The following is a 72,089-nucleotide window of genomic DNA, read 5'->3' on the forward strand; positions in this document are numbered from 1 at the left end:
TGCATTTAAACTTTTAAATGAAGACCCTATGCCCCTTGAAGGCAGAACTCAAGCCTCCCCTGGTCACTGGTACCCTGTCCTGAGTGTCCAAATATATTTTGATCAACAGTTCTCTACAAGAGATGGTTTTTCACCCACATTGTCTTTGGTAATGTCCAGAGGCAATTTTTTGTTCTCACAATGGCTGAAACTACTGGCATCTACATATTAGAAGACAGAGGTGGCACTCAGTGGCCTATTGTGACTGGAGCATCTTGCCTTTGAGCTTGATGACATGACAACAGTGATGATCTAGGAGACTATGATGTAGAGAAGCAAAAATACATAAGTAAATGGACAATGCTGAGCCATGCTCCAGTGTGAAGTGTGCTGTGCGAGCTGCATCAGCCAGTCGTCACGTGAAGGCTTCTCTCCCTTCATGACCCATATTCTTCACTTTGCGTTTTGAAAAGTTAGCTTCTTCCATCAGGTTATGTTTAGTGAAGTTCAATGAGAGGACTTTTCTTTTTAAATAAAAAATATGCAAATAAAAATCTTGAAAAAGCTGGGTGTGGTGGCTTCCCAGCTCTCAGGGAAGTAGAGGGCAGGCAGACCTCTGAGTTCAAGGCCAGCCTGGTCTACAAGGCAAGTCCAAGGCAGGCAAAGCTACACAGAGAAACTTTGTCTCAAAAAAATTTTTGGAAAATAAATAACAAAATTGTGCTCTTTTTCCATCCCATATAGGTTGAATCAGAATCTCTGAGTCTGAGACCTAAGTATCCTTAAAAAGCATGTCACCCCTCAGTGTGGTTAAACACTAGAACTAAAATGCATGCAACATTATTTTATTGCTGTGAAAAATAAATCCTAAGGAGAGAAAACAACAAGTGGACCATAGAAAAGACTAAAGCTGCGTTTTGTTTCACTGCTGCTGTTTGATCCAGGCTCACGGATCGAGAAACCAGACGTAGCCACTGATGAAAAAGGAAGAGCTCTGAAAGTGTCCCTAGTGTAAGTGCAAAGAGAAGAAAAATATAAAACCTCTTTCAGGCAGATGCTATGGCGTATTACATAAGAACAGTTAAACCAACAAAAATAAAAACAATAGAAACCCAGCTCCTCTAACAGGTCAGAATTCTGCTTCTATAACAAAATACCCGAGGCAAACGCTTCATAAAGAGAAAACGGTTTATTGCATTTGCGGTTTGGAAGCCCAAAGACACGGTGATTAAATGGGGCTCAGTTCTGGTACCCTGCCTGATGGTGAGCACTGTGATGGGAGCATGTGAGTCACATCTCAAAGGAGTGGAGGGAGAGGCTTGGAGTGGGAGGAGATGAAGAAAGAATGGAGAGAGGGGAGACTGAGGCCCCGCCATTCAGTCACCTTCAAGAGCAGGCTCTGTGACCCAAGAACTTCCCATACAGCCAGACTTTCTAAAGTTTTGTCTTCCTCTCAACAGCACCATGCAGAGACCAAACTTTTAAGTCACGTGTCTTAGAGGGGCAATCACAATCCAAATTACAGGACCATTTATTCTGTGAAGATTGTCACCCTTCCCTGCCCTCCCATGGGCCACTTTTCTGAAAGAGCCCTGTGGCATGGATCTGGCCAGACAGAAATAAGCTGAGATGCTGTTGTCGACAGCTCAGCACTTCACTTGCTCCTGAAACTTCTGCATGCTCTGTGTTTTGTGTCTGAGACATTCTCTCACCTCCTGCTTATTTTACATTTTCCAAATCATTTATGTTTAAAGAGATCCTTATTGGTGCCAAGACAATAGTTTGCTCTTTCGCAAACTGATAGCAAGGCCCCATTACTGCAGAAAAAAAACCCACACAGTTCACTGATCGTGAAAAGGTTGAGCTGCTGCCTACATAGAACCTTCACTCCCACATTCTAGTGTCTACAGTGTGGGAAGGTTTTCTATACATCACTAACAGAGAAAAGTAAACATTAAGCCAGCCACAAACCCTCGGATCCACAATGGCGTCCTGCCTGCAAAATAATGCTAGTATAATGGCGGAACGAATCTGTGAGAGCAACCAGCCGATGTCTGATTTGACCTAAGGCTCACTCCTTGAGATGGAACCCACACCTGACACTGTTTGGGGCACCAAAAGGCAAAGGTTAGATAACCCAGAGACTAGGGTAAAAACCAAATACTACTAGTCTGAAAAAAATTAAGTAACAATAACACAACTTCTAATGGCATATTGCTGTACTCATAGGACGGTGCCTTATTCAGTCATCATCAGAGAGGCTTCCTTCTGCAGCAGACAGGAACAATTACAGAGAACCACAGTCGGACGTTACACAGAGAGTGAGAGACCTTGGAACACTCAGCCTTAAACAAGATGTCTCCATCAAATCCCTCCTCTTGGAGCTCTGGCAATCCTGCTGAAGAGGAGGCAGAAGGAGATGGAGGACATCAGGAGAACAGGGCCCTCGAAAACAACTGAGCAGATCTTGTATGAACTCATAGAGACAGAAGCAGCAGTCACAGGAGCTACACAGGTCTGCACCAGGTCCTATGTGTATATATTATAGCGTGCAGTTTAGTGTTTTTATGGGACTCCTGTGTGTGTGTGTGTGTGTGTGTGTGTGTGTGTGTGTGTGTGTGTGTGTGTGTGTAAGTGTGTGTCTGATTCTTGTGCCTTCTCTTGGGGACCTTTAAGTTTTCTGTTTGCTTGGCTTGTCCAACCTTGAGATGATGTTTTTTGTTTTATCTTATTATAGTTTATTTTCTGATTTTGTTTGTTATCTTCTAGGTGCATGTTCTTTTCCAATGAGAGACCGAAAGGGAGTGGATCTGGAGGAGACGTGGCTGGAAACTGGGAGCGGTAGAGGAAAGGGAAACTGCATTCAGAGTATATTGTATGAGAAAAAAAGCTATGTTTAAGAAAAGAGAATAGAAAAAAATAGATTCTTACTAATTTCTAGTATAAGACACAGAACGAAGAAGTAAATTCATAACAGAAAGAGGTTTCTAAACCTCCCGACTTTCTGCATTTGTGTTTCTTAGTCAGGCTACTATTTGTTTTGGGGGGCTTTTGTTTGTTTGTTTGTTTGTTTGTTTTTTCACTAGGAACCATGAATGTAACCCAGATAGCTGGAAGGAAGCTAAAACAGCCTTTGATTTCTTTGGTAGGAGGAGCAGGAGTGGAGGGAGGAATCTACAGAGAAGTTATAAAGGCGATTGATTCATTTGAATTCTTATGTAAAGAAAGAGGCTGAAGAGGCAGCGCAACAGTTAAGAGCACTGGCTGTTCCTGCAGAGGAACTAGGTTTGATTCCCAGCACCCACATGATGGGTCATAATCACTTATAATTCCAGTCCCAGAAGACCCTGTGTCCTCTACTGTCCTTCAAGGGCACCAAGCACACGCATGGCGCACAGACATACAAGCAGGCAAAACACCCATGCACACAAAATAAAAATAAAGAAATACAACTTGGATTAACAAAAAGAAAAATGCAGGTGTGTGTTAGGACATATTATGAAAGAACATGAGGAAGTGAGGTAGTTAAAAGGAGGCCGGAAGAGAAAGAGAAGCATAGCAAAGGAAGGGGTTCAAAGGAAGACAAGGCTGGAGGGCAGAGAAACTGGCATCCTCTGTACCCCTGCTTACCACATCTACCCCATGTCCTGCCTCCCCAAAGCTTCACCCATGCCTTATTTCCTAGCCAAAAAAAAACCAAAAAAACAAAACAAACAAACAAACAAAAAGCAAACAACAACAAAAAAAAACAACCAACCAAACAAACAAAACTCTAGACTTTATGGTGGGAGTTTAACAATATAAAATGTGATGGATTTCATTTGAACTTCTTAGTATTTCATTGCTTTTTCTTGCCATACAGGAAGTGGGGTGGTTCTTTTTCATTTCAGTTCCCCCTTCTCCCTCCCTTTCAAAACACCATCTCTCATGACTAAAAGCCAAATTCGCTCATCATCTCAAACACTGGTCACTTTAGCTAAGAAGCTAGTTGTGGGCTGAGCACGTGTGCACGAAGGGGAGTAGTGTGAAGCTAGCTATCATTTCTAACTCAGAATTTTAAACTTGCAAAAGTGATTATTATATTGCAAAATATGCTAATTTTTGGCTTATACCAGAAGATTTTTTTTTTCATATTTGGAGCTTAGTTACTCTGTATAAAAAATTTCTGGTAAATTATTTGCTCTTGTTTTATGTTGGACAGTAAATATTTGAACATTCATCATTTCCTCATTAGGGGCTTTTTCTAGTTGTGTTTATGTCACCAAGTGGAAATGTCTTTGGCCAACTGAAGACATTTTTAGCTCTCTCAAGATTCTGACAGCAAATACTTCCAGAACAAGACATAATTTTACTCTTGCATGGGGTACACAACTTTTGAAAAAGATGATACAGAGATCAGATAACACTGAGGAGGGGGAATGGTCTATGTATCATATAATCAACAGTATAGGGAATTGTGGTATGCTTTCAGAAAATTAGCCATTTTCTTGTGCCACTAAGGTCAGTTCTTATTTCTCTCACCCCCAGAAGGTACGAGTAACCTATGGATGAGCAAAGAATACCACTCATCACCATCGCATCCCTCCGTAGTAAAAACACGGACAGAACAAAAACACAGCAGTAACAGTAATAAGGCGAACAGATGACAGGAGCAACATAGCATTGTTTCAGTCAGCAAGGAACTATATACACAGCGGTGGACTGTACAGGAAGTTTAGTTCAGAACATGGCTGCTCTGGCAAGAGATCACATCCAAAGACCTTCTGTTGGAGTGTAGACACACCTTTAAACCCAGGAGACAGAGACAAGCAGATTTCTGAATTCAAGGCCAGCCTGGTATAGAGCAAGTTTCAGGTAAAGAAAAGTTTAGGTCCAGTGTTGGTGGCACACGCCTTTATCCTAGCACTCAGGAGACAGAGGCATGCAGATGTCTTAGTTCTAGTTAATGCTCTTCACGCAGTTTGGTTGAGTAAGTGAGTTGGAAAGCAGTGCATTAGAGTTGAGTTTTTGTAGTTCAGTTCATGGAATTCAGAGGCAGTATGAGAGTTTCGCAGAGAGAGGTTGAAGAGAGAACAAACTAGGCACAGGTGAAGACATAATAAGCCAGAGAATGAGAAGGAGCCATGAGATTAGAACAGATTGCCAAAGTTAGTATGGGACCAAGAAGAGCAATTCAGTCAAAGGTCGAAAGAGAAGTCAGATTGAATCAGTCAGTGAGGAGAGGAGTTTGTGCCAGAACAGCTGATTTGAACCAGCCAGCAGTGACCTCCCCTTGGTGGGGAGCCCTGGTGGCACTCAGAGAAAGAATAGGAAGGCTACCAAGATGAGACTTGATAGCCTGTGACCATAAAGTGCTGGAGGAGATCCCACTTGGTCATGGACCTAGGGGAGGGGAATAGGGTTGGGGATGGGAGGAACTGGAGGATACAAGTGATGGGATAACAATTGAGTTGTAATCTGAATAAATTAATTAAATTAAGAAAGAAAGAAAGAAAGAAAGCTAGAAAGGGTGAGCTTATTCGACAGTAAGCCTCAGAGACCGAAAACATTTTAGGCCTAGATAAGATTGTATGGTGGCTAGAAGCTTCTAGAACTAGGCCTAGGTTAGCAGATGGAGGCAGTTAGCCTCAGAGACGACAATTACATCAGGTGAATAAAAGATGCTTTTACAGTGGGCCTCTAAGACTATATTAGAACTGGAAAATTCTAGCAGCCTAATGACATTAATATTGTGACACAATGTATCACACGTATTTGTGCCCGTGCTTATGTGAACAGAATCTGGCAGTTATGTAAAGGTAAGCCACAAAAACTGTATGCATACACAATACTTAATAATATCCATCATTTCAGAGAAGTCATGACAGGAACTCACACAGCTAGCCACATCTCACCCACAGTTGGAAGCAGACCAAATCTCATCTACCCATGCTACACACTTGCTTCTGCTCAGCCAGCTTTTTCACTGCTATACAGTTCAGGGCCAGACCTAGGACATGGTATCACTCATGCTCAGGGTGGACCTTTCCACTTCTGTTAATAACCAAAAACATGCCCCTCCCCCACATGCCCACAGGCCAACCCGATCTAAATAACTCCTCATAAATCATTCTTCCCAGGTGATTTCTAGGCTGTGCCAAGCAGATAGTTAAAACTCACCAGCACAACGTATTTACTGGGGCGGGGGTGGCAGGGCGGGGGTGGGGCTTACTGGAAACATGTTGTGTGACACTCCACTACACTCTTTGATACTGTGTTTATGGTTACTGTGTGTGTTGGTAAAACATTCTTGGATGCTTGATTTAATTTCATGGTTTGCTCATCATGGGCCCTAAATATAAAAATTCCAGTGCTAATGTTGCTAGCAAGAGGTCACATCGAGTAATTGACCTGGAAATGAAATTTAAAGTGATTAAGGGCTATGAAGGTGGAAAATCAATGCTGGTTATTGCCCTCCAGTCAAGCATGCCCCAGTTCGTAGCTACAATCTTGAAAAAATGTGAACGAGGGGATCGAAGCTGTTTAAGGATCTGATTTGTGGAAGGCAATGGAGACTGGAAACTGGTGTGGTAATCCTAGCCCTCGGGAGAAGGAGGCGAGAAGCAGAAGATTAAGAGTCATCCTGGGCTACATCCAAGGCTAACCTGGGCTCTCTGAAACCCTATTTTCAAAAGCCAAAACAAAACAACAACAACAACAAAAAAAAAACGGCCTGGACGATGCTTTGTAAGATATGGAGAAACCTCCAATGGCCGCACTGAAGACCTTGCAGAGCTACAGCTCTCTCACAGCAAAACAGTCAGGGCCATTTGCTGTGTTGAAACTGGATCCGGCCACAGTGTTGAGGTTCCAGGGGGTTTGAGCTAGTTAAGGAGCTACTTGGTAAGATGTCAGAAGGCGCAGTAAGCCTCCCGGGCTGAGAGCTCTTGGACACTCTAGGAAAGCTGGCTGTGGAAAGGAACTACTCACCAGAGTAAGATCTTCAGTATGGGTGACACTTCTCTGTTCTGGAAAAGAAGGCCAGAAAGCAGCTCCATGCACATGGGGGTAGAGTTGGCAGCTACTCCAAAGCTTTAAGGCAAGGTAAGAGTCTTCCTAAAGAGCAGTGCTGTTAGAGGTGGAAAGTCGGGCCTTATGTGATCTGGTATGGCGAGGACCCCAGGACCTTCTAGTGTGACCCTCCAGCATGTCAATAGACACCTACTGGTGGCCTGCAGGAGTAGAAAGAAGTCAAAGACAACACAACTCCTCTCCCAGGCGCCCCTACTGAATAGCTATGCTAGAACAGGAAGACCATTTGGAGAACGTAATCTTTGATATTTTGCTTCTGTGGATGTGCATACACAAAGGACTCCATGTTGTACCTGCAGTGGGGTCACTGCCTGAAGAGGCACTTCAAATTCTGGAACATGTGACTGTACTCTGGAGCTGCACCAGACTCTATCCACACCTGTGAGCTTGGGATTATAATCACATTTTACAGTTGAGTAAACAGAGGTACAGAGGGTTTAGGTCATGGCCAAGCAATGTCACAACACAGGGAGTTCAACTACACATGCTGATGAATATAGCCTTTTGGTGATGGTACCTTTCCTTTGGAGTATGCCAGCAGGTCTAAATGCTACTTTAGAGACTGCCAGTGGCATACTTGAGCTTGCTTTTAGGGGTTTGGTGGCCAGTACTTCACTCATCCACATTGTGCTAGCTTGCTTCCCGGCATCCACACACACCCTGCATCTTTATAAGTGAAATACTCACTTGGACCAGTCACTGTCAGTTCCCACCAGCATTCTGGCCTGAACTGCCTGCACAACACCATGCTAGGCTCTCAGCCATGCAAGGTCTATATTCCCCGAGCTAGCGTTACCTTCACTTCTTCCTGTCCCACCCTTGGGCAGCATTTGTCCTCTCTCCTGGATTTCTGTTTCATAGTGCTGCTTTGGACTCAGTAAGTCTCTCAAATATGATCTGATCATTGTTGCTACCTTAAGCTTGGCTCATCTGCCAGAGCTTATTTGCAAAGGCCAGAACAGTTTTTAGTTCAGTGGCCTGCTCAGAAACTCCCCAGGGATCAGAGGAGTCGCCCGTGCATGGAATTCTTTCTCTACACGTCACTGATCTGAGGCATAATCTATAAGCACGCACACACAATGCACCCAATGGTCACAGGTTTCCTCTCCTGCTTTTGGAATATCAGAGCTGGGAAAAATATTCAGAACCCGAGCTGGGCTTTTGCTGGTGAAGCAGAGGATTTCAGGTGAGCAGTGGACGTGCAGAGCAGAGGCAGTGGCCTTTGTGATTTGCAGTGTTTTCATTCTGCAGCTTGCACGGCAGGGACCCTGACATCAGAAGCCCTGATGGCCCGCGGCTGTGTTGGAAAGAAAAAGAAATAAAGACAGCCTGCCCTACTTCCAGTTTATCTAGTAATCCGTGTGCAGCGGCCGGGCAAGACTGGGTGGATGAGCGACCTCTAGTGGCCACAACTGGGAAGTGCTTTCCCCGCTTTGCATGCTGAAAGGTAGGTTTGTGTCCATCCTCATCTGCAGGGTAGGAGGATTTAGATGAAATACAAACAATGCAAACTTAAGGAGCTTATCGTCTAGCCAGAGGAAGTCGGAAGAACAAACAGTTTCTCTGTTGAGATGATTGTGTAGGAACTTCCAAGGAGGCAAAGTAGGTAGCCCAGGGAGCTGAGCCTAGATGGACAAAGGAACTTTCGAGAACAATCAGAAGGCCATCATTGGATAGGAGCGTAGTCCAAAGCATGCAGGAGAGAAAAAAATGCCTGATGACATGAAAAATATTTCAAGAGAAAAGGATTGTGTCATATAAGGTATATTTGGGTTGCCTGTAAAGTCAGCCTGAGAACTTAGAATAGATCAGTTCTCTCTCTCTCTCTCTCTCTCTCTCTCTCTCTCTCTCTCTCTCTCGTGTGTGTGTGTGTGTGTGTGTGTGTGTGTGTGTGTGTGTGTGTGTGTGTGTGTGTGTGCAGGTTCTCTGTGGTATGCTTATGAAGGTCAGAAGACAAATTATAACAGTTGGTTCTCTTAGTCCTACGGTGAGACCAGGGAATTAAACTTGGGTTACCACGCTTGATAACAAGTGTCTTTGTCCCCAAAGCCACCTCACTCATCCCCTTGGACTCTTTGTGAAGTACCCATCTTGGCTTTTCATTTGTAGAAAACTATCTTATCTCCCAGCCTGGGCAACTCCTTTGCCCCAAGTGTGTGTGTGTGTGTGTGTGTGTGTGTGTGTGTGTGTGTGTGTGACACATTATGTTCCAATGACAACAACATAACACCAGGAGTGATGAGCTCAACCCCACCAGGGCTGAGTAGCTAGCACAGATGCATTAAGTAGACCCCAGGCAGGATTCTGTCCCGGACTCGCTTTGTAGACCAGGCTGGCCTCAAACTCACAGAGATCCTCTTGCCTCTGCTTCCCAAGTGCTGGGACTAAAGGTGGGTGTCACCATGCCTGGCATATTTTCAGTTTTTAGTGATACTGGCTAACCTAGAGTACTGAGTACAGATGGAAGAAATAGAGGCTATTAAAAAGAAGATGATTAAAAGCTGTGGAGGGAGGGGGCATCCATGAAATGATCCACAGAGACAAGAAGGAAATTCAATTCAGTTCAACCTCGTCTCCATCGCTGGCTCAAAGTTTGAGAGTCTGACACTAGTGCATTTATTTTAGCCAAGTTTAAGCACAACACATTTTTTTGGGGAAAAAAGTTATCTGATAACAATTAACTCAGTCCCAAGTGTATTACAAATGTAAAACGTGTTTACCCTGAAGGTCTTTACAAAGTACGCCTGGGTTTTTTCACAAAGATGGCCAGTGTTGACTCAGGGATAATTGCCTAAAATTTAGGGATCTAAGGAGAATGACTGAGGTTTACATAAAGCTTGTGGTGTCAGGATTGGCCTGGCCATAAGATAACATAGAAGTCACTTAGGGTGTTGTAAAGCACAAGTGACATTACTCATAAGAATGGATTTTATGGTCTAGAAGCAATGCTCAAGATTTAGGGGGAAGGTCTGGGATAGAAAAACATAAATTTAGGAGATATAGGCAGAGCGTGGCTCAATAGATAGTGAAAGGTCGCCAGGTTGTAAACTATATCCTTTCTTCCGCAGCATTCTGGGAGAACAGCTAAGCATCTTCTTCCTTTGAGGAGCCAAGCTCTCTGTTTGACTTTTCCTGGTTTCTCCATCGCTTATCTATATGTACAAGGACTTTTGCCCTCTACAAAAATGCCTGCCCAGCAGTCAGTGGCATTTATAACTGAGCTTCTGGGCAATTGTAATAATCAGGAACCCAGATCTGGGCTGGTGAGATGGCTCACTGCATAAAGATGCTTGCTGCCAAGCCTAATGATCTGCGTTTGAGTCCTGAAACCCACTTGGTGGAAGAAGAAAACCAACTCCTGAAAGTCTTTTAACCTCCACACAAATGCCATGACACATGTGCACCCACAGACGTACATATGACACACATGCATAAAGGTATGTATATAAAGGTAACATTACAAAAAAGAGCACAGGGATGCTGCCAAGTGTCCCAAGCACTCACCAGAAGTGCATTCTCATGTGGAATCTCTCTTTGTTGAGTGAATGTTCAGTTAGTTTTTAAATAAAACATTGTGTGGCTCCAGTGAAATATTTCTCCTTGAGTCCTCACTCTATAAACTGAGATATAGGCTAACCAAGTTTACTCTGGGTGGGGGGACTTCGGTGCTTTGAATTAAGAAACATTTTGTGACAATTCTTGTGGTTTGAGGATATCTCTTGGCTTTGGTGTCTGTGTGTATTTCTTTGGTTTATTTCTTTTTATGTGTATGGGAGTTTTGAATGCATGTATGTCTGTGCACCACAGATCTGCACGACGCCCGTGGAGACTAGAAGAGGGCACTGGTACCCCCGAGACTGGAGTTAGAGACAGATGGTTGTGAGCTGCCAGACACGTGATGGGAATCAAACCAGGGTCCTGTAGATGTGCAGCCAGTGCTCCTAACTACTGAGCCCATCTCTCCAGGCCTATTCTTTGCATTTCTTTTTTATGAGAGTGAGTCGTATAATGGGTACACTGGGAAAAGCCCAGGAACCTTTGCCCCGGTTATATTGTTTCTCTTTAATAAGTTGGGGCTTATTTTCTCGTCAGTGGAGTTTGCAGTCTAATGAAGGTCTGTTTGGATCAAATGTTCTAATTCCTACCATAGCACCTAGACCTAGAACGCTAAAATCCTTGTTTCCTTGTGAGAGGGGATTCATGGTCACTCCCTCTGCTCTGAAGGACAAGGCAAACTGTACAGCGTAATGAACTGGGAACTTCTGCAACAGTAGTAATGTCATGGCATTATGCCTCATTCTGATGATCCTGAGGATGGTCACAGGGACAGTGACACTAAGGTTAAGGGACGACTGAGGACCACTGGTGTAGGCAGAAGTAGGCTTTCCACCCAGCCTCAAAACCCAACAGACATCAAGACCTCTGTCCAACCAAGCAAAGAAAGTCAATAAAATATGAACAATCAGAACCTGGACAATATACAAAGGTTGTGTTGCCCAATATATCCAAATGCTGTCAGCCTAGCTGGAAACCCAATGTTCCTGTGATAATCACACCATGGGACAGGCTGGCTCCTGCTACACAATAATACATGGTCACAAATGCAGCCCACAACAATACCCAGCTTCTATTTCACATTGTGATGGCTCATTCCTTGTGGACTTTTTATATTAATTTTGACCTTCTCAAATATTGAGTTTGCATCTTTTACCATGGGTGCTGGATTTTTGGCTGATCTTTTCAATTTAGTACCCAAGACAATTGCCTCCTTTTATCCTACCCTAATTCAAGTAATCTCTATTTGGGCGAGTTACCCACATTGAGCCTCCAGTACTCATGGGTAAGATGTGCCTACTCTTCAAGCTATAATTAAATGAAGTCATGTAGTGAAGTTACTAACACAAAGTGCGGTAGATGCTAACATGGGTTGGCAATTATTCCATATAAATAACGTGTAATGGTTGCCATGGTTCCTATTTGTTGACCTATTTCAAGAAAACTTGGGACTTATAGGTTGGGGGTGTGTGAAGGATTAGAGTTCATAAGCCATCTCCAAGCTAGGTTGTAGGTTACAGGTATTGAGCCTCTTATATAGAACGCAATCCAAAATATTCATGTATTATGGCTGGCTGGTGATTATGTGGTGTGGTGTGTGTGTGTGTGTGTGTGTGTGTGTGTGTGTGTGTACATGCATGTGCGTGTATGTATGTGTGCTGTGTGCTGTGTGTGTGTGTGTGTGTGCGTGCATTCACGGATGTGTGCCCTAATGGGCACTGTTGTTATAATTTTTGCTATACATTTGACTATGTGACATTTTAATTCTAGTTGGTTTGAAGAAAGAGATCTACAGATTTAAAGTAATAGCAGACCGATCGTCTAGATTATATTTTCATGACAATGAGATGGAGCTGGGATATCATGTTACTTTAGATTCTGATAAGTGGGGCAGCATGCAGGCCCCCAGATCTTCATTTGGAGCAGGTTCTCAAACAGGACTGGTTGTGAGCTGGGTTGATGGCTTAATGAATAAAGTCATTGCCACGCAAGCCTGAGGGCCAGAGTTTGGATCCCCAGAACCCATAAAAAATCCAGTGGGCTTAGCAGCTGATCTGTAATTTTACTGCTTGGGGGAAAAGATGGATATAGTGGATTTCCAAGGTCAGCTAGCTAACTAGACCAGCTGAGTCAGTAAGCTCCGGGTTCAGGTGAGAGACAGCTGAACTGCCTCAATATATAAGGTGGAAAGCAATTAAGGAAGATGCATAGTGTCAGCCTCTGGCCTCCACACACATGCCCACATGTGTGCGCTCCGGGTTCAGGTGAGAGACAGCTGAACTGCCTCAATATATAAGGTGGAAAGCAATTAAGGAAGATGCATAGTGTCAGCCTCTGGCCGCCACACACATGCCCACATGTGTGCATACCTACATATGAGCACACATGCACATGTCAATAAAATAAATGATACCGGATGTAAAATGATGTATAATGGGCCTGGTGCAAAATAAAAGCTCAGGGCCTCTTGCTAAATAATTACTAATAATGTCAAGACAACAAATTACTGAGCCAAATGTGGAGTCCTTCTGGGCACAGGGCCTTATGCCTTATATGGAGCATATACTCATGAAGTCCACCCCATTTCCAGAACAGGCCTAGACTGCGGTCCACAGCCATATGTGCTGAGTAACGCTTTGTTGTCCAGTCACATATTCAGTGCAGTGGGACCATTCAGTGTCTGTGCTGTTTATTATGGAAGCCACCAAATTACATGTGACCACCGAGCACTTGAGATGCAGATGTTGTGACGAAAACCAAAGTTTTGTTGATTTGCAGTTAAATTTTGGTGTCCCATGTAGCTCCTGGATTTCATATTGCCTGGCACGAGTTGGGTGTGAACTTTGCTCAGCAGGCCCCTTTTCTACTTTAGTAGTTTGTCAACTTCTAAACTGACGGAGAGCTTTATATCCAGCATATATCAGGACAAATCTTTTTTATGCTTTAATTGATCTATTGAAATGTTTCTTCAATCTAGCAGGTAATGCTGTTCCAAATACTTTTATGGAAAAGAAATGGCCTGATTTGTGAAATCATTTCCTGCACTAAAAAAAAATCTTTTTTAATTGACTTTTAGACACTATTGGCAATTCATAAGTTAAAAGTTTCTTGTCTGCTTTCATAGGAAATGATTGACAGCCTTTAAGTGCTGTCTGAGTTAAATCAAAGTGACTGACACCCTTCCAGCAGATGTGCTTCCTTACAGCTTGGAAAATGACTTGCTCTCCGTAGTGTGAAGGCTTTCAGGTGTCTGGCTTCTCCTCAGGCATTTAACCCTCTGTGTGCAGATGTTGTGATTTGGGTTGTTGGAATAAGCCCGAACAGGAATCAGACTTACAGCCAAGCCACCAGACCGATGTTATGAAACAGATGATTTTTGTTGTTGTTGTTCTGACTTTGAACTGAGTGAAATATCCATGTTGTGAGTCTCTGGTGGGACTCTTCTGATTTCCAAACTATGTTCAAGAGTTTCTACTTTTGTTTTGAAACAGGATTAGGGGGACAAAAGAGAATAAGAAAATATAGACAAGGAGAAAGAAGGAAAATAAGAGAAGAGGAGGGAGGGAGGAGAAAAAGAGAAGAGAGAGGGAGAGAGAGAGAGAGAGAGAGAGAGAGAGAGAGAGAGAGAGAGAGAGAGAGAGAGAGAGAACCTGGTCTCTGAGTTCAATAAGGAGATGCCATCATCAGGTCAGAAGATGGGGAACATGAAAAGGTCTCAGCTAAGGCAAATACCCTCTGAACCAAAACCCCATGCTACAAGGATTTGTAAGCACCAGGGAGAATGACCCTTGGTTCCTACGACTATTTTTTCTGCTCCAGATCTGCAGTTAGTTCATGACTCTTGACATCAAAGCTGAGCACCCAGAAAGGATGACACATGTTGCTTGATCGTTCCAAGCTACACTGAAAATGGACCCAGGAATCTCTGTGAAGTTAGTAGAGCAGAGAGGACAGTAGGCAGAAGATGGGGCCAGAAGCAAGCATGAGATCAACTGGTCAGACACTTTGGAGAAAACAAATATTGCCAAATCTTTATCCTCTGCAAATAAATCCCAGATAGATGAAACATTTATGAGTTAAAAGCAAACAAAGCCCCAGACTATAAAAGTATTGCAGAAAGAGGAGACTTTCCAGGGCAAGAATACCATGTGCATTTAATTTGACCAAGCTCTGCTGAGCCATTGTCCTGGCTTCCCTTTGCCAGGGTGAGAGGGGTTCCAAGTCCACAAATGTGTGACAGCACTCTGTACTGTGTGAATGCTGGTCCCTACCAGTCCAACGAGGCATGCAGTGATAGCTTATTATTGCTTTAAAAAGCATTTCTCCAATCAATGAAGGAGCTTGAAGATCTCTTCATATGCTTGCTAGTTTGAGGCATTTCATTTCTTATAAAATTCGGGCTTATATCCATTTCCTAATTTCTTTGCCTACATTCCTGTCCCAAAGGCCCATGGGCAGACACTGTGTTGACTATGGGGTTGGAGAACTGGTAGTGAGCAAATACCCATCATTAGGAGACTGGATAAGTAGAGTGGGACAGATATACACTATAGGGGACTATTGTAGTCATTTCTCATGGTTGAGACAGAACACTGGAGAGATGCAATCTAGGAGAAGAGAGCTTTATTTTAGCCCATGGTCTTGAACAACAGAGATACAAGATGGTTAATTCATATCTCAGTAGCCAGTCAGACTGGAGCCCAGGCCCCAGACTAGATCCATGGTTGGATATATAGTCCTCTAACCTACCCCTACAGCCCGGCTATGTCTACTAGCTAGGCCTCATGTCTAGAAGATTCTATGGCCCCCCCAAACAGCATAGGGGGCCAAGTGTGAACACATAACCACGTAGGGGACACATCACACATTCAGACTGCAATAAGGAGTAAACAGAGGTCAGGGGCAATGGACCCAAGGCACACAGAGTGGTAAGGGTGGGCCTTAAAAATATAACAATCACTACATTCAATGCTAAAGATAATCAAGAAACACACCAGTGAATAAATAGATGGCATGCGTGCACACGAATGCCTCGCTTTGTCATTTGTAGCTAATCACTGTGTAAGGGCAGGCAAATTGGCTATAAGCTTATCTCACCATAGAAGGGTGAGGATGACAGACACATGCTACCACACAAGGCTTTTTGCAGGTCCTCGGTGGTGATGGGGCATCTGAACTCAGGTCCTCACTTGGATGTCTTCACCTACCACCTGGCCACAGTGTTTGCACCAGGCAGTAGCATGTGTCTTGTATGGATAACCACCTCTACTCCTCCTCTAGAACAGTGTCTTTATCCTCACTGGGCTAGCTGACCATAGCATTACAGGAAGATACGGGACGCACCTTGCCCAGTGATTGGTTTATTTGCAGCTTATCTGTAAACACTATCTGCTCTTCTTGTAACGCAGCCCCTCAGATCAGTGCTGTTCAGCAATGACAGGCCTAACTCCACTCCTTTCTCCCCAATCCATCACTACAGTGAGGAGGCCCCTGTGGTACCAACGTCAAGCGCACTGGAGCTGCACATTCCTTGGGCATTTATCCTGTCTCTTGCTTGGGCTTTCCAAGTCACTCGCATCTTTATATAGGTCTTGTATCTTGAGACTGTAGAACTTCAGGGACACATCCCTCAGATAACCCTGCAGAGCTGCGTTCACCCAGCCTTAGTGAATGGGGAATTTTTGGCGGAGGAGCTGAATCCCAGCTGGGCACTGCCTGCCAGCCAGGCTCCGGACAAAGCTTCTCCAGGTGCAGTGCAGCTGCTTTGGAGAGAAACAACAAGGGCGGGGTGGGACTTCAGATAATGAAGAGCTCTGGTCCTCCCAGCCTTGGGGCTTGCCTTGGCAACAGCTCTTGCCCCTGTTCTCTGTTGAAAGGGAATTGTGTGGCTGTTGGCACTAGGCAATTATCATTTTCGAACACTTTTTTTCTCTTGTGTCATGTCAGAGGAACACACACAGAAACCTTGCTAGCCGGGAGTGCATTCAGGAATTACAGGCACAAGTCAATCTAGTTTTAAAAATGATGTTGCCGTCTAAATTCTATTAACCCTACAATGCAATCTCCCTCTGACCAAAATATTGCAATTTCCTTCTCTTTTCACTTTCTTTTTCTCCAATGTAATTTGATTTTTTTCCCCCTCTTTAGAAGATATACAGTAATCGGGTTAGGCCATCGTCTTTTTGAGTTTGCTTGTACGGCACCTTCCCTTTCTATTGCAGGCCCTTCTCGACTTCTCTCTTAATCTACTTTCTGCCCAGTGAATATCCCAAGAAGAACTGGGCAGAGATAAATCATTTTGCCTTGGAAACATATCAGGCTTGGGGCGGGGTTGGGGGGAAAGGCAGCTGCCTTCCAGAACTCAGAAAATCATGTTAGCCTGAGGTACTCGGTCTGTTTATTTCCTTTATCTCAGGGATAAATTTCATTGTGATGGCTGGGTCTAACTGAATGGCCCAAGAAGTCTCGAACATGAAGAAAGTGCCAGAAATAATAAAGGAAAGTGTTTGCTGTTGCAATAGTCCAAACTGGGTTTCAGAAAGGATTGTATTTGATTTTTCATTTGTGGGGAGAGAGAAAGAGTGAATCATATAGGTTTTAAATAATGATTCTGCAGCCTCAGCTCTTTCTGAGGGCATGCAGAATTCTTTGCCAACTTCAGAAAGCTCAGAAAGTAATTGATTTAACAAGACTGAAGCAGTATTGCATTTGCTGCAACTTAAGGTGTAAACAAATATTTCCTCTTAAAACACTTAAGATATTTGCTCTAATGACATGCATCAAATTGCATGAAAACAGACACACTCATGGAAAAAAAATCTGGCCTGCCTTCATTCCTTCTTTTTCAGTGTCCAAGAAAATGAAGACTAGAATTATGAGCCAGAATGGGGTAAGTCATAGAGACCAGGTGGCTTCTTTATTTCCTTCCTTCTTTTTCCTTCTTTCTTTCTTTCCTTCCTTCCTTTCTTCTTTCCTCTTGTGTGTGTGTGTGTGTGCACATGTGCACCTGTACAATCTCACTCATGTACTAATGCATGAAGGCTAGAGACCTACTTTGAGTGTCTTTTCTCAGCAACCACTTGCTTTCATTTGTCTAGAGACCATTAGGCTAGGGTGTTTGGCCAGTCATCTCCAGGCATGACTCTGTCTTTCTCTCCATTTCCAGATCTTAGATCGCAAGTGCACACTGCCATGCCTGGCTCCATGTGTGAGTGTTTTCTATGCCCTCACGCTTGTGCAGCAAGTGACTTACCGCTAAGCTACCTATCCACCCTTTGTTCTTATGCCCTCTGGTGACATCTTGACTTGAAGGCAAGGGCTAACTGCCCATAAGACCTAGTTAAAGGTGACTTGTTTATCCTTTAGGAAAGAGAGATGTAGAATTGCAGCTAACCTTGTTCATCCTGGCAAGTCTAGGGCATACCTGGTCAGTTCAGGGAAGGAGACCACTGTGGTCTAGACGCATTTGAGGAGCTGTTGATCCGAAAATGCCATCTCCAAGCCCAGGTGTCCTGAGCCATTTACTGACTCCACAACCTGGGCAGCTCATTACCTTCTGCAACCTGCCTTCATACTCCGCTGCCCTCATCCAATGGAGCCCCCTGGGCCTTGGCAGAACGGACTTGAGACTGGATGACCTCGAAAGACATCTTTCAGTGTGGTTTGGAAAAGCCACCAACAAGAAAGACCAGACATGAATTGATGAGCCCTCTGAAGGTGAAGTTTCTGTTTATCTCAGGGAGAGGAATAAACCCTTCAGTAGAACCTTTTAAAGTTAAGTTGAGCACTGAAGTGATAAGCATAAACCAACATTAACCATCTTTCTGTATATCTATCTATCTATCTATCTATCTATCTATCTATCATTTACCTAATGTGTCTGTCTGAATACCTATCCTCTGTAATGGTTGTCTGTCATCAAAATCAATCAATCTATATCAATGAGCTATCTATTTCCTATCTTTCTATTTGTCTATCTAAATCTCTATCTATCTATCATCTACATATTCTGTTGTGATGCGTACATAGGTCCAGTTAATACATTTTTGCGAGTATTTACACTGTTTTTACGCACTTTGTCTTAGCACAACACAGCCAAAATATTTGATCTCGCTGTTTTAAATGGGCAGGACTGCTATGACAAAATGTATTTTCAATCATTATCAATTAGTCTACGTGGGTTGTACAGAAGACCCTTAGCAATGGGAGCTGAGTGGACTTGTACACTTTGTGAGGCAGGCACGAACGTTTTGTGAATGTACCTCAGACTGTGCAGGCGATGTACCTTTGAATTGTTGTCAGAGAAAATGTGAGCTTGAGGACACTTGTGATAGGGACAGATCACTGTTGGAGAACAGAGGAAGCTGAGAGCATGGGGGAATGGTGGCGTAGTAATAGAAATGCCATCTTGGTGCTGGTGTTCTGAAGGCAAATACAACAATAGAAGGCATATCACAGAAGCAGATAATTCTTCCTGTTCCTCTTACCTCAACATTCAACCTGTTTTTATTTTAAAGTAGGACTTTTCTTTCCTTCCTGCTTTTAGCATTTATGTCTGAACCCTAGGGTGCTGTGATAATGTACTGGCAAAGTAAGCTAGAAAGGAGGCATGGGAAGCCCAGGTCCTTGTGCACTAAGAATATTTAGAGATCTTTTATGTAACTAGAAGCATGGCGTGAGGTATACAATGGTGCTCTGACTGGCTGTTTTTACCTTAAGAAACTTGACTATCTTTGGTGTGTGTGTGTGTGTGTGTGTGTGGGTGTGTGTGTGTGTGTGTGTGTGTGTGTGTGTGTTTGGTTGATTGGTTGGTTTTGGTTTTTTGAAAATGGGTTTCTCTGTGCAGCCCTGGCTGTCCTGGACTCACTCTGTCCACCAGGCTGGCCTCAAACTCACAGAGATCTGCTTGCTTCTGCCTCCCTGAGTGCTAGGATTACAGGTGTGTGCCACCTTGCCTGGCTGACTATCTTTGTTTAATAAGTGTCTGTCTCTTTACTTGTTCCGATATAAATTATTCTGTTACCAAAATTACCTGAAACCAGAGCCATTTACTCAGAGGCCTCGTGGAATCGTCTCTTCATTATCCATTTCTACAATGACAGGGGAGAACTGGGTCCTAATGCTGTTTGCTATTTGTGACACAAGCCAGGGGAAAGTCCTTGGCTGAAGTGATATATGGCACTTTAGGGAATTTGGCCTAAGTCCAGAGCTGGCCTCTATCTCTTTAGATCCTGGAATACATGAAAGAGGAAAGTACAGGCACACACTGGTGGCATCCCACATTGATTTCCTTCCTTAAGGAATGAAGTCTGATACTGTGGGAAGATGTATCTGGAAAAAGAAAAGAAAATCCAAGGGAGAAAGCTGTGGAATTCTAGGTGAGGACCTTGTTAGTCATAGCTCTTTCCTAGAAATCTACTTCTGGGGCAATGGGTAAGTGGATTTCTCCATGACTTTCGGTACAAGCAAGTCTATTCCAACTCAATTTGTACACATGCATGTGCACACACACACACACACACATGTGTGTGTGCATATCTGCCATCATCTCCAGATAGGGAGGACAGGGGAAGAGAAGACCAACTGAGGAGAGATGGCGTCAAGAGAGAGGCAAAGGGAGACTGAGATGCTACCAGAAGCCGAGGAGGCAGCAAAGAGGGAAGGGTGTTGGCTGAGGACCACTGTGGTTTGACTATGAAATACCATTATAAGCTCATATGTTTGAACACTTGCTCCCAAGCTGGTGACACTGTTTAAGAAAGTTATGGAAACTTTAGGAAGCAGAGCCTTGGAGGAGGAAGTACTTCAAAAGGAAAGGGCTTTGGGGTTTCATAGCCAGGCCCTGCTTCCTGTTCTCTCTCTCTCTCTCTCTCTCCTCCCTCCCTCCTCTCCCCTCCTCTCTCCCTCTCTCTCCTCTCCCTCTCTCTTCTCTCTCTCTCTCTCTCTCTCTCTCTCTCTCTCTCTCTCTCTCTCTCTCTCTCTCTCTCTCTCTCATCAGTCATCTTCCTGCCCCTGCCAGCATCCCTTGCTTGCTGCTGTCTGCTCTACCTTTACAGAACCCTGTCCCTCTGGGACCATGAAGCAAAAGTAAACCCTTTCTTTCCTAAATTGTTTTTTGTCATGGCATCAGGAAGGAAACCAGGACAATCATGAAGCCTAGAAGACACAGAGGGAAACCCTTGTTGTATCCGTCTTTCTGCCTGTTTGCTGTTTCCTGCTCAGACCAGGCTTTGCTAAATGGGTGGGAATTGTCACAGTCCTGGAGTAGAGCGGAGTGAAATCTGGGAAAAAAATAGAAGAGGAAAGGAGGTGGCAGGGAGGAAAGGACAGGTACCATTCCTAGCATTCTGCGGGCACTTGACTGGGCCCCCTTGTTTACCCTGCGTGCAATGCAATCACACCAGCGAGCCCTGCACACTTAGCATCCACTGCGTGAAAATTGAAATTATTCACCTTTGGAAAGTGATGCGTTTGTGAGAGAGAAATAAAATGACCATGTCCATTCACCAGAGGCTTCTCTGCAATGGATTTCCAGCTGGTTAACTTCTAAATAACAAGATGTGCTATAATGAAGGCTGAAGGGTACTTGAGCCAGCCTCTCGTGCTATAAAAAAAAAAGTGTCAGGATCTGCACTTCCATTAAACTTGGAGGAAGGCTCTTGACATAAGGAAATAGCACATGGTGGCAGTGGTCCTTCAGCTGTGTGCGCAAATCTCTGAGAAATCAATGGCAGGATGTGAAAAAAAAGAAAAGAAAAAAAGAAATAAAGACAGGCGTAAAAAAGAAAAGGCCTAGTGAAAAGAATCAGGTAGGAATTATGTCGGCCCTGCTTTGGGATGAAGATGGTCTCAGGACTCAAGAGAAGTATGCCCTCCCTCCCAGCAAAGGACGTACCCAGTCCTCAGACCCTACGCCGCTGAAACTTCCAACCTAATTTGGAACTGTTGAACAACCTTCCTGGTCTGGTTTCCCAGAGAGCTGTGCTAACAGAGGCATGCAGTTGTTTATCAGGTCAGGGCCAATGTCCGAGCTGTTCGCAGTTAAGCTTTCTTCTGCTGCCAAATAATATAGTTGGGGTTTTTATGGATTTGTTTTAATATTCTAATTAAAATTCTTGTGTCTTTGAATTAAGTTTTTTTTTTTTTTTTTTTTAAAGCCTCTCTGTGCTTTTGGGACTCAGTAAAGTGCTTGCTGTGGAAACAAGAGGACCCGAGTTCAAATCCTCAGCACCTGTGTACAAAGCCAAGCGTGGCAGTGTGCGCCTGCAAGCCCAGCGCTGTGAAGGTGGAGGCAGGAGGAGGAGCTCTGGAGCCAAGTGGCCAGCCAGCCTGGCAGGACCGGTTAGCTCCAGGCCAATTAGAGATCCTGCACCAAAAACATAAGGAAGAGTGTGGTAGAGAGAAACATCTGACATCAACCTCTGGCCTTTTTGAGAATGCCCATTGCTGCTCAGTGGGTCAGCCTTTATATTTTGATCGATGCAGAGCTTTTTCACGCCCACCTGCTGGTAGGAAACATCACCTGGTCACTTGGCCATTTGCCTTTTAGATCACTTCCACTTTCACTCTGCCCTTGAACCAATTCAATGTCTCTCTTAGCAACATTGTCCTCTTTCTCTAGTCTCAGTCATAACATCAACCAAGCCTTCCAGGTGCGTCTGTTGTTCCTCTTTACACAGCTTTGGCGCGTCTGCCTACAAGGTGTGGGGCATGTGCGTTTTACTTTACCCCCATCTCCCTGTCAGACATAAGTGAGTTCTACAAGAGCAGGCAATGTGTTCCCATCTTATCCATGGCCCAGACTGTACAGGAAAGTGCCCTACACAATATGGAAACCCGTAGGAAGGAACTAGCCACCATATGCCTCAGTTTGTCCTATTTATCTTTTAAGAGGTATAAGTATCAGGTGGGGCTATAGACCTGCCATGTAAGAGAAGAAAGGCCTGTGGAGACGCTGCGGTCTCTCTTCTCCTTTGTTTCATTCTAGCTTGAGCACACGTACCCAAAACCATACCAGTGAGGAAAGGACAGAACCACTGAAACAGTGGGGTTTCTGACGCCCACATCAGGTGCCTCTTGAGTGAAGGGACTTTAAAGGATCCCAACAATGTCTTGCTTTACAGTCCAGGTCATTTGAGGAAATGTGGAGAGTTGGAGAGTGGATTGAGAGGATGAGGCAGCCTCTCACCATTCACCAGTGCTGAAGAGGTGGCAAGGGTGTGGAGGGAAGGAGTGCAGCCAGCCTTTTGGCTGCTTCATTGTGTTCTTTTTCCTACCTCCATCTCTTCCAACACCCCAGCACTAGGGAGGAGAGAAAGAAGGATGGGGGAGGGGGGTAGATCTCTTTAGACTATTTCCTGCTGACCTGGGCATCGAGTTCCTTGGGGCAAGTCCAATCTTCATCACCAGGATATCTCCAACCAGCCACCAGCAAGCAGCAATCCAGCAAGCAACAATCCAGCAAGCAGCAAAAGCAGTCAGCAACCAGAAAAGGCAACAGCAGGGACCAGCAGCCACTGCTCCTCTCAGGGATCTGGCACTTTGTATAGCCTCTCAATAGTCTCCAGAATTCCAAATGTAAACTATTTTCAGCTGGTAAAATCATGCCCCTCCCCTGCCCCCACTGCCAGAGCAGGAGACAGATCATAGTCAGCTGCTGTGGACAATCTGGAGCAGACCTATATCCCACACCTGGAATTAAAACAAAAACATATTCCTAACCCAATTGGGACTCCTTTAAAAAACAATTGGGTTTTTTAAGAAGCCAAAATTCTCACTACAAAGAACATATAAAGAGATGAAAGCACTGGCCAGGAGAAGTCCAGCCTTCCTGTTTGTTGATACTCAGGCTACCAAGAACTGGCCACACAGCAGTTCTTACAACTGATCTGTCCTTGCCTGCCTGTGTGTTTTCACAGAAGCAATGGAAGTCCAAAGCACTTCAAGGTTCTTGAATGAATAGAAGCTAAGAAAAGGCAAATTATCATCATTCTTATTTACAAGGAACCTGCCCTAGACAGAAACAGACACAGCAATGCATAATTTCTTTAAAAAAAAAATAAATAGCATGCTGTCAAATTAGAAGCTTACTGGCTGTTAGATACTCTTAGATAATTTGGCAGCTGGAGCGGAGAGAATGTTTGAGGAAGGTGAGTGTTTTTCCACTCTTCCAGAAGGTTGGAAGCAGAAACAGCAATATTTTTTTTTGCATCAGTCTTTCAATCGTGTCCATCAAACTATGCACTCAATAATAGTGCTGGGCAAAGCATCCTGAGGACAGTGGAGACTGAGAACAGGGAGAGCATCTGCAGGGCGAGCATCTTGAAAGGGCTGAAAGGAGGAGTGTGCAAGGTCCACGTGGAATGCTGTAGTCATCAGAAAATCCAGCACATTAAAAAAGAAAAACAAACACCAGCCTGTGAACTTCCTCTGTGCCTTCGTTTTACTGGTCCAAGGAGAATTTGTCTTTTAACTGCAAGATGCGCTGTCATAGCAGCTTCAGTGGAGCTAAGAGGGCCAGGAACAAGAAGAGGAGGAGGAGGAAGGAAAGAAGGAGGAAGAGGAGTTAGCTGGACACCCTGTGCTCTGTGACAAACCAGGACATTCTGCAATCAGTGAAAACCTATACAATAGCTATGCCCATCAAACAGGCCAGCTATCCATGCCAACCATTAGCAGAAGGCAAGCAACATCTGCTGTGTTTGCCAGGGTTTAGGACCAAGGGCATAGCTAGGGGAGGCAGTGGCGTCTAGCCACAGACTTACCCACAAGCAAAGAGATTGGCTAATAATAGTTGTGTTTATACCAGGGAGAATTGAAGCCACAGCAGAAGGGGAAACTAGAGGCATTACATTTTAGTAGAGCTAATTTTGGGAGAACAGAGTGAATGCTAAGGGAAGTGAAGCAGGATAAAGCTATTGAGGAGAAAGCCGCGGAGGAAATAGAAAGTGTTCAAAGGTAAATTGATGCATGGCCAACAGCATACGAGCTACTCGGTCATAAATATTCCAGCAGAGGGAGAGAGGGCCAAGGCGGATTAAAAAAGAAAATCAATGACAAGAGAAACAGAGGCACTGTGGAACACAAATTTGTGGGAGTATAGGAAAACCAGAACTGACAAAATGCTCTTTTGAGTGTTGATGAATGAAAATAAAACCGTGGAAAGACAATTCCTTTGTCGAACAGTCTGCTTACATTTTCCTCCCAGGGCCTGTCAGTCTGTAAGTAGTCCCCGCTGTATTTCTCTTTCTGGTGTCCACCTCAGCTCTCTGAAGTCACCTCGTGTTTTCAGTTGCATGCTCTTGGCTGAAGGGAGGACATTGTTTCAACTTAAAATGGCGAGATGGAGGAGTAGGAGGAACGCGCCACCCCCCCCCCCCTTCAGAAAAGTAGGTACTGGCTGTCTTGCTTGTTTTCATGCCCTCAGGGAGAGAACAAGCAACAAGGGAAGGGATGCCAAAGTCCTCAGTGAGCAAGTTCTTCTTAGGTACAGCGCTGGGTCACCGATTGTATTAGTCAGCTATACGTCACTGTAACAAAATGCCTGAGGTAATCAACTTAACGGCAGGAGAGGTTTGGTTTTGCTCTCTGTTCATGATCACAGAATGCATTATGGCAGAAGCATGTAGAGGAGGTGTGGTCACCTCATGGTGGCAGGAAGAAGAAAAGAGAAAAGAAGGGGCCAGGATCCCAATATCCCCTTCAAGGGACCACTCCCAAAGGTTGGTAACTAGGCCCCAACTCGCAGTAGTGCCCTGGTCTGAGAAGATGGTTCCCAGCAGGGGCCTTGGGAGAACATTCAGAATCCAATCCACACACTGGTGGAAGAACAGGTGGGTTTGTTTGTCCCGCTGAGCCCTCACAAGACACCCCTCTTGGGCGAGTGGGGTGAAGGTGGGGGGTCTCCCCACGTGGAGAGGAAGGCGTGAGCTACCTCCAGCGTTAAGCCCTGACTCCCCAGTAAGTGATGCAAGGAGAGTCCTCAAAAAAAACTAAAAATGAGAATTAGAAAAATTAAAAATTACAGCCCAGGGCTACAGTGTTGGCAAATGGCTCTCGGTAACATAGCAAACGGGCGGCGGGGGGGGGGGGGGGGGGGAGGGGGTCGGGGGGGGAGGTAGGAAGGGGGGATATAATTACAAACTGTCCGCTGACTCACAGAAGTCAAACACACTTACCAGCAAGCACACACATCTCTGAGCCCCCCCCACCACCAATAAAAGTAATTATAATATTTCGTTTTAATGAAAATTAGGAATCTAGAAAGAGGATTTTATTTGTTTTGTTTTTGAGAATTGCACATCTGAATGCTGTGTTGTTGTTGTTGTTGTTGTTGGTTTTTGTTGTTAATCATTTCCACCTCTCCCTCTCCACCTTCCCAACTCTTCCTGGGCCTTCCCCGTTCCCTCTCAGGTTCATAGCCTCTTCTTACTTAGCTGTCATTGCTACATACATATGCATACACACATATGTTTGTATCAAGGCAACCTGCTGAGTCCATTTGGTTTTGCTCAGATATGTGTGTGTTTAGGGCTGACCATTTGGGACTGGATAACCTGTCCCGGTGCCTGTCCCTGGAGGAGGCAGACTCTCCATCTCTTGGGCAGTTATTACTTACCTGTAGCTCTTAATCCTTTGTTGCAAGGACTCAGGAAAATAAGTTTAGGATTTAGTTACTAAGTCTCTAGTTCTCCATCCAGAGGCCAGGATAGGAACTGCTGGCAGATAGGAACTCCCATAAGCCCCGCTCCCATAAGTCTTTGCATGAGCTGTGCTGGTAGGAAGGTGCCATAACTGGTTACAGTTTCTTCATCTTCCCTTCGTGATCCAGATAGGTGCGCTCCCGCCTCAAGATATCTGATGCTTAAGATCTTGGTATAGAGGCCAGACCCTGAAGATTAAAGACGGCAAGGTGACTCTAGGATTCTGGTGAAGAGACTTTATTTGAATGATGTCTTCTCCGAAATGAACGGCCTTCTGTAACCTCGGAATGTAATCCTAGGTGAAAATGAGATTGTTTTGCATATAATTAGTTAAAAGGAGGTCCTGCTGCCTGAAAGTTGGCCCTTAATATATATATATTAATATACATATTTCATTTTAATTTATTCACATTACATCCCGATTGTAATCCCCTCTCTCTTGTCTTCCTGTTCCCATCCTTCCAACCTCTTGCACTGTATTCCCCTCCCCTAGACCTCTGACAGGTGGGGTCCCTCCCTCACTGTCTGACCACAGCCTATCAGGGCTCCTCTGAATAGCCTGCATCCCTTCCTCTGTGTGTCCACAGGGCCTCTCGGCCGAGGGGAAGTGATCAAATCGCGACACAGAAAGTTTCTTCATAACAAAAACAGAGGACATAAACTGGGAAGGAAGCCGTGATAGGAGGTAGAAGTTAGGGGGAGGGGTAGATAGGCTCAACAGACATTGTATAAAAGTGTCAAGGAATAAATACAATTTTAAAATACTTGTATATGTGTGTGTCTTTGTGTCGGGGTGTATGTGTGAGTGCAGATGCATGTGGCGGCCAAGAAAGGGTATTGGATTATGTGGAGCTCAAGTTACAGGCAGTTGTGAGCAACCTAGACAATATGGGTGCTTCGAACTCAGGTCATTATGAAGAACGGTGTGAACTCAACCATCTATTCATTTCTTCAACCCCATAAAAAAATGTGTTGAGGTGAGTTGCTGGACAATTTAGGTGTGCATGAGGGCTGTATTTGATCCTTCTTGCCTAAATACTGGGAGGAAAGCCGTGGACAGGGGTGGAAATGGAAGGGCCTTCTGCTTCCCAGGGACAGTATTTCCAAGAGCACTCGGCTGGAGCATTCTACCCTAAAGCACACAGAGACATGAACTGCTCCTTGTGATGGGTTGTGAAGAGAGGCCACAGAGATAAAATGATTGCTGGAAATGGCAGGAAATCAAGGCACTTAACAATAAACCTTAAAGTCAAGATGGCGAGATGTGTGGGAAGCTGCTTCTCGGCATTCGAAGTGCTCCCATATGCTGTCCTCCCAACCTGTTCTCGTGCCATCATCTACATGGAGCTACAGCTCTTCTTGCCTTTTCATGAGGACTCTGGAATCCTCCTTTTTAACCTCCTTTTCCTTTGCTTTGTATTTCCTGCTGCTTGACTTCACCAAGAAGATTCAGGTCATCTACACTGGTATTACTCAGCCGCCTCCAGATCTCCCTTTCTCCATGCCCCCGTGTGTGTGTGTGTGTGTGTGTGTGTGTGTGTGTGTGTGTGTGTGTTGGCGGAAAGGCTCTGTGTACACTTTTATATGCTTGTGTGTATAGAGGCTGGAGGTTTATGTTAAATGTCATCCTCGCTTGCCACTTGTTTGTTTGTTTGTTTTAAGGCATTGTTCCTCACAGAAACTCAAGTTCACCAATGAGACTTGGTTGATTGATTGATTGATTGATTTTGAGACACAGTCTCTCACTGAACCTCGACTTCATCATTCAGACTAGATTTCTGGCCACCAAGCTCTATGGACCCTCCTGCCTCTGCTGCCCTAGCACTGGGGTTACATCTGTATGCCACTGATCCCGCCTTTTCACGTGAGTGCTGGGAGTCAGACCTTAGCTCCTATGGCTGTGCATCAAGCACTTCATTTACCTGAGCCTTCTGCCCATTTTCTACAAAGACCTATGACATCTATGTCTTTCCCCCATGTCCTGGTGCCTAGGTATATTCCTACATACATGCCACTTGGATTCTGTATATTTTACTCTTTCCTGGGGCCATGGTATATCATTGGTTTCCTCTAATGGGCCTTATCACCTTCAGTAGCCACCTTTAGTAAGATGGCTTATCACCTTCAGTAGCCATCTTTAGTAAGATGGCTGCCATGTGCCATAAACTTTCTGTTTCTTATTTTGTCCAACCACATTCTGGTATTTGGTACTGCCTCTTCCTTTGAAATTCTACTTTTCCTTAACTTAACTGACATTGGGGACACTCTGTCCAAACAGCATCAAGAACACATAATGCATGCCGTCCCAGACAGATGTCTAAATCTCCAGTCTTTCCCCTTGTACTCTTATCCCACAGAGATTCCTAATTTAACAAGCTCCAATATAAATGATCAGCTCTGTTGTACCAAGTTCTAAGTCAAACTGACAAGTCAGCTCTTTCTCATCTCCTTGTTTCCCCCTTGGCTTCTTTTCTCGCTCTACTGATAATTTAACAAAGGTTTCTTGAAGCATCAAGTTGTCTAGGTGCTCGGGTCTGAGTTTGCAGAAATAAATGAGATTTCAGAGTACAATACAGGAGAAAACTCAGGAAATCCTTGTCTTCCTTTAATAGAAACAACCCAAGAGGTCTCCAAGGGATACTAAGGAAGATTGGAAGTGAAAGTGATTATCCAAAGGATGAGTGAGATTGGTCAGCCAGTAAACATTCCCACGAGTAAATGAGATCACTTTTCTCTCCAATCACTGCAGGTCTGCTTTGGTCAGCACCAACCACCATATCATCACCCTACAGGAGCCTGGGATCGTCCTTTGAACTGCCTTCTTATCTGTCTAGAGTCCTGTCTGTGCCATATATGCAAAAATATCTCACGACTCATCCCTGCCACTTGACTTAACTTCTGCTCCATCTCCCATTTTAAAGCCACGAGAACAAAGAGGCTATCCACTCTGTTCCCAGGAGTCATCAGTCTCTGCGCTTCCTGGGTGCTTGCTCTCTGGCTGTTGAATTCAAGAATGCCGCAGAGGCATAATATTATCACTAAAACTCAGATCCTACCATATTCAGGCAACCTCGATGCAACCAGTCAAATGGGAGGGCTTGGGTAGATGGATCAGTCAGTAAAGTGGTTGCCATGGAAGCACAAAGCGTTGAGTTTGATCCTCCAAGGTTCGCGTTTTAAAAAGCTGGACATGGTGGCAGGCACTTCTCATTAAGGGGCCAGAGACAACAGTGTCTCTAGATCTTGCTGGGAAAACATCCCAGTCTATTTAGTGAGTTCTAGGCTGGTGTCTCCCAAAGCACGATGAGAGGCTGAGATGGCTCAGAAGATAAAGGCAATTGCTGACAAGCCTGTCAACCTGAGCTTGATCTAAGGGTAGAACTAACTCCCACAAGGTGTTCTCCATTCCCACACACTGGCTGAATCATACATGTGCCCTCTTCAACCCACAAATATGTATAAAAATGCTAAAACCCAAGGCAGGTGATGCCTAAAGCACAACAGATGAGGTTGTCTTCTGGCCTCCACGCGCACTCACACATACATGCACACATGTGTACCAGCACATATAATATGCATACACGTGTATACATATGAAGTCAAGCAGGAAACTAATTTTGGTGAAACAGCCCTTCACCATGCTGATAATCTTCTGGAACTTCCTCCAGCCTCATTCTCATCAGTTTTTCCATTCCCTGTTAATTTAGTTACAGGTCTGTCAAGCAGACATACCACATTCTTTTAAGTCTATGTGCCTTTGGTTATTCTGTGCCTTCCCCTGAACTGCATGCACCTTCTGATCCTTAAGCAAACTTGTGTTCATCCTTGGAGACTCATTTGCAGATTCTTCATCTTTCTCTCATGCATCCCATCTGACCAAATAAGGTTCTGACTTATGCTTGACCTGCACAGTTCTCTGGCTCCCTCAGTGTTTATCTCTAATTATCTCTCTGACATATTTACATATCTTCTTCCCCCATAAATTGTGAGCTTCTTGAAGACAAGGACTCCAAACATCAGCCTAATTAACATGTGGTGTCTCTTTGGGGGTCATAGAGAAAACCAGAAGTACAAACAGAGACAGGAGGGCACTCCTTCCTCTCCACACATATTGCTGTCTCTCTGGGGGAAAATTGCATTTTGTTTTCAGAAGGCGGAAGTCAGGTGTGTGATATATTTGGAAAGATTTCTATTAAAATGGCTGGGATTTTGAAAAAAATGTTTGGGAACGTTTAGAGAATACGCTTTAATTATCTGAAGACTATTCGGTACAGAACATTTCATTGCCTCCTAGTGCAAGACCAAAGGGTGCAGCCAAAAGGACAAAACAAGCAAAAGTACCTCATGAACCCATGCAGGCTTACACACTCCACTCCACGGTGGGGGGATGCTCTGTTGAGGCCTTGGGGGTGGCGGGGGAGGCGAAGGCGGACTAGAAAGTGGTGTATTAAAGCCAGGACATGGAGGAGGCTAGAAAACATTTTGTGAAGCATGGGGCAGTGGTGATGCTGTTGGATGCTGTTGGAGTGACAGAGTTGAGAAGCCTAAGAGAAAACTTTCAGATCTAAGGGCACCTGTGGCTAATGATGAGTTTTCATAATCATCATTTATTGCATGCCTCTCACTCTCCTGATTCAAAAAGGAATATTACTAATGTTAGTTAAATCAACCGACCTAAAAAATACCTGTAAATTTCAGCAATATGGGATCCCAGTGAAAAGATGCCAAATCTGCCTGAAGTAGCCACATAAGCCCAGGTGGCCTGGTTCATATCCTTAGGAGTGAAGAGGTCAGCCTTTGGAGATATTAATTAGGTGGGTTTTAACATTGGACTAATGCCTCTTCTGGAAACTTCATGAAATAAATGTACTTCTGATGGACAGATATTAGAGAACCTGGCATGTCGGCACACACTCAGAACTCAAGAGCACTTGGCACCCAGGAAGTGAAAGTAGGAGAACCAGAAGTTTGAAGTCATCTTCATCTACTTAGCAAGTTTGAGACCAGTCAAGGCTAGAGAGACCCAACCTCTTCCCTCCCCTCCCCCCTTTTTCCCCAAAAAAGGAAAAGAAGGGATGAGTATTTTTAAGTTTAATATTATTTAAACTTAAAATTATTTAAACTTAAAATTAATATTATTTAATGGTTATTTAAATTGGCTTTTAGACAATTACAAAGTAAAGCAACATGGTTTCAGATGCTTGGCATCAGTTCAGAAAGTGTTTTTTGTTTTGTTTGTTTTGGTTTGGTTTTTTAAAACAAGGCTGAGACATGTCTTTGTCAGTAAAGTGCTGACCTTACAAACATAAAGACCTGAGTTTGAACCCCAGAATCCATATTTTAAAATGCTTGGGTGTAAAAGCGGTCTGAGATGACAACGGCAAGGGTGCACCATACCTGAGTGGCAAAGGGTCAGAGACTATATATCCGGGAAGATCAACTGAACAATAGGAGCATACAGAGTCCCAGGGTTCAAAATGGTGGATCCCGGCCGAATCTGACTGCCAGGAGCACAGTGTCCCTGCTGCCCCAAAACACCCCTGTTCATGTTCCTCCAATCCTTCCCTGCCACTCTGAAGAGGATGCTAGACTCCAGAGATATGCAGATCCAGCCCACAGCACAGCTGATCACAAAAGCCCAAGAAACCCAGCAGGTTCAGGGAGCAATCAGCAAATGCCACAGACAACAGGATGGCTAAAGGCCAGTGTAAGAATACAATTAACAAAAACCAGGGCAATATGGCTTTATCAGAACTCCCCCCGCCCCAAATCACTGGATATTCCAATTAGCAGAAATACATGAAATAAATGACCTTAAAGTGCTGCTTATGAGGATGTTTGAGGCACTTATAGAGGGAATGAATAAATCTCTCAATGAAATACAGGAAAATAGAATAAAACAAATAGAGACCTTGAAAGCAGAAATGAAGTCCCTCAAAGGAATACAGGAAAATACAATCAAACAAATAGAGGAATCAAAGACATACCAGAAAATACAACCAAATCACTGAAGGAGATGAATAAAATGGTTCAAGACCTGAGGATGGATATAGAATCAATTAAAAAACACAAACTGAGAAAATCCTGGAGATGGAAATCTTAGAGAACAGCATCCACAGAGGTAAGCATTACCAACACAATACAAGAGATGAAAGAGAGAATCTCAGGTGCAGAAGATACAGAAATCGACACATTGGTCAAAGAAAATATTAAATTGGAAAAAAAATCCTGACCAAAAATACCCAAAATATCAAGGACAACTTGAAAAACAAAACCTAACAATAATACGAATAGAAGAAAAATAAGACTCCAGGCTCCAAGGACCAGAAAATATTTTCAAGAAAATCATAGAAGAAAATGTCCCCAACCTAAAGAAAGAGATGCCCTTGAACATACAATAGGCCTGCAGAACACCAAATTGGCTAGACCAGAAAAGAAATTGCTCCTACAACATAATAATCAAAACACTAAATCTACAGAACAAAGAAAAATATTAAAAGCAGCAAGGGAAAAGGACCAAGTAACTTATAAAGACAGTCCTATCAGAATCATACCTGACTTCTCAGTAGAGACTGTGAAAGGTGGAAGGGTCTAGGCAGATGTCATTCAGACACCAAGAGACCATAGTTGCCAGTTCAGACTACTATTCCCAGCAAAGCTTTCAACCACTATAGAGGTGGAAAACAATATATTACAAATTTAAACAATACCTATGCAGTAACCCAACCCTTCGGAACTTACTAGAAGGAGAACTCCAACCCAAGGAGTTCAATTGCCCCCAAGAAAACATAGGATATAGATAACTTCACAACAGCAAAAACAAGAGAATATGAGCACACACACTATCACGACCAACACCACAATAAAAAGAACTAACAATCATTGGTCACCAATATCTATCAACACCAATGGATTCAACTCTCTAATAAAAAGACACAGGCTAACAGAATGGATGTGTAAACAGGATCCAACATTCTACTGCATACAAGAAACATACTTCAGCAAGAATGATAGACATTACCTTAGAGTAAAGGTCTGGAAAAATGTTCTCAAGCAAACAGACCCAAGAAGCAAGCTGGAGTTTCCATGCTAATATCTAACAAAATAGACTTTCAATCAAAATTCATCAAAAGAGATAAGAAAGGACACTTCATTCTTATCAAAGGAAAATTCCACTGAGAGTACATCTCAATCCTGAACATCTATAGCCCAAATACAAGGATACCCACATTTGTAAAAGAAACATTATTAAAACTTAAACCACACATAGATCCCCACACATTAATAGTGAGACACTTCAACACCCCACTCTCACCAATGGACAGATCATTGGAACAGAAACTAAATAGATAAATAATGAAACTAACAGTAGTCATGAATCAATGGGCCTAATCGATGTCTACAGAACTTTTCACCCAAACACAAAAGAATTTACTTTCTTCTTAGCACCACATGGAATCTTCTCCAAAATTGACCACATAGTTAGTCACAAAGCAAACCTCAACCAGTACAAGAAAGTTGAATTAACCCATTGTTATTTATCAAACCACCATGGATTGAAGCTAGACCTCAGCAACAACAGCAGCAACAACAACAGCAACAACAACAACAGCAACAACAATAACAGCAGCAACAACAGTAACAACAACAACAGCAGCAACAACAGCAACAACAACAGAAAAACAAAAAGCCTACATACAAATGGAAACTGAACAACTACCTGCTAAATGACCACTGGGTCAGGGAAGAAATTAAAAAAAAAAAAAAAAAATTCCTAAAGTTCAATGAAAATTAAGGCACAACATACCCACGTGTATGGGACACCATGAAAGTGATACTAAGAGGAAAATTCATAGCACTCAGTGCCTTCATAAAGAAATTGGATATATCCCATATTAGCAACTTAACAGCTTGCCTGAAAGATTTAGAAAAAAGAAGCAAGTACACCCAAGAGGAGTAGACATCAGGAAACAATCAAACTCAGGGTTGAAATCAATAAATTAGGAACAAAGATAACAATACAAAGAATCAACAAAACCAAGAGGTGGTTCTTTGAGAAAATCAACAAGATTGACAAACCCCTATCAAAACTAACTAAAAGGCAGAGAAACAGTACTCAAATTAACAAAATCAGAAAGGAAAAGTAAAACAAAACAACAGACACAGAAGAAATCCAAAGAATCATTAGGTCTTAACTTCAAAAGCCTGTATTCCACAAAACTAAAACATCTTAAAAAAATGGATGAATATTTTGATAGATTTCACCTACCAAAGTTAAATCAAGATCAGGTAAACATTTTAAACAGTCTATAACCCCTAAGGAAATTGAAGCAGTCATCAAACGTCTCTCAACTACTCAACTAAAAAATAAAAAATAAAAATAAATTTAAAAAGCCCTGGGCTAGATAGTTTTAGTGCAGAATTCTACCAGACTTTCAAAGAAGACCTAATACCAATACTCCTCAAAATATTCCACAAAATAGAAACAGAAGGATCCCTACCAAACTCATTCTATGATGCCACAGTCACTCTGACCCTAAACCACACAAAGATTCAACAAACAAAGAGAATTTCAGAAAAAAAATTTCACTCATTTATGCAAAAATACTCAATAAAATACTCACAAACCAAATCCAAGAATCATCCATCATGATCAAGTAGGTTTCATCCCAGGGATGCAGGAATGGCTAAACATATGAAAATCCGTCCCTGTAACCCACTGTATGAACAAACCAGAAGAAAAACAATCACATGATCATCTCATTTGGTGCAGAAAAATCCTTTAGCAAAATATAACACTCCTTAATGATAAAAGTCTTGGAGAGATTGGGGATACAAGGCACATACCTAAACATAATAAAGGCTATATACAGCAAGCCAATAGCCAACATCAAATTAAATGGACAGAAACTCAAAGCAACTCCATTAAAATCAGGGTCAAGACAAGGCTGCCCATTCTATCATATTTCTTCAATATAGTACTAGAAGTGCTAGCCAAAGCAATAAGACAACTAAAGGAGATCAAGGGTATATATTTCTGAAAGAAATAATTCAAACTATTGCTATTCCCAGGTGATATGATAGTATGTATACATTAAGTGACCCCAAAAATTCCACCAGAGAACTCCTACAGCTGACAAACACCTTCACCAGTGTGGCTGGATACAATATTAATTTTTTTTTTTAAAAAAAATCAGTAGCCCTCCTGTATACAAATGACAAACAGGCTGAGAAAGAAATTAGGAAAATCACACCCTTCACAATACCCACAAATAATATAAAGAGTATCTTGGTGTGACTCTAACCAAGAGAGTTGAAGACCTGTATGACGAAAACATCAAGTCTCTGAAGAAAGAAATTGAAGAAGATATCAGAAGATGGAAAGACCTGCCACACTCATGGATCAGGAGAATCAACATAGCAAAAATGGCCATCTTACCAAAAGCAGTATACAGATTCAATCCAATCCCCATCAAGCTACCAACATAATTTTTTTACAGACTTTAAAGGACAATTCTAAATTTCATATGGAATAGCAAAACAACAACAACAACAATAACAAAAAACAAACAGAATAGCTAAAAACAATCCTATACAATAAAAAAAACTTCTGGAGATATCTCCATCCCTAACTTCAAGCTATAATACAGGCCGATAGTAATAAAAACTGCATGGTATAGAAATAGAATGGTTAATCAATGGAATAGAATTGAAGACCCAGAAGTAAATTCACATACCTACAGACACTTGATTTTTTTTTTCTAAAGGAGCCAAAACCATACAATGGAAAAATGACAGTATCTTCAACAAATGCTGATAGTCTAGCTGGATGTCTACACGTAGAAAAATGCAAAGAGATCCATATTTATCACCCTGTACAAAACTCAAATCCAAATGGATCAAAGACCTCAACATAAAACCAGGTACACTAAGCATATTAGAAGAAAAAGTGGGGAAGAGCCTTGAATTCTCTGGCACAGGAGACAACTTTCTGAACAGAACACCAATAGCTCCAGCCCTAAGATCAATAAATAATGAATAGGACCTCGTGAAACTGAAAAGCTTCTGTAAGGCAAAGGACACTAGCAATAAAATGAAATGTCAGTCTACACATTGGGAAGAGATCTTCACCAATCCTACATCTGACAAAATGCTAATATCCAATATATAAATATATAACAAAAAACAAAACACTAGCAAACAAAATAATCCAATTAAAAATGGGGCACAGAGCTAAACAGAGAATTCTCAACAGAGGAACATGGAATGACTGAGAAACACTTAAAGAAATGCTTAGCATCATTAGTCATTAGGGAAATGTAAATCAAAATGACTCTGAGATTCCGTCTTACACTTGTCCATATGGATAAGATCAAAAACTCAAGTGACAGCACATGCTGGCAAGGATGTGGAGAAAGGTGAACACCATTGCTGGTGGGAGTGCAAACTTGTACAACCACTTTGGAAATCAACCTGGCACTTTCTCAGAAAATTGTGAATAGTTCTACTTCAAGATCCAGCTAGACTACTTTTGGGTATATATCCAAAAAAATGCTCCACCATACAGCAAGGACGCTCGCTCAACTATATTCATAGCAGTTTTATTCATAATAGCCAGAATCTGGAAACAGCTTAGATGTCCCCTCAACTGAAGAATGGATAAAGAAACTGGTACATTTACACAATGGAATACTACTCAGCTATTAAAAACAAAGAAATCATGAAATTTGCTGGCAAATGGATAGAACTAGAAAAGACCATCCTGAGTGATGTAACCCAGAAAGACACACATGGTATGTACACACTTATAATTGGATTTTAGTCACATAGTATGAGATTAACATAGTATAGTGCACAAACCTGAAGAAGATAAATAACAAAGAACATACAAGGGAGGATGCTTAAATTTTACTCAGAAGGGGAAATAGAATAGACAAAGGTAGTGGCTGAAGATAAAGAATAAGATAGGAGAGAGAATGAGGAGAGATATAGTGGCAGAGATCAGATCTTAGGAGAGTGGGAGGAGGAGGACAGAAGGCCTGTGGAGAAAAGAGAAACTGGGTGGAGGCATCTCTGTGACAAGCTGGAGACCTAAGTCAGGGTAGGCTCCTGAGAGGATCTGAGGGGGACTCTAGGAGAGACTCCTACTAGCAGGGGCCATAGAAACTGAAGAGGACTTGCCCTAACTAGATAAGACTCCTAGTAGAGGGAGAAGAACACCAATCCACCCACAAAATCTTCAACTCAAAGAGAATATCCAACCAATACCTTGCTCAACCCAAGATTCACCCCACAGTAGAGAGCCAAACCCTGACACTATTACCAATATTCTGCTAAGACCGCAGACAAGAGCCTAGCAGAGTTGTCTTCTGAGAGGCTGCACCCAGCAGCACTTCGAATCATATTCTGAGATCACTGCCAAAAATTGGACAATGCACAGGAAGTCCTTTGGAGAGGAGAGGGAGAAGGAGAAAAGGACCTGGAGGTGACAGGAGTGCCACAAGAAGACAGACAGAGCCAACTATCCAGGGCCCAGAGGGGCTTGCTTAAACTGAAGCACCAACCAAGGACCATGCATGGAGTGGACCTAGGCCCCCCTACATAGATGCAGCCAATGGGCAGCTCAGACTTCATGTGGGTCCTCTAAAAATGAGAGCAGGGGCTGTCTTTGACATGGACTCTGTTGCCAGCTTTCTTATCACTTCCCCTGGAAAAGACTGCCTTGCCAGGCCACAGGGGAAGAGGACACGCTCAGTCCTGATGCAACTTGACAACCTGGAGTAGATGGGAAGGGAAAACTCCCTTTTTTCTGAGGAATAGTGGAGGGGGGATGGGGGAGAGTGGGACTGGGAGGAGAGAAGGATGGGGCTACAACCAGGATGTAAAGTGAATAAACAAAGCAAAACAAAAACAAACAAACAAACAAAAAGCACACTCTTGTGAAACCAGGACTGGAGAGATGGATCCCCAGGGTTTGCTGGACAGCCAGCCTAACCTACATGGTGAGCTTTGGGTTCAATGAGAGATGGTGTCTCATTAATTAATTAATTAATTAAATGTGAGTGACTCCCATAGAGCAATATCAGAGATTTTCCCATGGCTTTTGAATACACACACAACTTTAAAAAAAAGAAAAAGAAAGAAAGAAAGAAAGAAAGAAGGAAGAAAGGAAAAGAAAGACAAAAGAAAAAAAGAATCTCTTCAGAGCGAAAACAGTGATATTAATGTCACGTGACTATGGCCGAGGCTACTGTACTGATAGATGAATAGCTAATATTTCTGGAAAACATAATGAGCTCCGTGCTCAGTCATAGTTTTCAATCCGCCTAACGTCCCAATGCGCAGCCAAATAATTATGAGCTTGCCATCCAGTGTCAAAGAATGAAAGAAAGGGAAGATGATGTGAGAATAAAGGAAGCAAGTAGGGAAGGCTTTGCATAGAAGATCTAAAAGCCAATTACTGAACCTCAAAGAAGCGTTTTGAATGCAGGGGACCCGGCAGTGAGCAGGAAGGCAAGGCTCTTTTCTGTTTAAAACTTGGCTCTCCTGAGTGGCCTGCAGAGACAGGCATTGCGTTTTCCGGAGGCATGCAGAGAAACAGCAGCCACTTGGCATCCTTCTTGCCCGCATCCCTCACAAACAGCACACAGCAGTGGTTCCACTGAACAACAGATGACACCACCAAGCACTCAGAGGCCAGCTCTTCTGGCAGAGACAAGGATCCTGGAGGCACTGACAAAGGGTAATGGTAGAACTTTTTTTTTAACTTCTTGGTTTTCCACCCCGCCCCCCCTTGATTGAAATTACCCCTTCTAATTGCATGCTTGTAGTGAACAGGGGTTTAGCAGAAGGATCCAGAATGAGAAAGAGAAGAAACAAGGTGTTGCTGAGGATTTTTTTTTTTTTTTTTTGGTCAGTTCTTCAGAAGATTGCTGAAGGGCCATCGAGATAGCTCAGTGGACAAAAGTGACACAAGCCTGTCAACCTAAGTCCAGTTCCAGAAGCCCATATAAAAAGCAGGGTGTGGTGAACCCGCATGTAATCCCAGCCCTCCCACAGGGAGATGGGAGATAGAGACAAGAAAATCTTCCTGGGAACTCTCAGGCCAGCTAACCTGGAGTATACGGTGAGGCAGAGACAGGAGAGTCCCTGCCTCAAAATAGGGTAGAACGGAATACTGACTGCTGAAATTTTTCCTTTCCTAGTCACACACATGGCTATCTGCACTCAGACATGTACAGTAATGATGATAATAATTATTTGATTTAATTTTAAAATGGATTGCTGATGCAGAAGCCCGGGATTGCATATCCCAGAATAAAGACCCAGGGGGTACATGTTTCACTGTTGTGCGATGTCGTGTGGGGCGGGTCCATATTTTGGGTCCTTGGATGTTACTCATTCTCACCTCCCAAGCTCACATTGCTAATGCTTTTAGAGAAACTTGGACCTTCCTGGTTCTCGTGGCTCAGCTAGCTCTCCCTTCCCTTGGAAGAGTTCTCTGGTGCCTGCGGTCTGAGTGACGACAAGGCTCTGGGTTATAGAGTACTTCCTCCTTCCACCTCCCATCTCTTCCTCCTTCCTCTTCTTTCTTTCTGTCTGCCACCCTCCCTTCCTCCTTCATTTTACCTTCCCCCTCCCTAAATCAAATGCCACATCCTTTAGCAAGCAGTCATTGAAGCAGGAACTTTGTTTCCATTCATTTTCTGAACCCAGAGACACAACAGCAGGTCTCACAGGGATTCCATGGGAAGACGTTCAGAGCTCTAAAGGCACGTCCCATCACAAACAGTATTGTGTCAAAGTCGAGGAGAACAATTTCCTTGGCAAGTGAAACAGGAAGAGAAACTCTCTGGGGTGATGGCGTTGAGCTGAGATCACGCTGACCCAAAGGAACAACAAACAGGAAGTTCCAGCAGATGAGCAGCAACGGCATATGCAAAGGCTCTTAGGTATTTCATGAGCAGAGCCAAGGTCACAGTCCTCAAGCTGGCATGCCAAGATAAAGTAAAAGAGGGAAGCAGCACCTGGTCCCAAGCACCGTGAGATACCATGTCTTTCTTCTGTGGGTGGACTGGGGATCCGAACTTAGATTCTCCTGCTTGCTCAATATGCATTTTACCCATTCGCAGCATTTTGCTGCCACTAACAGTTCACAGTCATTAGACTGGAAATGAGAGTCATCTGTGACTCCTCTACGGTCTTCCCAACCATTCAGACCAGCTTTTTTACCATCAAAATACTGCTTGGTTTCCTCTTTCTTTCCCCAGGCCAGCTGAATTTGTTCTGATTTCCACTGCCTTCAACTGCTGTTTAGAGTCATCCTTTGGTGTCTGTGAAGGATTACTTCCAGGATTCCTGAAGATACCAAGATCCATGTATCCTCACGTCCCTTCCCTAAAACTGCATAGTATTTACCTATCAACTACAAACTTCTCTCATAGACTTTGACGCATCTTTACATTCTGGTCATGACCTGGGCACTGCAGTCCTGGGTAGTGAGAAGGATGGCTAGACTGTGAAGTCTCTGTGCATCTTGTTCTGTGCTTTCTTGTTCTGGTATTTTTCTCTAAGTGAAGCTGATTAAATCTAAGTTTGTGGAGTCGATAAATAGAAAGGCTGATTTTAATAATCTCCTCGAATTATCCAGTTTCTGTATGTCACTCATGTGTTCCTTTCAAGAACAGTCACTCTGATCACAATGACTGAACGGATGAGTGAGCATATGAGCCTCTCTAGGGCAAATACTCTCCTGTCTTTTCTAGGTAGCAACACTTTTATTGTTAAGTATGGCCAATAAATAGCTGTACATGCTTAGAGAATAAACCTCAAGTTACGGCAGTTTAGCTTACCTTTCTGCATAAGTTCCTAACACTGCCATAACATGCTTTTGTCTGTAATCCCTTCTTGGTTCTAAAACATTCTATCCTATCTCATCTCTCTGTCTTCTCATGTTCTTTCTTCTGCTTACACTATTCCATTCCCTGGGGAAAATTTTTTTCTTGCTTTAAAACCCCAGCTCAGAGGGCTCCTTTTCAGCATGCCTACTTGGCTTATTATCAGTTCATGTACACATGAGACTTTGGATTTTATACCATCAGCGTGTCTTACTTTGATTATGAATATTTATGTCCTCCTGAGTCTTTCAGGAGTAGAGATCAATTCTTTATTTCCAATGCCTGATACCATTTCTGGCACAAAATGCACAAAAGGTATTCATGAAGTAGATCAACCATGCTCTCTATCTTGGCTCTCCCTCTCTCCACTTCCAACTTATTCAATAGCCAACTTCATTTTGCAAGCATACAACAAAACAGTAAATAACATGATGCAAAATCACAAGTCCAAACTGTGCTGTGGTCCCCGTGGGTTCTTCCTCCATCCTGGCTTTAAATGAAGTGAGGAGCTGCTCAGCACAATAGCTATGACAGAGGTCTAAACTGCATTTAGGCCAAAAGGGTTTGTTTTTCAAGTCATTTGTCAAAATGGCTGAAACAGAAAAACATACACCATGTTTTGACTAAAGGCTGCTTCCTCTTTGTTCAGGGAGTGCTGATCCACTTTAAAATGAGTCCATGATCATTTCTCTTAGCTTAGAATTGGATGGAATAGTCATCCCATAGAAGCTTTACTGTAGCTTTACTGGCACAGAACGTAGACCGACGGTAGCTCCCTGGCTGAGCTATGAGACCTTGGTGCAGGTTTGCCTCTGTACTCACTCTGTGCTGTTGACTTGGATTGTTCAGCTGTGCCCATCTCTGTTCTGTCTTTGCCCCAAACAGAAGACAGGCAGGTGTACCTGCGAGATGTTGGCATGTGGTAGAACATGCGGTGCCCGGCTTCTGGGTCATGCCAATCCCAAACCTACCAGTTTCTATTTTCTCATCTGGAAAATCAGAGCATTCAAGTGGAGGGGAGGCGGCTCTTTAAGTTCAGGAGAACCAGAGACTGCTGACAAGGGGGTGTGGTGCCTGTCAGGAGGCCGCACTGAAGCAGCAGGCTGTAAGCAATACCTGAGAGAATGCACAGGATTGTAAAAGAAGAGCTGCAGGGGTGGGAGGGGGCGAGGCACCAAAAGGGGTTATTAATGTGCAGATGAAAGCAACGTAACTCTGAGAATAGCTAGTAAGCCAACTGGATAGGAAAGCTGAGGCCTATCAAATTTACAACTTAAATCTTTTGTTATCTAGACCTGCGCATATTCCTACTGTAGCTGCAAAAAAATAATGACAAGTATCACATCTGCAAAGACATCACCATCAGTGAAGAAACTAGACTTGAACGCAAAGTCAAAGCATTATGAAGAATGCCATGACTACAGCCAGCACATGCCTGAAGCTTTCACCTCACCTCGCCAACTTTACTAATTGAGGGGCGTTAAGCGAGTGCTGATGTCGCTGATCTGTGTTCCTGGGGTCTTTCTGTTCATATCTTCATAAGGGAAAGAATTCTCTCAATAGACACAATGTAAGCAGAGGTTTGTCAAAGCAAAACACTCCAGGGAGAGATTGGAGTGGCTGCCCCCAAAGAGGGTGGCAACACAGTGAGGTCTGTGCTATTTAATAGGTATATATTTGTGTGTGGTTATTTTTATTTGTGTGGTATGTGCATGTGCAGGTGAGGGGTTGGGAAGGGTTTGTGTATGTAGAGATGAATGCAGAGGTCAGAGGTCAACCTTAGTTGCTGATGCTTCAGGGTCCACCATGCTGGTTTTTGAGACAGTCACTCGCTCAGACCTCTGACTCTTTCCTGTCTATGGTTGACTGACTGGCCAACAAGCCCCGGAGCTTTTGCTGCCTTGTCCTGCCCAGCTCTAGGATTATAACAATACAATACACCATCACACCTGGATCTTTCTTTAGCTTCTGGGGCTTGAACTCCCATCCTTGTCTCACAAAGCACCGCACTACTTACTGGCTTGGCTGTGTCCTAACTGCATATGCTATTGTTTTATAGAAATTTGTAATGTATGTTTGTGAGATGAGTGGCTTATTCCTAGGCTTGGGTGGCTCTCTCTCTCCTTCCTACATTCAGATGGATCCTATCTTTATAACATTTCTTCCAGTGGTCCACTAGGAACTCCCACAAGGGCAGCGGGTCAATGGGATACACCCAGAGAACAATCTAAGAGCTACTGTAATTAAGTCAGAGACGTTTACCACCTAGTATGCATGCACACCAATTAGGAAAGATGTCCAGTGTCTTAGCTTCTGATGTAAAAAGACCACCTAACTGTAGCTTCAAAGATACTTAGTCATAAGGAGTCATCTAACTATCAGGAGACACAGCTGCCCAGATGCAGCTGCAGTTTCCTTGGTTGCCTCATATCTACCTCCTGGCCTGTCCAGGAGCATAAGGGTTAGTATACAACTGAGCAAAGAAACTGGTTGGTCACTGCAGTCCTTCTACTCCTTCGAAAAAACACTCTAGAAAATTACAAACTATCTAGGCATCGCCATGGCCTAAGGTGCCTTTTCCCTGCTTGGAAATCATGAAACCTCATTAACGAACACTGGTACCAACCTAAGCCAGCCACAAACCTTATCATACAAACTAGTCCCCTCAGTAGGGTTGACAGGAGGACCTACAGTCATCAAGGGCTGTTCAAGATAAACAAGGGCCTACAGTGGTTTTGTTTACATTCTCTTTCCACTTCTCTCTTTTGCTGCTGATGGTCATTTGGTCACCATGTTTGGAAACTGTTCTGTTCCATGTCCTGACTTTCTGTCTAAAGCCAAGTCCTGCTGTACCAACCATAGCACCTTCATCTCCTGCTTCGATGTGATGAGTAAGGGCTTCCAAACAGCTTCCTCAGCATTCTACTTTTCTCCTAGTAGATAAATCTTTCTAAACCAGATGTTTGTCTGATCCCTGTGCTTCAGAACTTCCCAATAATCTTGCATACATACATATATATTAGACTATATTCTAATACATTAGAATAAACATGTATTTTATATGGAAAGTATATATGCTAGAATAAAGTTCATGTTCCTCAGTCTGATCCCCATTTCCCTCTTCAGCAGCATTTATCACTTTGCCTTTTGCCATTATATCATTTCTACAGTCTTCAGAGTGTATCACATCACCCTCATGGCTTCTACCTACCCGCCACCAAACAAATGAAATTATCTTAAAAAAAAAAAAATATGTATATATATATATATATATATATATATATATATATATAACACTTCACTATCTACATAATTCAGTAGCTTCTGATAGCACACACTCAAAGGTCTTTAGTAGATATCTATAAATATTAATTTGCATAATTCTTTGTTTGCTCTCAATATTCCTTGTACCCAGGTGTCTCTTTTTTTAAAATGGTGTTAAGTTTGAGTCTTCCATGTTGGTCAAACGTCCAACTAATTTATGTCTTCCCTTTATTTTCAGTACAATAGCAATAGTCTATCTCCTTAGCTCATGTGTCTCAGAGGATTATCGAGAAATGGCATAAATTAGTATTCTCAACACAAAACACAATGAACTTTCAATGATTATTAGTTGTGACCATTAATATCATTATTGCTGATTTTCTAACCATCAGCTTCTGGACAAAATGTTTTTTAAAATTACCAGTATTACCTGTAGGCCCAGCTAGCAATCAAATAAGATACAGACACTTGTTATATTTTGAAATATCCGCAGTTAACCTGGAGAAGGGCAGATATCAATTGTCTAAACTACCTCCCATAATGGGGTAGGCATGGGGTCCCTGCCCCAATCCCATGCCATCTGCTTCCAATAATTTCTATCAAGCTATCTCCCGCCCATAATCCCAAATACTTGCTAATGTTCTTCATCTGGGATGAATTCTCCATCCATGCTAGCCATGTGCTTCTCTTCCATCTAACCCATGGCGGCCTTCCTCTCCTCCTCAGGTCTCTCTCCTTCCTCCTAATGGTGGTCTTTCTTCTCCCCAGAATTCCTCTGTCTCCTAGCCCCACCTATCTCCTTTGCCCTGCTCAGGTGGGATGGCTTTTTATTAAGCAAAAGGTGGGTCACAGAGACAAAAAACAGTAATTATCATCAAAATACACCAGACCATCCCACAATGTTCAGTAGCAAGAGTTATCAGTTTAATAATATTTGGTGAACACCTGCAGTATCCCACAAATTCAGCCAGGCACTGGGAAGTAAAAATGAATAAGGTTATCACTGTTTTCAAGAATACTATAGTGCAGTCTTCCATAATTCTAAAAATAACTTATAACACTTCAGTATAATTTACTAAAATTATCTGTTTATATATCACCTTCTCAATGGGATTACATGATCATTGAAGGCACAAATAAATATATTAACTTTTCAATTTTTAAAATTTACTGCATTTATTTATGGATTGAGGAGAGGAAGTCTGCCATAGTATACATGCAGGGGTCAGAGGACAACATCTAGGAATTGATTTTCTGTTTCCACTATATAAGTCATGGAGGTCAAACTCAGGGCATCAGGCTCTGTGCCAAGTTCCTTTACTTACTGAGCCATCTCCCAGGGGCTTTTTTCCTAGTTATGATCACTAGTCTTTGAGGACCCCTCAATACTTTTCAGTGACAATCCTGCACTTTGGACAATTTTGAGCAAATATCATCAAAATAGTAAACCATCTGCCAATCCACCCACCCATTATACCCATCATCCATTTACCATCTATCCATCATCCATCCATTCATCTATCCATCTATTCATTCATTATCATCCATCCATCATCCATTTATTCATTTACCCTTCTCATCCTCCTTTCTCCCATGCATACATCCATTGATCAATCTATCCATCCACCTTCTTTCATTCACTAATATCCAACAATGTTTAATTCTATTATTGAATAGCATTTACATTCTGAAGTCTTGTACACTGCCGCCATTTTTTATAGACTTTCCATTATTAAAAGTCGAAGTGTGATGTTGGAAAATGGCTTAGCCATTAAGAACACTAGATGCTCTTGCAGACGTCCAGGTTTGGTTCCCAGAATCCACATAGTGGCCCATAACTATCTGTAACTCTCTCATGACTTCTGTGGGCTCCTGCACACATGTAATGTACATGAACTCATGCAGGCATACACACATACACACACATACATGACAATAAGTAAATAAGTGTGAAAGTAAAAGTAAAGAAGATAATATTAATATCTGATTTCTTAACACGTGTTATTCGCATTTTATCTAAACAAAAACTTTTTAGTAGAATTTAAACTAAATATACCATATTTCTGGGTACTAGTAAAAAGAGAGCATAATGTTTTTAATTGCTTTGAAAAAGCAAACATGAGTGAACAGATATGCTCTAGTAATTTAATGAAGCTAGAACCTTGGGACCTGAGGAACAAATGGAGAGAAATGATCATATGGTTCTAAGTTAAACAGTGAATTCCCCTACTGCTCACTTGGCAAATTGTAATCATTACTAGAGCCAAGTGTGCTAATAACATTAATAAATCCAACCCCCAAAATCGAATTTAATTGCCTGGGAATAATTGTGAAGAGTACCAGTCATATAGTAAAAGGGAGGAACTAGGAACTCTTTCTGTGGTTGCATTCTCTCGTGGAAGCAAGGCATCGAGAATTGCTTCCTTCTCTTAAAAAAAACAAGGTATTTTAAGATTTTAATTATATGTGTATCTGTGTGCATGTGCATCTAAGTGCAGGTGCCATGGAGGCCAGAAGAGGGTACCAGATCTCCAAGAGCTGGACTTACAGGTGCTGTGAGCTATGATCCCTGGATGCTGGGAGCTGAACCCAGTTCCTATGAAAGAAAATTATGCTTTCATAGCTTCTGAGTCATCTATCTAACTCCTGAGCATCATGTCCTTCTGAGAAGACACTACAAGAGTAGTTCCATCATTGTAGTTCACGGTGTTCAAGTCTCCCAAAGTCTAATCTCTTTTTAATCAAAAAGAACAAAATTCAGGGCTCCATATGTCTTTTTCTGAATACTTACAGAGCTCCGCCTGCTGAAGAAGGCATGGACCAGCAGCACACCCGATAGCCAGCCAATCTCAAGGGTTATACAAAGATCTGATATGGTCTGTGAGGACAAGGAATAAATCACACAATCATCTTCATGTGAGCCAAAGAGCTTGAGCATGACGTCAGCCTTCTCTGAACTAGGTTAACTCCATCAAGCAGTACAAATTTATGTTGTCATTTAGCACAGTCTGTATGTGTTTGTGTGTGTCTTTGTGTGTCTGTGGTGGTGGGGGGGCAGAATTGAGTCTCTTTATTTCTCTTTACTTTATTTTTTTAGACAAGATCTCTCACTAAACCTGGAACTAGTCAGTTCAGGTAGGCTGTCTGTCCAGCAAGCCTTTGGATTTGTCCTGTGTTCCCCTCTCTGGCTCTGGATTTACAGATATGCACAGCTGGGTGCCAAGGACCTGAACTCAAGTCCTTATGTTCTCATGGCAAGCACTTGACCTACTGAGCCATCTTGTCAACCCTTCTATTTCTTTTCAAGATTACTTTTTAACTTTGGGAGTCAACTCAGGGCCTCGCACATGTTACATATGTGCTGTGACACTGGCTCACACTCCTTGCCCTTTACAAGTCTACTTCTGTAAGGCTTATCAGGAAGTCAGAGGAGTAGAGGGCAATTCTTGGGCCTCTGTCTTCCTTCTGCAGGCTGTGGTCCCTTATATAGATTCCTATAAGCAGAATCAATATAGTTTGTATAATGACAAATGGCTGATGACATCACTGCAGACAGGCTTGCTTTCTCTGTACAGCAATGTTGCAACCATTTCCAGGTTTCTGGATGCTTCCCTGGAGAACAGATCATGAGACTTTCACAGTGTGTGCTATCTCCCTGCTCTTCTAAAAGCAGCAGCCCACGAGCTCAGTGGTGACTGCCTTCCATGGAGTCCTTTGCAGCCCATGGCTCATCTTCAAATATGAAGTGGCTGGTAAATGGGACTTCCTCTGTGGAGGTCTTGAGGGAAATGCATGAAATAACATCCGAAAAACTCTTACAACTGCGCTTTCCTGACAGATACTACTCCCTGCTGCTGATTATTCATTGTTTCACAGGACTCCCCAAGGCTTTCTCATTAGCTGAAGAACAAACATAACTGTCTTTTGCTATCCCATCTATTGATTTTTGCTCCCTTGGTTTGAATTCTGTTTTGCCAATTACACATTCTAGAATGATCTAACTGAGGAATCATCAGCTCAATAGTTGCATCCTCCAATATATCATCCAGAAGCAGTCATCTTCCTGAAAGGGACAAGGGGACAAGGAGCCGGGCATCTACCATCAGGAACCCCTGAGAGACCATTTGCACCAGGACAGCCTTTTGGTCATATAATCAAAGTAGCTGCTGTTAACTGGGTCACATCCAGTGTGTCCCACTCATTCTACAGGTTATTTATTCTTCATAAACTCCAGAAACCCAAAAGAATGAGGTTTTCAGGGAGGAAACTGATCCTTTCATAGTTCCAAGAATGGTACAGCCTGCCGCCAAAAGCTTCAGACAGGACACACTTGCCTCTGGTAACACTGAAGACCAGGTCAACAATCATCATCAAACTGGTAGCATCATGAGGCATGATCAGGAGGTGGACATGGCTATCAGGACCCAGACATAGGCAATTCTGATGACTTTAGAATGTTAGTGACATCCAAGCCTTGCTATTGGAATTTTTTGAGCCAAGTGTCTATAAGTTCCCATGAAAAGAACTAAAACCAACATACTATCTTACCCATCCCTTCCACATAAATATCTTGGGAACCTTCTGAGTGGAATGGAAAAACCAACCTTTGTAGTTGGGAGGCAACAATGTAGAACTGCTAAGACATAACATGAAATGATCTCCAAAAGTGATCAAAGAGAACGATGATGATTGTGGGAAAGATTTCCTTGTAATTCATTTACTTAGCTAAAAATAAAAATAACTAAAGTTTCAAGGGTTGGCTCTCTTCCGTGGGGTGGGTCTTAGGTTGGGCCAGGCATTGGTTGGACATTCCCTCTATCTCTATTCTATCTTTATCCCTGCACATCTTGTAGACAGGGTAATTTTGGGTCAAAGTTTTTGTGGGTGGATTGGTGTACCCCTACCTCTACTAGGAGTCTTGTTTAGTTAGAAGGTATCCTCTCCAGTCTCCATGGCCCCTGCTACTAGGAGTCTCTGCTGCAGTCCCCCTCGTATCCTCCCAGAAGCCTACCATGACTTAGGTCTGCAGTTTTTCACAGAGATGCCCCCACCCACATTTTCTCCTTTCTCTGCAGGCCTTCTGTCCTCCTGCCCCCACTCTCACAGGAGGCTCCACAAGAAGAAAAACAGGTCCACCTAAACAGGACCCAGAGTGGTTTGCTGAGACTGAAGCACCAATCAAGGGCCATGCATGATCTGGACCTAGGCTCCCTATACATATGTGTAGCCAATGGGCAGCTCAAGCTTCATGTGGGTTTTCTAGTAAGGGGAGCAGGGGCTGTTTCTGACATGAACTCTGTTGCCAGCTTTTTGATCACTTCCCCTTAATGGGACTGCCTAGCCAGGGCACAGAGTAAGAGGGCATGCTTAGTCTTGATGCTACTTGGTGAGATGGGGTGGGTGGGAAGGGGGCTCCACTTTTCTGGGGAAGTGGGGAAAGGGAGGGAGGGAGGGACTGGGTCGAGAGGAGGGAAGGGGCTACAATCAGGAAAGGAATAAATTAATTAATTAATTAATTTTTAAAATCCCAAGTTGAGAAATGTCTTTTCGAAATGATAATAAAGAACAGATCCAAGGAGAGACTCCCTTTACCTATTTAGGTGCACACTCCTTATCCAGGAGTGCCCAGTGTTGTCAGAATCAGGGGGAAGGCTGATTTGGGATGTTCAGAGGATGATGACTACGCAGGGCTGCAAAGCTTGTCTGGTGGAACAGACCTTTGAAAATGTTTATATCTAGTGACTTAGTAATATAATATCTGGGGAAATTTCTAAAAACATACTTTGAAATAGATAAAATATTAATGCAGAGCTGTTCTCCATGGGCTTAATCATTATCACACAAAACAGAAAAAAAAATTGTATTAATATACACCATTAAGGAATTACTAAGAAAAAAAAACTGTGTGTGGGATTTTAAATATAGAAAAAATATGTACGTACAAATACTTGCAGGAATAAAAGCAGATGATGAAATGGTCTGGACCATTGTGGTGCAAGTGAAGCAATACCAAGGTAAATAAAATCAGTTCCTCCTTTGAAGTGAGTGTTTGACATGCCACGGCCACCGCATTCTAAATCACAGCAGCTGGGGTGACCGGCACAAGACCTGTATAAGATCCAGCCCATGAACGTTCTAGCATGGATAGGGGAGGGGCACATGAAGGCCGACCCCTAGCTGGGGGGTACTTAATGGCTACTGAGAAGGGGTCATTTTCCTCAGTGTGTAGCCACTGACAAGATGCTCACAATTCAGTAAAATAATCCCACAACCATTTCCTACGAGCACCCCTCATTAGTTCTGCGGGTTATTTTGAAAAGAAGGCACACGCAAGTAGGAGGGCGATGTCTTAGCAAGAAGTAGGGGTCCCGCGGAAGAGGGACGGGAAAGGGTGGAGAAATATGGGTCGGCATAATCAGAACACGTTATAATCATGGAGAAAGTTGTCAGCACCTTTATGTAAATAAAATTCTTTTTTAAAACTAAAGAAAGGGGCTGAAAGAGATGGATCAGTGGTTGTGAGTGCATATTGTTCTTGCAGAGGAGCCAGGTTTGGTCCTCAGCACCCATGTTGGGCGGCTCACAGCTGCATCTCACTCCAGCTCAGAGGATGCAAATCCTCTTTTGGACTCCTAGGACATCTGCACCCACATGCACACACCTACATACAGCCACACACGTGCATGTGCATGCACGCGTGCACACACACACACACACACACACACACACTCACACACACACACATGCGCAACTTAAAAATAATTTTTTAAAAAATGAAGGCAGTCCTTTTTAGAGGATACAAAGTCTTTCTCAGAACGTGGTCTGGGAGAAGGTCTTATTTTTAGCTGCAATCTGAAAAGTATGGCCTCTCCCCTGTTCTGATGGGGATGTTAGAATTTCAACCCTTCAACCAGATAGACCAAAAAGCTTGATTAGCTCAAATGTTCATTCATAGAATTAAAAATAACCTTGGCTTAACTCAGCATGGAACCACCTACTTTCATCCCCAGAGAACTGTAAGCTTAAAGGCAGAACTTTCACCGAGCAAACGAAGCCCCACTAGGCATGCTCACCAAGCAGTTCTCTGAAATATAGCTCCCTGAGAAAAGAAATATATAAATGTTGCCTTCTCAATCCCAAGACTCTGGTGCCCAAGACTTTCTATAATCATCCTCGACTGAATAAAAATAACCATAGCCCTGATTACACACCCACACACAGGATTATCAGAAATCTTTCGGAGCACATCCCACATCTTCCAGGGTTTTCTTTCGTTGCCAAATGAAGGTCCGGCTGAGCTAATGCTGCATCACAACACAGCTTTCCAAGCTGGCTTGCAGAAGTGTTCCCTGGGAACATCTTGCTAACCATATTTTGGCGGTGAAATGGAACCAGGAGAGTGTCCCAATCATGTTCTGATCATTGGAGAGCCTACCCTTGTTCAGAAATTTCACTCTGAGGCCCGAGAGTGAGGTACTTTCAGATGACCACGTGTACCCACTTCTGCCGAAGTGTATTATTCATTTGCAGAGTCTGATAACACTGTCTGTGGCATCTATATTACAGATATACACACTTATCAAACATGAGTGCTGGAAATACTTTCTCTTTGTTACTTTTTGATTCATTTTCTTAACAGTGGTCTTAAAGTTCTCATATGATGCCTAACTTTTTTTTTTTAAGTTTTGGAGTTTTCTGAAAGATCACCAAGTATTCTTCTCTTTTGTAGATTTTTGCATATTTATTCACTTGCATGCCTGTGTGTGTGTGTGTGTGTGTGTGTGTGTGTGTGTGTGTGTGTGTGTGTGTATACACACACACACTCCTGCCTGCATATACATGTGAGGAATGCATGGGTCACAACACAGTGCTTTAAAATCGTAAGAGATTCATGAAGACTGTCCATGTTGGACCCACAGATCAGATGGTGGCATGCCGCCTGTAGGAAGGAAGGAGTACTATGGGTAACCTGGCTACTTGAACGCAGAGAGGAGAGGGCAGAATACCACTCTCTTTTCCACCAGAAGAGAATGAAAGCCACTTTATTTGGGCTCACATAAGGGATTTACAAAGTATTGGTTTTGATTAAACAAGTCTTGGGAATTCTGACCAAAACTTTAAACAGATTTTTGCAAGAAAGTATAAGATGAAATAGAGATAGAAAACAGAACCTAATAACAACTTCCTCTGCCCTGAGAAATCCTGTCTTAATCACCGAGAAACACCACAGTAAATAAAAATTATGATGGTGGCCAGTGTCACCATGTGTCCCTCAAGAACCAGTTTGGGGGCTAGGGAGGTCAGCAGCTAAGATCAGGTGCCGATCATCCAGAAAGCCCAAGTTCAGTTCCTGGAACCCACATCTGCTGACTAACAACCACCTGTAACTCAAGCTCTTATGGGATCCTACACTCTCTTCTGACCTCAAGGGGCCCCTGCAGGCCTACACACACACACACACACACACACACACACACACACACACACACACACACAATCTTCTTTTCTAAAGCAAGTTTTGAGACATTATTCCCAGTGTAACAACGGTGGGAGGTATGCCTAATGGCTTGCTCTCCCTCCTTCCTTCTTGTATTCCCCAACACAGACCAACCATGAGAGAACGAAGCGTTGCTTGCAGAGCAGGAAAGAACTCAAAGTTCAACCCAACAGGACAAAATAGGTCAGTAGAGATGACATCAGAAGAATTGTCCACTGCCAACATCATGATGTCCACATGATGAAGCCCAGCCCATGCCTGCAGGCCATTTTTGACATTGCAAGGTGTGTCACACACTAACACTAAAACCATGTCTTAGTACAGCCACCTGGCTCAGTAGTAGGTCAAAGTGCTTGATGTAAAGCCTGATGGTCTAAGTTGTTTCCTGGGTCCCATGTTGTGGAAAGGCAGAACCAGTTTCCACACATTATCCTCTGGCCTCCAGTGTGCCTTCTCTCTTTCTCTCTCTCTCTCTCTCTCTCTCTCTCTCTCTCTCTCTCTCTCTCTCTCTCTCTCTCTCTCTCTCTCTCACACACACACACACACACACACACACAAACACACACTAAATTAATGTAATAAAAACTAAAATATCTTGTCAGTATTGTCAGCTTTTCTCCTTTTCTCCTGAAATATGTGAGAAGTCACTATCCCTCTTCCACGTCCACTATTTGTCAAAAGCATATGATACCTAGAAGACCTATTCTCTCAGCAAAGGATGATGGGGCTTGGACCACAGAGATGACATAGTAGAAAGGAAAAGATACTCCCAGCACAGTCACATTTGAATGTAACTGGGAAGTTGTGAAAAGGCTTTTTTATTATACATTGTTTTATATGGCACTTCCTCGTTTTCCATAACCCTATGTGTTTATAAAGGTAAATACTATATTGGCCTGGGTCAAAATTATACCCCAAACCAAATTTAGCCCCTGGAACATTATAAGTGTTTAGTAAGTGTTTGTAGGTTAGAACAATGACTTAATAAAGAATGAGTGATCTGAAGACATTGGTCTCAGTGTTTCCTTTAAGAAATTGAAAAAACATCAAGATGGTGATGCATTTTTATCCTAACTATCTATGTTAAGTCTGATTTTCATTGCTATGAGAAATATCTGAGTGAAATAACTTTAAAAGAACCTGTTGGGTATTTCTGCTCACATTCAAGGTAGGTCTCCCTCATCCTTAGTTAGTCCTCCAGAAACATCCATATGAACCTACCCCATGGTATTTCTTATTAATCTCTTAATCTAATCAAGCTGACAAAGTTAGGAAATAAACTAATCCTATTTTTAAAATAATTTTAGGGCTTCCTATTCTGCTGTTAATATTTCCCACCTCTAGGGCCTGTTTGCAATCTCTTGATTCATCATCTGGGATACTATACATATCTAGTTTAACCTATGGCTAGTGATGTCTAAAGTGCCAACCTAAACACACGCCCCCATGAGCAGACTCCATTCCTTTTACCTGCAATGATTTTTTTAAGTTACACTTTTTTCCTTTTGTTCATTTTTAAATCAGGTTTTTGAATTGCATGGGTTCGTTACACATTTGAAATACTACCTTCTGAGATGCTATGTTTCCAACTATGTTTACTTTTCTATAAGCTGCCTTTTAATCTTGTTGATTATTTCCTTTGTTCTATCTTCTAAGCATGATGTACTTTCACTCTAAAAATATTTTGCCTTCATTTGCCTGTGGTCTCAGTGACATAATATAATATAATATAATAGCATATATATGTGTGTGTGTGTGTGTGTGTGTGTGTGTGTGTGTGTGTGCGCGCGCGCGCGCTAAGAACAGTGCCAAAGAACCCTTTCCCACATATAATGGGGAATTTATAATTCCATGTCTCACATTTAAGTCAATAATTTATTTCGAGCTGATTATTGTGTATTGTGAAAGAAAATGGCCATATTTCATTCTTTGGCATGTACCAATCCCATTTTCCCTAAAGCATTTAGTTAAGAGAGGTCCCTTACAGGCAGATCTGGGTCCTGGGGTCCTCCTCAAACTAAGGCACCAGCCAAGGAGAATATAGGCAGTAAGCTTCGAACCCCTACCAAGACCTAGCCGACGAACAGGATATTCTCCACCATTGAGTGGAGAGTGAGATCTGACTCTCACATGAACTCTGGTGTCCCTTTTCTGACCACGTTCCATTGATGAGGAGGCCTGGTGGCACTCAGAGGAAGGATAGCAAGTTACCAAGAAGAGACTTGGTATTCTAAGAGCATATATAAGGGGAGGAGGTCTCCCTCAATCACAGACATAGGGGAGGAGAGAAGGGGAGAAGTGGGAGGGAGGAAAGAATGGAAGGAAACAGGGGAAGGGTTAACAATCGAGATGTAATATGAATAAATTAATAAAATTAATTAAAAAAAAAAAAGAGGTCCCTTAGAGCTTGTTTGGTGCATGTACCAAAGATCAGTTGATTACATGTACAACAACTTGTAGACTTAATTTTTTAACCAATATATTTTTACAACTTATTAACTGAGCATATGTCACTTATAACCCAACTAACCAAAACAATACGAAAGAGGATTAAAGAACACAATAACAAAATCGTAAGGATATCAGTTCCAAGGAACGATTCTCCTGGCATAATCAGCAGGATTTCTTCTGCTGGAATCTGGAGTGACCAGAACCTGAAACCTCAGCAGGAGCCCCAAAGCCTTTCCTCGGTGGTTCTCTCTAGGAGCATCTCAAAGTGCAGCGATGAACAGCCAAAACTAACCTGAAGTCTCCGAAAAACCCCGCCTCCAGTTTTTTGGCTCATTTATATATCTCCTCCCAGAGTCTGTTCATGGGATCTTTTCAGCTGACAACAATCAAGCTCCTGCAGGAGGTGGTTGGTCTTCTAGGGGATTAGCCTCACCTGTTTTTTCACAAGACTGTTCTGATCCCACACTTGGGATCCTAAAAAAACGGGTTTATCTCTCTCCTTCAATAACTTATTTCTGGGCTCTCTGTTTTGTCCCATGGTTCTACGTAGCCGTTCTCATACCAGTATGATACTGTTTTCACTAATACAACTTTGTGAAATAGTTTAAAATCAGGGAACGTGATGCCCATAGCTTTATTTTTCTGTTGCTTCGACTGTTTAGCTCTTGTATGGTTCTATACAATTTGAATGTTCTGTAGTTAGTAAAAGCAGCAGCAGATAATTCAACTATGTGACAAGTGACTTATCTTCCTTCTGCCACTCCTGTTTATTGTCTGCACTGCTACCAGAGAGTACAACCACATTTGGGATGATCCTCCCACATCAGTTGAGGTGATCAGGACAGTTCCCTAGTGAAGGTTCCCTACTTAGGACAAGCTGACATTAAAACCAGCCACCCCAAAGGTAAATACCTAGACAACAAAAAAACTATAAGACAGTGATGGAATTGAACTGAAGCAGGCATAAATAAGCAGAAAGATGTCTTATATTCATGGATTGAGAGAATTTATATTAGGGAGTTCATACTAGGACTGTGGAGATAGTTATCTAGGTAGAGGTACTTGCTAGGGAAGCCTGACAAAAGGAGTTGTAATCCCAGTCCACCCATGGGAGAGCAGAGGCAGGGCAGGGTGCTCTCCAGAAGTCCGGGGTTATCTTGGCCTGGTTGATACAACAGTAAAGAGGTCCTGCCTCAAACAAGGCAGAGCAGCAAGGCCTAATACGTGCACTGATCTTCACCTACAGACTGTGGCATGCATATTCCTGCACACGCATACACACACACACACACACACACACACACTTTTGCACATGATTTTTACACTACTCTTTCTACAAAGTCAATACCATTCCTACCTAAATTTAAGTGTTATTTTTTTTTTCACAGAAATGGAAAGAAATCCCAAAATGTATGTGGGTTTTCACACTTCTAACCTCTAGAATTGTGAGATGACACATTCGGGTTGTTTTAAGCCTAGAAAATGAAGGTTTTCCCATAACCCTTATCAGTTGCAGTCGTCTATTCACTTACTTTGCAGAACTTCGCTGAGGGAAGGTGCTGAGAAGATCCTCTGAGGGCATGCTTAACTGGGACAGAAAGGGAGTGCTATAAGCAGATCCCGTAAGGCTAAAGAAGTTAATGTATTCCTTTATGCATGATTATCTCATGAATATGTATAAGCATATGCTTGACTATTATAAACATATCTATACACACACAATCAAAGTAATACACACATATACACCATCCTGAGATGTGTAAACAAAAGAGTGGGATACGGGAGTTTCTAACCCATTTTAAAATGGTTTAAAACTCTACGCATATTTCCCACATATAGTACTTGGTTTTACTTGAGAAATGAAGTGTTCTTCCAGTTTGTTTTGTGGGATTCTGGAGATCACAGAGTTCTTGGGAGGTAATTGAATCCATAATTAGACTGGGCTAAATGCAATGATATGAAGACAGTATTTCAGAATTTCATGCTGTAGCAACTGTTGACTCGAAGACCACAGAAAGTTCTGGGCACTTTGTTATAATGTTGGACGCCAGTTATAACAAGGCTTTCTTGGACTGCCAACTTCCAAATAATGACACAGAGACTTTTTATCGTGTATGAAAGCTTGGCCTTAGCTTAGTCTTGTTCCCAACTAGCTCTTATAACTTAAATTAACCTGTTTATATTAATCTATGTTCTGCCACGTGGCTCATTGCCTCTCCTCAGTACAGGCACCTGTTTCTTCCTCCTCATCTGGCTGGCGACTCTGAGCCTAAGTCTTCCCTAGAATTCCTATCTCTGTCCAGAAGTCCCGCCTTCTTCTCCCGCCTTTGCTATTGGCCATTCAGCTCTTTACTAAACCAATCAGAGGGTGGGGGAAGTGTATGTTTACAAAATATGATGCCAGTTCTGAGCAATTTGAGTAAGAAAACCAAAGCCCAGACAGTATTCAGCTATCTGGCAGTACAGAATTAGCAATTGAATATACAGAGCCAACCTTCACCCAGTATGCAAAAAAGGTCACCCCAACACCTTGTGGATTCTGTTTCTACTTAATCATCACTAGGGTCAAAGCCAAGGGTTTAAGAAGATGAAGATGCCTTGGTTCTGGCACCAGATTCCAAATGTGAATCCCACTCCAATTACAATATTTTAAGAGGTATCTACCATCCAGACTCCACTGTCAAACTGATGCCCCTCACCCCCATGAGGATGACTGAGGTTCAGAGGCAGCGCTTTGTTCCATTAAGTTGTCTAGTCTTTGTAGTCATTATTTTTGTGTAGTACAGCCAGACTGCACCTTAGAAACAACCCAAAGAAGGAAGAGCTTACTTCAAAGCATGGTTTCAGAGAGATGATATTCCACCATGGTTGGAAAGCATGGCAGAGTTTGTAGTAGCAGTAACACACGGTGGAGGCTCTTCATGAGGTAGACCAGAAAGCAAAGAGTACATACAGCATAGAACTATGTTGAGGTGACCTTCAAAAGCCCCTACTAGTGACAGATTTCCACTAGTCAGGACCTATATTCAAAAGGCTCCAAAGCCTTTAAAATGGTACTGCAAGATGGAAACTAAATACTGAAAATATGAACAATCAAACCATAAGAATCTCCATTTGCTCTTAGAATGCCAACATTCGCAGGCTGGATAGATGGCCAACTGCTCAGCACTAACAGCCACAGCTGGTCATCGATTCAGCTTCTGTCTTAGGTGAGAGAGGAGTGCTCACAACGAAAGGGAAATGACAGGCTGTCCTTCATTGCCGGCCACAGAACTCCATCCGAGAACTCTGCACTCAAATTATGGGATTACCAAATTTAGTTGTAAGCAAAACTTCAAAATCATTGCTAGATACATTGAGGATGTTATCTCACTTTTATCCATACAAAAGAAAGGCCCACTTATTAAGTGCTAATAAAATTCCCAATTTGCAGGTATAGAAAGTGAAAGATAGAAAGGGAATTAAAGAGTTGGGACTGAGTCGGGACCTGTGGGACTCACTACAACAGCACTGCCTCCAGCATTTCCACAGCTTTGCCCTCTCACCGCCCCTCTGCTGACCTTACTAGATGTCCTGTCTTCTCTGGTCAGGACTCCTCTCTCCAGATTTCCTCCTTCTGAGGGGCTTCAAACTCGATCCTGGTTTCCTCTTTCTGTGGCAAAACTAGGACTGGTTTAACTCAAAATGTTTTTTGGATTTTTTGGGTTTTTTGCAGAAGGAAGGAATGAAGAGACTCAATAGAACTTTCTAGGGCTTGACAGGAAGCTGTGAAAAGCAGAAAGTGAACCTCGAAGTTTGCCAAGTAAAGATATTTTGCTGTGCTTCAAAAGAGCAGTTCTACACTGGAACGGAAGTGCAGGAAGCAAAGCAAGAGTATGGGTGCTACAAAGAAGCCAAGGTGAGGGTCACCCAGGTGACAAGTTCCCCCTGCTGCCTGACCAGGGCTTAGCTTGGAGCTGGTGGCCACAGTGCTTGAGCCAGGTTTCATGAAAATTCTAAGACTCATCCAATAGTCACAAACTCACTTTAGCACATGTAACTGGTGCTCTCTTCACACTGAATAAGCCAGAACGGAATAGAAGGATCAAGGAAGTAATATTCACTACAACTAAGAGCTTCAGGCTTAGATATGTGTATCTGGCTTTGTCCTGTAAATACTGCATATAGTTCTTGAGGTTGGAGAGATGTCTCATGGTTAAGAACAATTACTGCTGTTCCCAAGGACCCAAGTTCAATTCCCAGCACCTATGTTAGATACCTTACAACTTCTAGTAACTAAGACTCCAGGGGATTCAATATCATCTTCTGGCCCTCTCACAATACCCATACGTTCACACACACACACACACACACACACACACACACACACCACACACACTTTTTTTTAAAGAGCTAAAACCTTCAGGCTTGAAACTGAACTATGATAGAGGGCAGGAAGCCAGGCTAGTTGTTGTGTTTAAAGTATTTTCTGCTTCCCCAGATGCCTGTGAGCTAATGTAAGAACCACCCCAGGCTGTGGTGTGGCTGGATATGAATGAATTAAGGATCGCAGCTTCCCTCCTGGAGATCTTCCACTTATAACCCTGCTTAAGAAACAAGAATTTTAAAAAAATAAGGATGGCATACTTTAAAAAGATTTTTTTTTTTTAGAGCAGCTGTTGGTTCACAGCAACATTGAGAAGTTATGGAGATTTCCCATATGGCTCCTTATCTCACATATGCGTAGCCTTCCCTATTACTAGCGTCCTCCTCAGAGTTAAAAGTGACCAACCTATATCGATACATTGTTATCTCTCAAAGTCCATCCTTTACATTGGGGATTTTACTTGTTGCTGGGGTTTCTATGAGTCTGGACCAGTGTCTAAGGGCATGGTGCAGAGTCTCTGCAACTGTGTTAAAAAATACTTCCACCATTAATGTGGCTTGCTTTTCTCTTTGCTGCAACAAGACACATGGCAAAAGCCACTGAAGGGGGAAGGGTTTGTTCTAGCTCACGGTTTGAAGTTACAGTCCATGGAAATGAGGAAGCCTCGGCAGCAGGAACTTGAAGTAGCAGGTCGCGGTGTATCCACAGTCAGGAAGCGCGGAGAGATGAAAGCAGGTCAATTATCCCCTTCCCTAAATGCCTGTAACGATCTTCTTAGTTTTCATATTCTCCCCCTTCCTGGAATACCATGGAATTGGAGAAACATACTTTGCAGCCTTTTTTAATCAGCTTCTTCCCCTTATGAATGTGCAGCTCAAAGTCAGCAGTCCTTTCACGCCTTTGTGTCTCATTTGTCTGTAGCGCTAAATAACATTCTAGACTTGACATACTAGAATTTGTCCAGTCTCCCAATGAAGAGCATGTCAGTTCCGTTCAGTTTGGGGCAAGCATGAGTAAACCTGCTATACAATTCTGTTCAAGTTATTGTGGAGACATGAAATTTCAACTCCCTTGGGTGAACGGCAAGCAATTGCTGCATTGTGTAATGAGGATGCTTTTGGTTTTATGAAAAGCCAATAATCTGTTGTCCAAGGTGCCTGAACCACTTAGTATTGCCAACAGCCATGCAGCTGAGCTCTTGTTGTATACCCTTGCCAACACTTAGTGTTGTCAGTACTCTGGAGTTTGGCCATTCTGATTGGTCGTTTCATTTCCTAACGACATATGATTAGAATACATGTTTGTGCAGGTATTTACACATTCTCTTCCCCCATCTCTTCCCCTGTGTATGTGTATCAACACATACATGTTCTTCGATGAGGCCTTTGATAAGGTCTTTTGTTCATTATTCAATTAGACTCTTCATTTTCTTATTTTCAGTTTTAAGTGTTCTTTATATATTTTGGGCCACAGTCCTTCTTAATGTGTCATTTGCAAACATTTTATCTTGCACTGTGGTTTTTTTTTTATCTTGCACTGTGGTTTGCCTTTCAACTCCCTTCACAGAGCTGATCATGTGTGGCTTATCAATAACCGTGTCATGGGTCACACTTTTGATGTTTTAGGTGTTATCACTAAACCTGAAATTTTCTAAAATTTCCCGTATTTTCTTTTCTCGTTTCATAGTTTTGAGCTTTGCATTTGGGTCTGTGGCCAGTCTTCACTAGTATTTATGAAAGACATAGAGCTGATCATGAAATCACATTCTGCGTGGGAATGTCTGGCTGCTGAGCACCGACACCTGAAAGGGCTTTTCCCAGTGTACGGTCTTTGCTCCTTCTCAAGGCTCAAGCTTTCATCTGTGATTCTATTTCAGGAATACTTGCTCAGTTGCATTGATCTATGCTTGCCAGTGCCATACTGTATTGATTACTGTAGCCTTTTAGTAAATCTGCAAGCTGATGCTGCCAAGCATCCACTTATCTGGTATGTGTGAGAGAGAGAGAATGGGGGGGGGAGAGAGAGAGGAAGAGAGGGGGGCATTCTTGTGCATCTGAGTCCAGAGGAAGGTGCCAGATGTCTTCCTCAATTGCCCTTCCCTTATTTTTTGAGGCAAACTCCTCACATTGAGGAGCACTTGCTGTTTTAGCTAAGCTGGCTGTCCAGCAAGCTCCTGACATGCTCATGTCTTTACTCCTCAGTTTTGGAGTGATAGCCATGGGTACCTATTACCAGGATTTTTATACAGAGGCTGGGGATTTGAACTCAGGCCTTCTTGCTTTCATAACAAGTACTCTTACCCACTAATCTATGTCCCAGCCCCTTAGTCATCCAATTTTGTTTCATCTTTAAATACTGTATTGGTTATTCTGAGGGTGTTCTAAAACATTAGAAATGATTTATCTGAATTGAGCCTACCAATCAAGCTGGAAAGAATTGACATTTCTGTTTGAGATTGACATTTTCATAATACTGAGTCTTCCTGCAAACATGGAGCAGTTCCGTTTGCTCGGCTCTCTTGATTTCTTTCATCAGAGCCCAGTAGCTTCCTTCTTGAGAGTATTTTACATATTCTGTTATGTTTACATCTAAGTAATTTATTGTATGAAGAGCTGATGGAAATTATAAAATTATTTGTATTTTAAATTGAACTCCTTCACTGCTGGAAAGGAGTGAAGTGATACCTCTGTATCCTGCATCTATGCTAGTGTCTCATATTGGTTCTTATTTTTTGTAGGCTTTAAAAAAATTTACATAGATAATTGTCATCTATGAAAATGAACAGTTTTAATTCTTTTTAAAAAATTTTTATTATTAATTTATTCTTGTTACATCTCAATGTTTATCCCATCCCTTGTGTCCTCCCATTCTTCCCTCCCTCCCCTTTTCCCCTTATTCCCCTCCCCTATGACTGTTCCTGAGGGGGATTTCCTCCCCCTGTATATGCTCATAATTCTTTATTCTAAATTGTGGTGCTGTTTATTTCCTAATCTTATCTTATTACCTTTCTAATGCTTCTAGTGTGCTGTAGTATCTGGTGTGATGCTATGACGGAGAGAGCTGGAGCATTCTTGCCTTACTCTTGGTCTTAGTGGGGAAAGTTTTGTTTCTCCACGGTTGTATATAATGTCAGCCTCACACATGTTCTTCATCGGGGCTCTGATCTGGCCAATATCACAAGCTGTCTGTAGCTTCCCTATTGCAGGGCATGTATACCCTTAACACGGTGTTGGATGGATGGCTAGCTGGAGAGCTGCTGTGCTGTTTGGCTCTGGTGAGCAAGGCCAAAGAGCTAGAACTCACTTTGAGAGCCTCCCTCCAGCCGTCATGGCAGAGTCCTCAGGTAGCTGACTGAGTCGTCAGGTTTGCATTCTTGGTTTACCCCAATATCTATTGCTGTAGTCATACTGGCAGGACAAAGATGTTCAAACGAGAGGCACTCATGCCCACCTTTAGACTCTTCAAACAATGAACCCTAAGAAATTAGAGTCTCCCCTGGAATCTCTCACTGCATCAAAAAGAAGAAGGGGGGCAAAGGAATGGGATGAAGGCCTGGTCCCAGCCTAAGGAAAGACTCATCTCTAAGGCTGAGACAATGATGAGTCAGAGATGGGCAGGACCACACCTTAAGCAGAATTGTTTACATATATGTACTCCTTATCCTCTTTTAAAACTTGAACCTCATGCTAGTAACATGAAACTGGACTTTGTGAGGTCACTGCATGTTTTTATCTGCTCCTCTTCCCCATGTGGCCACTGACCTTTGACTCTACAATATCCAGTAACATGGCCAAAGCATCCATAATCTGGAACCTGAGGCCTTCTGCTGTCTCCAAGTCTTCATCTTCCCTGGCATTTTAGATGTTTTTTCATTTGGTTCCAGAAGAAAGTAAAGCCATCATCAACTGCCTTTCCTTTATCGATGTATAAAATCCTTAACTCACATTTAACAGTTTGGAATCCTATTTAATTATTCTCTCCTCCTCCTTTCCTTTAACACATGTATGTGTATACCCAGGACACTATTTATATGTGTTGAGGTGTAGTCTTTTCTACTTTAGGGGTCCCTTCTCCAGTTCCAGTCCATATCAGCACAAGAAAAATCCTCCCTACAGCTTCATGAGGCAATTTCTCTCCAGAGAGTCAATGACTGTCATTCCCTAGTATGTGTCCTGCTCCCACGCATCCCCTACGTTGAAACAACATGTTGTGGTGGTACTCTCACCTAGATGGCCACTCCACTTACTTTGTGGTCATGAAGATTGCTTTCATTATTTAAAAACCAATTTCTAATATCCTGGTTTGATGGTGTTGATGATGGTGATGGTGATGATGATGATGATGATGATGATGGTCTTTCTAAAAAGACTCCAGGTCTACTCTTATCTAGCTCCTTTGATTCCTGCTACCTTCTTGCACTAGTTGTTTAATTGTACAGATAAATATCCCTTACAAGACCTGTACAGCAGTCTTCTGCAGAGGCAAGGGCCACAGTGTGTAATTTTTGCACGCCTTTCTTTTGTTCTGTCCTTCTATGGCCTCCATAATCCCTCTTATCATCTACGGTACCAGTTTACTTTTTGCTGCTGTAACAAAATACCATGATCAAAAGTAACTTAATGGGTGAAAAAGTGTACTTTAGCTCATGGTTTCAGGAAGAAAGGCCATAAGGGTGGAGGAGGCTTGGCCCCACTTGAAAGGTCACATCTTAAAGGTAAGCATCAAGCAGAGAGAGTGAAATGAAAGCGCGGTGATGTTATAAACTCTCAAAGCCACCCCCAGTGATTTACTGCATCCAAGAAACCTACTAGACAGCACCACCAGCTGGAGAGCACATGTCCAAACAGCAGCTTATGGGGGACATTTCTCAATCAAACCACCATGTATTCCTAAGCCTTGAATTCACTGACTCTGTGAAACCTTCTGTTTTGCTCTTCCATGAAGCAGAGAGACAGAGACAGACAGACAGACACACACACACACACACACACACACAGAGGGGGTGGGAAGGAGAGAGAGAAAAGAAAGATTTAGTGCGACCTGTGTTTTAAGGAAAAAGAGGATGATCAGTGGACATGGGGGCCATATTTCTCTCCAAAGAAGCACACATCAGGCATGATTCATGTAAAAAAGAGACAGGGGAAATGAATCAGGAGATGTTATTAAAAAAATTTTTTTAAGTCTCTGCTAAGTGACTAAAGTGTGGTTCTCAACCTCTGGGTCTCGACCCCTCTAAGGGCCTGATATCACGTAAGCTGCATATCAGATATTTACATTATGAATCATAAAAGTAGCAAAGAACTAATTTCATATTTGGGAGTTAACACTAATGGTCACACCATTCAGAAGGTTGAGAACCACTGGATGAAAGTCTTCAAGCAATTTCCAGAAAGTAGAGACTTGGCTTTTCACAGAGAACTGCAAAACTAACTCATTATCTGGAGCAGCCCCTGGAGAGCATGGCATAGAGGGCACAGGTAAATTCTCAGGGCAGCAGCTATGGGGACCACCAATTAGTTACACTTACCGTAGCAGAACTGAGTGGCACATTTAACCACCATGTCTGCCTCAACGTTGGAATGAATGGTGACTTCTGAATCATGGACCGACAGCTGTGGGTAGCCGGCTGCGTCGTCTCTAGTTCTATCCACTCGCTTAAGCGTCTCTTCACACTTGCGTCTGTAGAACGGGGCCGGCCTATTGCTGAGTGTGTACGACCGCTAACTCTGCGTTCGTCTTGTTCGAGTTAGAGGATACCTGCAGAGCGAGTAAAATGTTGTGTTTGACATATCTGGTCAAATAGGGGTTCCAGGAGAAGTGAGGGGGTGCATCAACAGACTGGCTAAAGAGTATCTCAGCCCCTAGTGGGGATTGCGTTATGCAGTCCACTAAAATAGAGCAGTACAAATGGGTGGAGGAAGGGTGAATGCATTCTGCTCACCTTCTCTTCCCTCCTCTCTATCCTTCTTCCTGTCTCAAGCTAGGCTATACATCTCCCTGTAGCCTTGGATGACAGAGCCCAGGTCCTTGATCCCCCAGGCTGGAAACTGTGCCCTCAGTTTCCTCTGATCTCAGGCTTGGAACTCAATTGTCCTATCAGTATATTTCAGTTTTCCAGACCACGTGCAGCAATTCTAGAGCTTGTCTACTTCTGTAATGACATTAGCCAATCACTGCTACCGACTACCTATCATCCGCCTGTGCGCCCGTCCCATCAGCTCCAGGTTGTCACGAGGTCCGCACGCTGGCAGGAAGATGCAGCATTGTGTCTGCACTGAACATACTTCCATCATCTCTACCTAACTGTAGGAACACCCCGTGTTTGTGAAACCCTCTGTGTGGACAGCAAATGCGGCAAGTGTTTCTTCCATTCGATAACCCTGTGAGGAAGGCAGGACAGCCATCATTCCTCCCACATTCCCTGCCCTGTTGGCTCTTTGAGAAGGACAATGGCTCAGTACAGAGAAGGACAGAATGCAGGGCAATGTTGCCAAGTGGACCTGGTTTCTCAGGAAACCATGTGACTCCTTCTGATCCAGGTAGTTATGAAACCTGGCTCAGAAAGTGGCTGGCCCAGACACAAGCCCTTACGGTCACACACACACACACACACACACACACACACACACACACACACACACACACACACACTAAACTAAAAACATTACTACCCATAAGCTTAAAATGATCTGATCTGGGCAATACACAATCCCACACGTAGCAAGAGGGCACACTGGTGTGTGTGCCGCATCTGGGGGAAGGAGGACGATGCCACCATTAGAAGTTCTTTCTAATTATGCAGAACCAGAGGGTACACATTTCTCTGTGTGGTGGCACACAGCTGCAATTCCAGGGCTTAGTAGGCAGAAGCAAGAGGATCAAGGCTTTGAGAGCAGACTGGGTGGTCTGGTAAGATCCTGCCTGAGAATGTGGGAGGAATTAGGAAGGTGGGGAGACAGAAAAAGACTGTGCCTTCAAGACCCTCCAGCTACTGAGTGTCTTTGGATTAAGTATTGCCTGAGTAATATAACCTTTCCCATACAGGCTCTGGGTGGCAAGTAAGGGGAGCAGGGGCTGAGGGCTACCTCTGACAAGGACTTTCTTTCATGCTGGGCCCCCTTGCCAGACCACTATAGTAGAGGATGCCCTCAGTCCTGATGCAACTTGGTATGCTGAGGTGGGTAAGGGGAGGGGAGCCCCTTTTATGAGGGTTAGGGAAGGGGGAATACGGGGAAGAGGGAGAGAAAGAGGGGTTACAACTGGCATGTAAAGTAAATAAATTAACTAATAATATTTTTTTTAAAAAGAAGTACCTCCACCCTCTTCCCTTGAGCACTGTTTTGTTTTTGTTTGTTTGTTTGTTTGTTTTGTTTTGTTTTGTTTTTCCTTGCAGGTCTTTTTGTTCAGAAATGGAAAGGGAGATTTGTGAGAAACCCAGTAAATCCGTGACCTTTAGGTTATTTAGTCGCTACTTTGCTGTGATCAAATACCTTCAACAGGGCTACCTAAAAGGAGGGTTTCCTTTGCTCACTGCTACAGTGAGCTCAATCTGTTGTGATGAGAAGGACATGGTGGTCACCTCTATTCATTAGGTGGGAGGAAGAGGCAGAAGCCCAGCCTTACTGGCTGCCTCCAATTCCTCTTTCACTCTGTCCAGGCCCCAGGCCCAGGGACAGAACTGCCTAAATTCAGTGTGGGGGTCTTCCTGACTTGGTAGTGGCAGGGGGGTGTTGCTTCACCAATCTCCTTGGTGATTCTAAATCCAGTCATATTGACAATGAAGATAAACCATCATGGCTGCCTGAAAATAGTCTTTCTGTATGACTGTCCTAGAACACAGAGCTGGCTGGCTGCTGTATTCGTTGTTTTCCTTTTTGGCATAGTAAAATACCTGCAGGAACAAGTTAAACAGGAAGAATGTGTTTCAGCTCTCTGATCCAGGGCCTGTGTAGAAGATGCAGGGGTGTTGCTGAGACAGCTGACCACAAATGTAGCTTACTCTCTGACTCGTATTTAGCTAGCTTTATTACACAGCCCAGGATCTCCTGCTTAGGGATGATGCTTCCCTGCACTAATTAAAAATCAAGACCCCCACCCACCACAGATCTGCCCTCTGGCCAAAGTCAGGAAGCAGAAATAAGAGTGTTTGTGCTCACGTTACTCTCTCTCTCTCTCTCTCTCTCTCTCTCTCTCTCTCTCTCTCTCTCTCTCTCTTTCTCTCTCTCTCTCTCTCTCTCTCTCTCTCTCTCTCTCACACACACACACACACACACACACACACACACATATGTCTGTGTTTAGAGAGTCCCCACTTCAGTTAACCCAACCTAGACAACCCCTCACAGATATGCCCAGAAGCGTGTCTCCTTGGTGATTCTAGAGCCCCTCAAGTTGACAAGCATTGTTAGCCTTCTGCACTGCCTTGAGTCTATAACGCAGATTATTCGTGCACAGCTTTGCAATGTAGATCCTATCTGCCCTGCCCCTCAACACTGTATCCAGGCTTTCCAAGACAAGCTAAACTTTCCTTAGAGTGTAGACAGGGACATGGTGCTTGCTTTCTCGTAAGATGCAAGTTGGCTGTTATAGCAGATGGATGCTACGAGATCTCCCGTAGGTCGAATCTGAGGGAAACTGACATTTCTATAGTAACACACACACACACACACACACACACACACACACACACACACACACACACACACACACACACAGGGTTTCTGGTAAGCCAACTAACCAGGGTCCAATTTTAAATGATGAGAAAACTAGAGCATGATTTGTCTCTCTCAGCTTCACCTTCCACCAAGGCAAATAAATTCTTGAAATAAGAAGTGCTTCCACTTAATTTCCAGTCTCTTTAGTCACACATTCCTGCTAATATGACTCATGAGCCGCTGAAGTCAAGTTAGCAGGAATGAACACTCCTTCGTGGCTGGGATGAACTTAGCTCCGACATCCAACCGGGCAGGTGAAAAGAAGCAACTTAAGCGAAACTCAGGTATTTAATGCATGCATATATCAGAAGAAAATAGATATAGTGGCTGATGATCTGAAAAAAACAAAACAAAACAAAAAACGAAACAGAACAAAAAAAACCAATACCTGACTCCTACCCGCTTATAAATTCACAAATCCACATGGAGTGGAAAACCCAAGTCTGCCCCCGGAAGGAACTGCACAAATGAATCACAGGATGCAATCTGGCTGGGTGCCTGGAAGTTGCTGAGGTCACAAAACTCATTACTCGGAAAATAAGCCAGGTGCTCTCCCATTGGCTTCCCCGCAGAATGCCGCTCCCCAGTTTTTCCCGCCTTCCCACCTCTGCTGATTAAAAGCACTAACTAATGCCTTCAGGATTCTCGCAGAGACTCATCCTGGACCCCCACATGATGCATCCTGGTTTTAGCCAGCCTGCTGTCTAGAGGTGCCTAGGCAGTTAATGGGAGTGATCTCCTCCAATTCCTGCTATTTTTGGCTCCTTAGTTTTTCTTAGCCATGGATTTCTTCTTCTAAATCCGCCTGACTGAATTGGACGCTGCCCAGAATCTTATTCTTTAGAAATCACATTTGTGCATCGAGGGTATATATTTGTCGTCACCACCCACGCTCCAGCCACTTTCTGAGAAGTGCGGGGCCAGCCACGTGACAGGCATCAGTGTATTTGCACCCTTTTTTTTTTTTTAATTCTGTTTAAAAACATAATCTGCATTACAAATTGCACCGGTTCCTGTATGGAGCAAGTCATCATTCAATAAAAAGCACAAATGTGTGCCTGTCACATTCCGCATAATAAACTGCAAGTAAATACATCTTTTCTTAGTCCAAATCAGTCAGGAAATGATGTCTTTATTTTCTCGGTTATGTACCAAGTTTGCAATCAGCTTTATTCTTGATTCTCTCAGGCCAAGTTTGCATAGCTTAAGAGCACTAAGCCGCTGTGCTTTTACCCACAGCATTTAGACACCTGAGGGTCGAAACATGTTTCCATTTCTCCATTTCTCTCTTTCATCATCATCACCACAACCTCACAGCCATCTTGCATATGTACTTCTAGGAATGAGTTGACATAGCATCTGCATCCTAGCTGGCTTTAATTATGAATTTGACCGAAGCTAGAGCCACCTGAATGGAAAGCCTTTAGGTTGAAGCTAGCCCAGATCAGATTGGTCTGAGGACATAGCTATGGAGACTTTCTTGATTATTAATTAATGCAGGATGGCCCAGCTCATTATGGGCAGCACCATCTCTAGGCTGTAAAAGAAAGAGAGCTAAGCATGAACCAGAAAGTAAGCCAACTTGTAGCAACTTCCTCCGTGGTTTCTGCTTCAAAACCAGGCTTGAGTTCCTGTCTGGCCTTCCTTCAGTGACGGGCTGTGACCCGGAAGTAGAAATCAAATGGATTTCTCTCCTCTCTAAATTGCTTTCTGCTGTGGCATTTATCATGGCCTCAGCAAAGAAACTAGAACAGTGTGTGTAGATGAGACGACATCAGGAGGAGGCACTGCATCCTACCTGCCTGGGTGAGTGGATTCACAGCTTGTACGGGGGTGTGGTCTAGAAAGAAAAAACTGGGTTAGAATCATCTTCTCACCAATGTTAGATGCTTTGACCTTGGGGACATTATTTAGCCTCTGAGACCTTCAGTTCCCTCATCTACAAAATGAAGATAATTGACAGCTTGTAAGATAGATGCAGGGGCTCTAAATGACATGTGTGTTATGTTGGTTTTGAGGTCCCTGCTCAATTAAGTGCTAACTGCCGGTACAGCCGTTGTCATTACAAGTGACACAAGCGTGCCAAACAGAGACAGGCAAGCTGGCTGAGCTGTGTGAACTGTGCACATGTTGCTAATAATGACCGTTGGGCTTGCTGCCGCAGTGTGATCTCTTTTAATTTCATAGCAAGGTTCACTGTATCACTGGCCCTTCAGAAAAAGAACGGACAGGTAGAAAGGCAGAATTCTGTTTCCTGTTTGCGTTTCCTTGCCATGAAAGCGTAAGCATCTGAGTTTCAACACCCAAAACCCATTTAAATATGCAAACCGTGGCACCAAAAATGTAATTCCAGCACTCCTAGGAGGAGACGGGAGGTGGCAACAGGAAAATTACGCAGGGGAAGAAGACAAGAGGAATCCTGTCTCAAGAAGGAAGGTGGGGACCTAGCCTAAGGTTGTCCTTTGACCTCAGTTCGCCTGCCTGGTCTCCATGGCACCTACCATCCCCCCCCCCATTTCACACACCTGAATGCACATGAGAACGCAAAGAAATAAATTAAAAATTAAGTAAGTTTGGATTCCTCTATCAAAAGTTCACAGGCACTCCACTTACACTCAGAACTTCGGCTTCCTTTCTGCTCTGGGATCTTTGATTGTTCTTCCAAGGGAAATTCTGTGGTCAGGTCTTCATGTCCTGAGTATTTCTCATTACTTATGATCCAGACATCCCTCCTCCTCAGGAAGGGTTGACTGGGATAGTCTATTTAACACAAGCTTTATATCCCAGCCAGACTCAACACCTCCAGCATTTTGTACCATTTATGCCCTCAAGTAAGGCAAAATAACAGTGATGTGGGGGTCAAGAATGTGAAGTCAGGGATAACGTGGTGGGTGGGGCAAGATGCTCAGTCAGTAACATACTCACCCGGCACCCACAAGGCTCTAGGTCCAATCACCAGCATTGCCTAAACTGGCAGAGTGGTGCAGGTTTGTGATCCAGCATTCCAGAGGTGGAGGCAGGAGGGGCAGAGGTTCAGAGCCACCCTCAGGTACATAATCAGTATGATTCCAGCCGGAGCTGCATCAGTGGCTCTCCACCTTCCTATCATTGCTACTTGACAACTGTAATTTTGCTACTGTTGTGATTAGTGATGTAAATACATGATATCCCCCCCCCCCCCGTGAAAGGGCCATTCAGGACCTATAGGTTGACAACCACCAAGCGCTTTGTCTCTGGGAGCAAGGGGGTCAATTATGTGTTCTGTGCTTAAACGTTGATCCTACCCTTGCTGATGTGACTTAGAACTTGGTTCAACTTCTCTTTTTTATGTCTTTGCCATGTCTATAAGATGGGGGTACTAATTTCTCTTATGGCGTATCACTTCTGAATGAGGGATTAATAGCTAGTACATTAGAACGGGAAAGGCAACACCTAATGCAGAATGAATGTCCCATGCATACTAAGCCTTCAAAGTGAACTAAAAGGAGCACTTCGCTCTCTGATGTCATCCCAGCTCTAATGTGCTTTGTGTCTGCTTTGTTCCTCCTCCCTGTCTCCAGCAACAGGAATGGCACACAGCGGAGAATCGATAAA

This window comes from Acomys russatus, chromosome 3, assembly GCF_903995435.1.
Source record: "Acomys russatus chromosome 3, mAcoRus1.1, whole genome shotgun sequence".
Taxonomy (NCBI): domain Eukaryota; kingdom Metazoa; phylum Chordata; class Mammalia; order Rodentia; family Muridae; genus Acomys; species Acomys russatus.